This window comes from Excalfactoria chinensis, chromosome 11, assembly GCF_039878825.1.
Source record: "Excalfactoria chinensis isolate bCotChi1 chromosome 11, bCotChi1.hap2, whole genome shotgun sequence".
Lineage (NCBI taxonomy): Eukaryota > Metazoa > Chordata > Aves > Galliformes > Phasianidae > Excalfactoria > Excalfactoria chinensis.
The window spans coordinates 5,650,373-5,722,461 of NC_092835.1; the positions used below are offsets into that span (position 1 = coordinate 5,650,373).

The following is a 72,089-nucleotide window of genomic DNA, read 5'->3' on the forward strand; positions in this document are numbered from 1 at the left end:
TCTTGGTCTCATCTTCGAGCAAGCGTCACAGTCCTGACATGCTTGGACGATATCAGATAACTGTACAGGCAGCCCCCATGCTTTAGCAGCTGCCCACATTATCTTTTGTCCAGCATGCCGTAGCTTCTGATGTAACCATCGGGCAATATTTTCGGATTGTGAATTCCCAATCCATCGAACTCGGGCCAGTGTGTCCGCTTCATCGTTTCCTGGTGACTGCAGGGGTTGATGACCAGAGACATGGTAGACACATACCGTCCTGTGTTTGACTGTATTCCAAATGTCTACCCACATGTCTTTCCCCCAGATCGGTCGGGCGTGGATAGTCCATTCCTGGGTAGCCCACTGCGTAATCCACAGAGTAAGCCCCCGGTACACGGCCCAACTATCCGTACAGATGTTCAGGATGCCATCACCAGGTTCTTTAGTTATAACCATCCACACGGCTCGTAATTCTGCCCATTGGCTGCTCTGACCATCCCCCTCATCAAACCAGATTGTCTCAGTAGAGGGATGGTATGCTATAGCTCGCCACTTGCTCGGGTTGCCTCTGCTGGACCCATCCGTATACCAGGCATCTTCAGGAATAGGATATCTTCCTTCCTGAACAGGGCTCTTCTCTGGTGGAGCGACCATTGGTTCTTTCGGCGTATCACTGTGATATGTCACTGGGCCTAGGATCTTCTGTAATTCCTCCTTGAGTGGAGACGAAGACAGGCTGCTTCTTTGACTTAGATAGGCGACCCATCGTGCTACCGTCTGTGCTTGGGCCACCCCTGTCTTAGGAAGGTGAGTTAGATCTCTTACCCACCCCTGGATCGGTAATGTAGTTTTAACTATAACCTCTGCTGTTTGCGTTATTGGCTCTACCGCTTGTAACGCTGAATAGGCAGCCAATAACTGTTTTTCAATCATGCTGTATCTTTCTTCTGCTCCGTGCCAAACCTGAGACCAGAATCCAATGGGGGTTCGAACAGAACTCTGGCGTTGCCACAGGCCCCAGCCAAAACCATCCTGGGTAACATGAACGTCTAGTTCAGCTGGGAGGGTCGGATCAAATATACCCAATGCCTGGGCTTGTTTAACTGCCAGCTTTGCCTGTTGGAAAGCATCTTGTTCTACCTTCCCCCAGTTCCACGATTGACCCTTCTTGGTAAGCTTATACAATGGCCTCAACAACTGAGCTAAGTGAGGTATAAAGGAGCGCCAATACCCCAATATACCTAAGAACTCTTGTAGCTGTTTCGATGTTGTAGGGACTGGGAACGCTTGGACTTTATCCACTACTGCACTGGGTAGTACTTTGGTTTTTCCGGACCAAATTACTCCCAGGAATTTTACAGATAGCCCCGGACCTTGCACCTTCTGTGGGTTTATAGCCCACCCTCTCTTCTGCAGATAAGCTATCAATAAATCTGCTGCTTGTCTCACCGCCTCTAATGAATCGGATGTTAACAGGAGGTCATCAATATAATGATATAAATTTACATTATGTGGCTTCTGCCACTTAGCCAGATCACGCGCCACCAAATTATGACAAAAAGTAGGTGAATGCACGTACCCTTGCGGCAGAACCTGAAAAGTCCACTGCCTGCCTTCCCATGTGAATGCAAACTGGTCTTGTGATTCTTCACTAATTGGAATACTGAAGAATGCATTCGCTAAGTCTAGGACACAGTGATACGTTTTAATTTCTCTACTTAGTGTGTCCATTAGGGAGGCAATATTGGGTACGGCTGCATGAACGGGCGGCGTGACCTTATTTAATTCCCTGTAATCCACTGTCATCCTCCATGTTCCATCCGATTTTCGCACTGGCCATATTGGGGAGTTGTACGGGCTATGTGCAGGCCTTATAATACCCACTTTTTCTAATTCCTGCACTGTTTTTGTTATTTCATCCTGCCCACCTGGGAGTCTGTACTGTTTTACATTAGTAATCCGACGTGGCTTGGGCAGACAAATAGGCTCATGTTTTGCATGGCCTCTCAATATTGTCTGAATTGCCCGGATACTAATGCATCTCTGCCGCAACCGGAACTCTCCCACTGTTGTGTGGAGAGCCAGACCCCACAAGATATCAATTCCCAATATGTACTCCGGAATTGGAGCAATAGATACCTTGTACTCCCGTGGTGGGAGGCGCCCGACCCCCAATTTTACCCAAGTTTGGGTGACTGGAACGGTCTGTCCCCCAAAGCCTCCAATCATTACTTTGTTCCCTCTGAATTTTGTTGGGTCTCCATATATTATAGATGTTTCCGCCCCAGTATCAACGAGGGCCATAACCTTCTGCACATTCTCTTGGGACCAATATATTGTCAATTCCACATAGGGCCTCCGGTCCCGTCTAGAGGCCCTAGGGTGACTGACGTCCCTCATCACGCCATAAACTGGGCCAGATTCAAGTCTTTTACCTCTGATGCCTCTGGTACTGTGACCCGAGGCACCTGAGGTGGCCTCTTTTTCCTATTTGGCACGACAAAGTCTTCTAGATTCCAAACTGTTGTTGGTCGTCGTTCTATAAGCCTTATCCCCGGTCTTTTGGGGCGGTTTTGAAATTTTTGTTCATCCTTCAGCTGTTTCCACAACTGAAGCAGAACGTGATTGGGCTGCCCATCAATTTTGGCAAATTGAACACCTGCTCGGAGTAGATCATTAAACATTTGTTTTCGGGACACCCTAATGGGTCCCGCCCGAGGGGTTCGTGGAGCCGATCTCCTGGCTCGGGTTATTGGAAAAACTTCAGAATCTTCAATTACTCTAATATTGCGCTTGGTTCTCAGGCGCTCAGTTTCTCCCAGGTCCGCTACCAATTGGGCAGCATGCTGGACTGCTGCCTCTGCGGCCACTAAAGGATTCAATATAGAAACCAATGTTCCATACATATGTGAGGGAGCCTGCTGTAAAATTAGGTCCCTCATTCCTGCGGAAAATTTCACCATGTCCGGACTAACAGATACATCTTCATAGACAGCCTCTCGCATGCCTAGTTCCCGGATATAATTTTGTAGGTCTTCCATAGAAGACCACATTCCTGTATGTATTGGCATATCTGTTTTATTTGACCATACCATACGGCAGGCAGCCATTATCCAATCTACGATTGAATGATTCTCTTCAGGGAACTGGGACCCTGAGTACAATCTCTGCCTCAGGGCAGGATGGACTGTTATTGTTGCTAGTTTAGATACCTCGGAGCCGCTAACTATTACACTTTCTGCTCCCGAGTCCCATAATCGTAGCAGCCAGGCTGGGACACTTTCCCTCGGTCTTTGCCTGAAGCGCTGTACTAGATCCATAAGTTCGGTGGGTGTGTATGGACGTGCTGTTACGTGTAAATAGGAGTCAGCAGGGGTCCATTGATCAGGAGGCACCCCTGCTGGTCGCTCCTGGACTTTTTTTGTTTTTTGAGTTACCATAGGACGGACTTCTAATAAGTCCGTCTTAAGTGGCTCTTCTAGGTCAGATTTAGTGACCTTAGTTTGATCCGATGTTTCAGGATCCCTACTATCATCCATTGTAATATATCTAATTTGGGGGGTGTTTGAAAAAAATGATGAATTTTTCCCCGTTAATAGATTAATTTCGCCCTCCAATTTTTCAATGCGGGCTTTTAATAATTGATTTTCATGTTCAATCTTATTTGATTTAACCTCTGCCTGATTTAAAGCATTCAATAAAGGCCAAGCAGCCATGGATGCAGCCATTTGCCTTTCCTTGGTTGTCAAAATATCTTTTTGCAACCCCTGAAAGTATTCAGTTAGATGGTAAGGGGACATATTGCCCGTTACCCGTAAGGGCCCCCATTGTTCGATAATCGTTGCTAATTGAAAATATGGGGACGCCTCAAACCCTGGTATTTGTCCAGGGAGGATTTTCCCTAAGGGGGTGATCTTCTCCCCCTTGAACCAGTTAAACACATTCCATAGGAAAGACATTTTTTTTTTTTTCCCGATATTTGCAGGCTCCTGCCTGGCTCGCCAAATGTATTGGTTTTAAATGTACAGATGGAAACAAAATGTACAGAAGGTATATAAGTGAATAAGTAAAGGAAAAACTCACCAATGGTGGTGCCTTGACTGAAGCAGCTGAGGCAGTCCTCCCTGGTGAGCGATCTCCAAGAGATACTGCTCCAGTGGGAGTCAGCCCTTAAATGAGGTCTCAGAGGGGATGGAGTCAAGCTCCACCCCTCCCGGGAGCACAGCTACATCACTCTCACCTGTGCTCCCACAGCTGACCCCATACTTGCCTCAGCTGATTAATCAGAGGTTCAGGCTGTGATTACCAATCTCCCATACACCTACAAATAGCACATCAGAAAGATGCTCACTGGGCATCTGCAATGGCAGAAAGGAAGAAAGGCAGCAGCGCCTTAACAGAACAGCCCAGCACAGGGCTTGCCCAGTAAGGAAGGCTGTGTAGGTTAGTAGAGTGCTAGCAGTGCTTAAGGAAGACTATGAAGAAATAATAGAGATGAGTGAAGCTAAAAAAAGGGAGAGAGGGGAAAAAAAAAAAAAAGAAAAATGTATCAAGGACACTTTATCCTAATAGAGACAGTCTAGACAGTCTATTCTAATAGTCCATTTTCTCTAAAGTTATGCATATGCACACATTCGTGGGTGTTTTGCTAATTCAGTATGCTCAGTCTGGGTCCACACAGAGTCAGCTGGGTTAGTGGCCTCACAGGTAAACACAGAGCCTTAAAGTCTTACTGAATATCCAGTTCCCCCAGTGTGAGGCCTCCAGTTGTTTTAACAGTCCTAAATTCCACATGAAAAGATTTAATGTTATAGAACAATAAAGTCAGCCATAATGCTCTGGGTTGTACTGTGCTGAAACATAATAAGATTATAAATTCCATTCATTTACAGAAGTTTTCCAAGAGGATCATTTACTGCAAGTAGGATTATTGTTAGCTAAAAATACTTTGTGCAGGGAACTGATGAATTTATTCCTTTGATTACAGACTTCATTTTCATGAGAAACTAAAAGAAGGTCTAAGGGCAGAGAATCGGAGAAAAGGTGTTTGAGGCTGCCTACCAGACACTTCTGTAGACAATAAAATATTAAATAGCATAAATAAGGCACAATTGTAAAGACAGAGGAGGTACTCTAATTTAAAAGGTTGAGATCTGCTCATGTTCTAAGGTCATAAAATCTGTCTTACAGAAGAGGACTGCAGAATTTCCAACGTAAACATATTTCCCGGTAGGTCTCTTAATATTTTATTCAAGAGAGATTTTTCCAAAGATATTTCAAGTTGGTGACACCAAATGCTGGCTTCTCATGTCACTACGTGCCCTGGTGCTCCACCCAATCCATTCAGCCATTGCTTTGCCTATGCAGTACAATGCCCCTTTACTGACAACCCAAAACATGGCATGCAGCAGCTACCTCTGACTCTAATTCTGTATCTGTATGGCATTTTCTTCAGATTTGGCACAATAATATTTTCCACTGCCTTCAATCCCAACAAATGAAAAAAGTATACTGACTTTCACAAAGAAGCATCACACCTGCTCACGGTATCTGCAGGAATATTCCAATAGGGCCGTTTACTTCAAGGAGAATTACAGTTACCATGAAGACCTTATGCAGGGAGCTGATTTGTTTAATCCTTTCATTACAGCCTTCTTTCACAATGAACAAATACAAAGTGCAGAAAGGCTAGGATACAAAGTTTGAGGTAACACCTACTTGTTGATTTCTGAGTCCCTTCTAAAGGCTTCTGTTGCTTTTTGGGGTAGAGTTGATTGTCAGAGCATTTTTATTTCACCAAAAGCCTGCTTCGCTTTCTGATGTATCTCCTGTACCACAATCCCTCACGTAGGAAAGACTGATTTCAAATCAAACCACAGCATCTGGCTTATTTCAGTGACTTGATAGGAAAGTAAGAGAAGCTCCAACTTACCACCCCACCTCCTGCAGAGTGAACCAGCACAGACATGCCTTCTCTTAGGTTAGCAACTTCAAAGAGCATCATGTAGGCAGTTACAAAGTTCATGGGAAACGCAGCAGCTTCAGAAAAACTCATGTCGTCTGGGATCTTGTAGACAAATTCTGCTGGGGTACAAACAACTTCAGCCCATGCGTTGTAGTTTACAAAAGCCATGATTCTGTCTCCAATCTACAAATAAGGACAAAAAAAACCACCACTGAGGATACGTGTGCAACCAAAACTGAAGGTAGGAACTTCTAAGATCTGCAACTCTCTTGTTCAAGCTGTGGATGACAGACAGTAAAGATAACGGTGGTCCATATTGCTGGCAAAACTGCAGTACAGAACAAGCGCATTTTAATCTCCCAAGCACTTGTCATCACTTTGGCTTTGGGATTTTGTGGGTTAGCAAAATGCCGAGGTGCTGCTGACAGTTCTGAAAGGTTTATATCTCTCTTAGAACAAAAATCCTGAAACAGAACTGTCATTCCAGTTTCCCTGAGATGTCTCCTCTGTTTGAAATTCACATTCAAATTAGCAATGCATCACTGGTAACCATTCTGTGGTTTCCTTTTGCTGTTAGCAAAGTGTATAAAATCTAAAATCTGTTCAGATTAATGAATATGTTCACAGTCATATATCCTTGCAAACAAACATAAATGATTACCAAAAAGAATGCTAAGATGAGAGACCCCTCTTGGTGATTCCCAAGGGATTTCTTAATAATAATAAAGATCATATATTACCATGAGCATTATACAGAACCTGTACATCATGTCAGATTGGACGTCAGCTCCTGAGAACCATCCCCACAACTATAGATCACACCTGTTACATCTGAGCTCAGCATAAATCAGCTTTTGCTTTTGGTGGGAAGAAGAAGAGGCTGTTGCTCTACTACTCCCTAACAACAACAACAAAAAAAAGGCTTTCTTTCAATGTAAAGCATCAAAAATGGACTGTCACTTCATGTCATCACATCACACAATAACGCAATCACAGCTAGTGAAGACTATAAGTAGCCAGCAATATCTCAATTGTAAGACGGCCTGAGCACAATGCAATTTGAACAGGGCTTGAACTGGAGGGGATCTACAAAGGGAAAGGAGGTCAGAAAATATAGGGTGCAATCTCAGCAATTCCTGAAGTCACTACAAACAGAGGTAACAGCATACGTCAACAAGACAACAAGCATCTGGCATCCTCCTATTCAGTGCAAAAATCCCATAAAGAAGCCAACAGAGCATCACTGCATCTTCATCTTGGAGCATTCCACTGGTGATGGGCTCATACCTGTGCACAGCTTTATTTCAAGTTTCAGATTTTCAAGGTTACTTAAAACACCACCACAGCTATGCAGACTATATGTAAAAAGTAACATACCATACATAACGTGTTTAGATTTCAGGAAGCACACCAGGGAACAAACATGTTTTATGGTCAGAACAAAGTAATAATCTTCAGAGACCCAGTATATTCATTCAGGTACAACGTTACTCAAACAAGAACCATATGATGTAGCCTTATATGATGCCTTTTAAAACCAGCAGGAACATTTAAACTAAGAATGCTGATCTAATCAGAAAATTTCCTACTGTCCTTTCATAAAATATTCCTCCATATGGACTACAGCTAACAGAATACTAGTGCTGAGCATTTGAAGCAGAAGAGTTTTTCAAATAGTTAAGTTTCTGTTGAATTACTGTTGATCACAGTAACACTGAAAGATTATTATTATTTATTGCAAGGCAGAGACAAGGCAGGAGGGGGAAAATGGAGAAATGTCCTAGGAGCAGCTTATCATTGACACCCTACTGGAAACTAAATTGGCCATCTGAATTCAACAGAGAAATTCTGAAGCTTTCCTGGAATAGTATTATTACTTTTAAATAAATTTTAGGTAATTGCCTTCTTAAGATACAGTAAAAATTTATAAATGCAATCAAACCTGATGACATGACAGAATCAGCAAAGAGCTGATATCAGATTGACGTGCATTAACTCGGTTGTTTCCTATTCCAGAATCTTTATATCTAATGTAAGTTACAGAGTACAAGATTGGAGGGAATAGACGTGTTCAATATCAGTAATGAAAACAGTAGGTAGAACACAGCGCTGTTTATACACAACACACTGAAGGGTACATAATGCCAACCAGTTCTGATAGCTTTATTACACACATTAGCAATCTGTCATTTATCATTACTCCGTTAGGCAAAACATATTCTGATCACTCAAGAAGTTAAGTCACATACCCAGAATCGGGATCCCATTATTGTCTGCATTGTATGAATGAACACAGCTGTAAGAAATGCTTACCATATATGGGGCCTTGTTAACTCAAGATCAAGAACTGGAACTAGCATCAGCAGCGCATGGGTTTCAAGGAACTAAATTATAATGACAGCAAACATGGCCAAGAAAAGTTAACTCAATTTCTTTCTTAAAGCTCAGCAGTTCCTACAAAACCATCTGAGTAGGCACACAGCACAGGTGACTTTTCAGGAAGGATCTGAAGAAGACTGGAGTGGTGGCTTTAGAAATTAATTGAAGAGGTCATTCCCACGCCTGGGAAGCAGAAAGGAAAAACTGCCCTTTCAGATCTCAACATGGTGATGAAGGCTGCTGGCACTGACAGAATAGAAAGCAAGCAATAACAATCTCAGAGTAAAGGTACTTATTTAGTTTTTCCCTGAAATTAAGGAAAATATTACCTCAAATCCTTTCACGCTATCTCCAATAGCTTCTATGATTCCAGAGCATTCAAAGCCAGGAACAAGAGGCGTCTTGGGGGGGTTGTCAATATTCCCCTGTCGCACCATCAAGTCAATAAAATTCAAACCACTGTAAAACACAGGAAAATAAAAGAAATCAGAACTATGGCCATACATCAAAGGGGAAAATCTTGACTTGAGCGATAACAAAGCTGGAAATCTTCTGGGCAACTTAAAAACCTGGGCTCTACAGCACAGGAGTAACCCAGAGGACATCCCCATCCTTCATGTGTGGAGCAGACTGACTTTACAGCAGTGCTGCACAGACTGTGGGCAGAACATGCACAAGGCAACCACATCCCATCCTTAAGCAGAGCTCTAACGTATACCGACTAGGAGTCATGTGCAGAAACTGACAGGGGTCGTTTCAAATTTGCAAGAGGGAAACTTTATGATTTCCATGAAGGCAGCACTAGTTGGCAAATAAAACCAGTTCTACTTGAGAAACAAACTAACAAAAGAACCCTCAGACACTATAGGTGTTTTGGTCCAAAAGTAACCTGATGGAACTGTCCTAAATGCAGAAGTGACCCCAGGAATTCATCTTGCATTCATCTCAGGCTGGAGTCCAAACTGTGATGAGAACTTGTTCAGTTTCAGATAGGCCACTGTTTTCAGATTTCCTCCTAAACCATTTCTAAACCGTTTTACAATGGTTATTGAGGTCTTTGGAATCCTCAGGGTTGCTGCTCAGGAAGTTTACAGTTCTCCCCTCCAGCCTGAGCTTTGCAAAAAATCTTGAAGCACCTTTGCTCTGCCTTTTGTATGCTTTCCAGTTTTATTTAATAGAATGCAGTTTCCTATAGGTAGACTCCAAAACAAAATGAAACGAACAAGAAAACTAACAAGGGCCCACATTCATCCACTATGTGTACATACCAATTCCTGGAACAAAAGCTGTACATACAGTTCAAACTTCTAACACTTATAGCAACATTCTAACAATAACTCCAGCATTAATCCACCCTTGTAAAACACAGCCCTGTGTTTATTGTTAGCTGGAATTGCTGCATACTAACTCCCCCATGTCTATGAAGCGATGCACAGTGCCAGTCCTACTCATGCATATGATGCCAACAACTGCTCTGATACATAAAATTACTGGTGTGTACAAGTATTTATGAGATGGAGCTTTAGTCAGACACTAATCAAGACACTCACATGCTGAACAGACCCAGCAAACAAAAAGACAGAAGAGACGCACAGCACAACATGAGGACAAGACAGCATTCATGAGATGTAGGTCAATGGGGAGAGAGGGGGAAAAAAAAGGAAAGAAAAATTCCACTGAGCGCAAATATTTGTAATTGATGGACAGCTTAAAAAGCTCCAAAAGTAGAATTAGTGATTATTTTTTGGAAACATGGCTATAACAACCCAGGAGGCAAATTAAAAAACAAAAGCCACAAACACACCGTATGCATATACACAAAGCTCATCATATTACCATATGCATATACACAAAGCTCATCATATTACCATATGGAAGGGTGAGAGTTTGGGTACAATTGGGTTGGAAGCTTTGAAATTACTTTGGAAAGAGCCTTTCCTATCCAGTGGCCAAGGCCAGCCCTGCGTTGCCATTGAGATGTTGATACACGAAACAGAACCTCTGAACAACAAAATGCCTTTGAAGCAGTCAGCATGTGAAAAGAGAAAGAGGACAACAACAAAACAAACACATAAAAAGCCCACAAAAGAACCATAACCAAACCACTAAGCAATCACTTTTAGTCTCCTATGGGCCTACCAGTTTTCATGACCCTATTACTCTCATTTATGCATTTGGTTTCATTCCTCTGCATCCTCTCATATAAACAAGTTGCCATTAGCCAGCTTTGAGCAAGTCTTATCTACAACAAAACTGAAAATATAACTGGGTTGTCTGATAAAACCAGCAAATTATTATTATTGTTAATCATATGGAGAGCCCAAAAATGAATAGCTATCTTAGTAACTATCTCCAGGACATCCGACCTTGTCAAATCCTTCACTGAGATTCACCCGACAGCAGACACAGGAAAAGGGGAATTTGACTTCAAAGAACATCACAAGAAAATGTCAGAGATTCTAGAGAATAAACACCATTCATCTCCTGCATCAGCACAAACCAGCAGAGCTTCTTCTGGTGTGTAACACAAGACAGTTACTGCTAAACTTTCTGTACGTGCATATGCAGAGGGAAAAGAGTAAATTCTAAGTGACCCAGTGAGGAACTGCACATTGCTTCCTGCAATCATGTGCTCTACATCCTAAATGAAAAGCTGTGTGCACGTGGAGATAAGGAAGCACATAAATTACCAGCATGACAGAGGGGCTCTGCAAGGAGCAATGAGCACAACAGCACAGACAGTGGTGTGAGCTACACAAACTGACTTACATGGGCATCTCATCTCCAAAGCCACTGTTTAGCAAAACTGAATTATCTTTGAATCTGACTTTCTAAGTCTGCAATGCTTTGCCTTAATAGCTTTGAGGCTCTTGAATATTTACTTCCGTTATTGAGGTTTAATTTCACTGCATCTTTTAAAAACTATGAGACTCCTGTAGGTGCAACGTTCTACTCTTATCATCTTCTTCCATCACCAGATCAGCACTGGTCATCCTGGTTCTCTTTGCTCTGATCCATACACTACAGGATGCCCAGCACCCCCACTACAAAAGATCAGATCACACTGACCAATGTCAGCACTCTGGTTTGGACAGGAGCTGCTTTTGATCTTCCTTATTTCACTGTAAGATTCCACTGATATTAAACACTGAAGTCACTGAAATACAACAGAGCAGAGAAGAGCACTGAGTTCTACGTTCTTATGTCTCCTTTTACACACAAGCAAGTTAATTGCCTGAAAATCACATGCTTTTCATCCAGAAACAGCCAGAGTACATGAACAAGACTCCTTTTACAAAGGAAATTGATACGCTCTCTCCTACGCTGAGGATTTCTTCTATTTGCTCTCCATTTTTAAGTGCTGCTATCTCAGAATCAGCAGGTCAGAAGGATCACTTCTGCTTCATTCCTCATGACGGCACAAGGAAGAAATAATTATAACAGAGCAAAGAAAAATAGAAGGAGGTAATTGCAGGACATCACTCCCTACTCACACATTTTATCTGAAATGTCCGTCTGGGATTGCTCGAGCCATTTGTCTCATCTATCAAACAACGTACACTAATATTTTGTAGGCTGCGAACGGCAGTAAAAACAAATAGAGCAATTTCGACTGCTCTGCCATTATCAACCCAAAATTATTTCAGGAGATGTGCAGAAGCTGTGACTCAGCTTGGACATCGACGGCTGTTCCATCCATTAGTCACAGAATGAGGCTAACACATGACTCATCACAACCGAGACGTCTTCAATTGGATCACCGATATGCCAGGCCTTCAAAAGGATAAGTCAACATGCTAACAGCAACGTATCCTCCATCGCCTCTATTTATAGTGCCATACTACAAAATACACATACACACATAATTTAACCGCCTTTACTATCTGTATTATTTATCATGCATACACATACTGTCTTAAAAGAATTATTTTCTCCACAAGTTAACCCTACCGTGAAAGTCAACTGCAGATCTGTTTCACTAAGCTTCATTTGGCAACAACCTAAAGGAAGCTCATCTTTAACATGCTCAGCACTGTGTGCATTAACAGGTGGATGCCACATGGGACAAACCCAACAGACCCTTCTGTCACTTGGTCTCCTAGACTAGACCACAAGCCCATCATCACCCTGACCAGCCTCCTGTGTTTACAGTGAAGAAGATTAGCTGATTGATTTTGCCTTGTTTGGAAGCAAACTTTGGTGATCTGAGCACACCTCAGCCCTACAGCCACTAAGAAAACAACAGAACCTGTTCCGCAATGGAATAATAGCCCTGCTTGACAGCAGAACGAACTACCCAAGAGCTAAATGGCCTACCATTACATCTTCTGGCGTGGAACTTGCATTTCTCATCACAGCCAGTAGGAGTCAAAAAATTAAACAACACAGAAGTCAGTTATCTCTCCCTGTTCAGGTCTATGGATCTCACTTCTTGTGGGTGATACTTCAGGATTACTGGGCAGAATTCCTTTGCACAACCCTAACCTGGTGCCAGCACCTCCCAGGCTGCAACATCCCTTAACCCACCGGGGTGCTCCAGATCTAGAGCACATCCACAGGTGCACAACCACAGGGTGCATCACCCACACCAAGCGTGCTGCCCTGTGACACAACTCAGCCTTCTGCTGCGTTCACCTTCTGGAAGCATCATGCCGCCCAACCAAACAGAACAGAGGGCAGCCAACCTGCGCCTTGACTTACACCGACCTGACCTCTTAGATGTCAAGTTGTGCAGAAGGCCCCCACGTTGTCTCCTGCCACTTGAAAAAGAAAACAATCCTATTTTCATAAAAGAACGCGTGCATCGAGAACGAGCTCTCTAGGAAGCACAGTGTGCTCCAGTTGTCCGGGGAAAACAGAAAAGCCGTCTGGGAAAGCTGGCTGCGGGACGCCGGCAGATCGCTAAGCGGGCACCCAGCAGCGGGACCGGCTGACCGAGCATCACAGGGACGGGACGGCGCTGCGCGACACACGCTCACCGACAGCTCTGAGCAAAACAAAACCCTGCACGCGGCCGCACGCGGATTTTCCCCGTATCTCCCTGACGGCACCACGAAAATCGATGATTTCTGTTTCAGCGCCGCTCCCGCACCTCCGCTCGGCTCCCGCCCGGCGCTCCCCCGCTGGATGCCGGGCTCGGGCGGCGGCCCGCGGGAATCCACAAGTGGGGAAGTTCCCCCGCCGGGGACCCGCCGGCCCCACCCGGCACCCAGCCCCGCGCACCCCGCCCCGGCAGAGAGGCGATACTGGACCAGGCTTTCACGCGGATCTTCAGCTCCCCTTCCTGCGGCTCCGGCATGGCTTTCTTGGACACGCGGAGCTTGTTGAGCCCCCCGAAGGCGGACAGCACCACGGCTCTCATCTCCTTGGTGTCCGCCGCCCGCAGGCTGCCTCCCGCGGTGCCCTCGGCGGCCTCCTTGCCGCCTTCCTTCTCGATCATCTGCTCCGTCTCCTCCGCTCGCTGCGCTCCCTCCTTGGCCATGGCGGGGCTGCGGTGCGGCTCCCGCCGGCTGCGGCTGTGCGAGGCGCGGTGCCGCCGTGTGGAATGGCCGCGGGCACGGCGCGGGTCCGCCCGCCGCCGCAATGCACCGACTAGCTGCGCAGCGCCATCCGCCTCCACGCGGCGGGAGCGGACCCCGCGGACGAAGAAGCGGGACGGGACAGAGCGGAGCAGCGGCTCGGCGTCGCACCTGGCGGCAGGGCGGGGCGGGCGCACCCGGAGGCGGCGCAGAGAAGGGGGTTTCTCCTCACGGGCTGGCGGCGGTAGCGGCGACCCCACTTCAGTTGTGCTGTGCCCGAGCGCAGCTCCTCACGGGGTGAGGCCGAAAAGCTCCCCCCAGGACGTGCGTCTCCTCAGAGCTGCGTGCGCGGTACAGAACGGAGACCCAGCTCTGCCTGGCTGTGAACTCGTGCCCAATAAAGCGCTCCCAGGCTCTGTGCCACACGTGTGCGTTGATTTATGGGGAAGCTGCTGGAATCGGCCCTCCTGCCTTCGTGTGTCAGCGCTGCTTTGGCATCTCCCACCTTCCCTCGGCCCATAGGCCTGAGGTCAGCAGGATGGAGCTGGCCTCACTGGGGCTCCTTGGGGATGGACAACTTGATCCCTCCTCACAACGCTCAGGTCTCTAATTGAGGTTCCCAGCACCTGAATTCCAGCCTGTCCCTCCCCTCAGGGATTGTAAATCACTGCTCTCAAATTGCTGATGAGCCAGGCAGGTCAGGTGTTCTTCGCTAATTCCTTGTCCTTAGCAGCTCTTGGGGCCAGCTGAGTGAGTGCTCTCAGCATCCAGGTGGACGGGTGCCTCACAGTTGACACAAGCATTGTAAGCAAGCAACTTGAGTTTGAAGCGGTTGTGATGAATATTTCACAGAATCGTAGAAGCACTTGAGTTGGAAGGGACTTCTGAATGCCATCTGGTCAAGCTCCCCTGCCACAAACAGGGGCACACACAGCTCCATCAGGTGCTCAGAGCCCATCCAGCCTGACCTCAAATGTCTCCAGGGACATCCACCAGCTCCATGGGCAACCTGTGCCAGTGCCTCACCACCCTTATTGTAAAAAACAGCTTCCTCATATCGAGTCTTTATCTTTCCTCTTTTAGTATGAAATCATTTCCCCTTGTCCTGTCTCAGCAGACCCTACTGCAGTCTGTCCCTTTCCTGCTTACAGCACCTTTAGGTACCGAAAGGCTGCTCTCATGTCTCACTGAAGCCTTCTCAAATTCCATGCAGTGTATGCAGAGAACATCCCTAATGCAACTGGGTATGGATGGAGTGCTTCTGCCAGTCCCCTGCATCAATTAATTTCTGTTTGAGAAATGTCAGGGCCCTTCTGACTTGTGATAGGGCTTGTCTCTTTGCATCTCCATCATTGATCAATGTTCCTGATTTTCACAATGCACTTATTGCATCTTGACACAACAAATGTTGTATTTGGGGAATGTGGAAAAACTAAGAAATTCTTTAGTTATAGCTGTAATGAGTAATGGGGCAAAACATTCTCATTCACATTAATCGAGTGCTGTGAGATACAGGAGAAACAGAGTTTTCGTATTTCTTTATACTTAGCATGTAATGCTCTGGGATTTTCTGCCTAGTCTTTAGAAAGTTTGCAGGTATCATATTCTTTAAAGCCTATTTCTGAGAATTTTTCATCAAAGTCTGCTATAAATGAAGCAGTAAACAAATACATCTCAGGAGCAAAGGAGATGGAATGCCAGCCACAGGGGAGCTTCATTACCTTGAGAAGTTTTGATGGAAAGTGAAGTCTGACGCCTTAAATGTCTTTTACATTGTCCTTTTTGGACAAAGATTCAAACTGTTCATTAGCACGATCGAGAATTTTCTCTGTGCCATATGAAAATGATGCCATCCCCTTTGCTCTGAGCAGCTTGTGGAGGCATCTTGCTACTTTAAAGGTCAGGAAGCATTTTTTTCTTCCCTTGCTCCCCTGGTAATGGCATCAATATTCCTCTCCCTGTTTGCTATACGCAGCTAATTTGGTGCTGTAAAAAGGAAACAAGGTTCTATCGCTTTAGATCTGGCTATTTGAATGCATGGCCAGGCAGGCAGCAGTTGAATAAAGAGTAGCGTGTATTTGATTCCTGATGATTCACTCAGCTGGCGTCTTATTACAGTTGTAGCTCAGATGGTGAAGTGCAGTGGGAAAGTAAGATGGGTAGCATGTGTCAGCCAGGTGGCATCCCAAGTGATCCAGGGCTGTGGGACAACTCACTGACATCGCTCCATGGGTGTGAAACATCCCCAAGTGAATTTGGACATCGAAGTGATATTTATTTTGCAGTGGTTTGCCTGCTAGCGTTGTCCCACTATATGCTGATTATTTGGGAGTGTTTTGATTTTTTTGGTCTGTTTTAATGTAAAAGTTGTGCAGTCTTTACGTGTGTTCTAAAATACTGCTTTCTTTACAATCTTCTGCTTAAAAAAATGAAAGTCTGCTTAGTGCAGGGATACAAAACAAATCCTCAGGACTCTCTTCAATTTTCCATCTTATTCAACACCTCCTCCTTACAGCATTGTGCACTGTGAAGCATCCATCTTGCTTGACAGAAGATGCATCTCATGTTCTATGCTTTGAGAGCATGTTCCGATACCTATTTCAGCTGCTGTTATGACCTGTAGTCCACAACATCTGCTATCAATAGGAAAATGGCTTTATTGACTTTTTTTCTCTGTATCCATGCACTGACTGTATTAACAAAGATGTTTGCAAAGGAGCCTCTAAGAATACAGCATGCTAGATTTATTTCTTTGTCTGCTTTTTGCAACCAAGGGAGACCTCTGCTTCCTAATGTTTATTCACATTGAGATAACTATTTTATCTTATATTGGCCAGGGGCTTTTTCTTACTGGTACAGTTATGTATGAATCATAAGGGCAAAAGAAGCAATTCTGTCTGTAGTCACTGAAAAGAACTGTACCTTTTCCTTCAGTAGATAGAAGCAGCTTTAAGCTCCTCAGAGTCATCAGGAATTGCATTTTAAATTAAAAAGGACAAGAAAACAAAATAGTCACAGAGGATCTGGCAAGGCCAAGGTATGCTAATGTGACTTATCTTGTGACCACACTGACTTTCATTTATTCATGATTTTTTCACTTGTCTTGTACAGAAGTTGTGTTCAGATCATTCAGTGATGGATGCAATAGAAATTAAATAAATTGAGCAGTCGTTGGTCATGAAGTTTTAACAAAACCTCATCAGTGACTGGTTTGTGTGTGTGTTTTTTTTTAGATCCATAATATCCATTTGCTGGTGCAGGGAAAAATTACCACTTGGTCTCTTCTGCTGTCTGTGCAACTAGTGAGAGAGGCAAGGTAAATCACCATGAGCAAGGTTAAGCATTATGAGTGCATTGGGACTGTCATTGCCTGGAAGCATCACTCAGAATGTGAGCGGACTGGCTGTCCTGTCCTGACTCCATCATTTCAACTCTGTATGATGTATTTCCCTGTTTATTTACCCCACATGAGTAGTGACCAGTCATGGACATTTACAACTCACATGTAGTACTGTTCGAATCCTCAGTTGCCTTAGATTATTTTTTTTTCAGGATATTACAATGCCATCTGGGAATAGCAGATACATTCAGGACGTTATTCAGACTTTATTCTTTAAGGTAATTCATAGCTAAAAAATCGTTGCAGCTATTAGATCTGCTCTTGAAAGTACTGTGGTCAGTAACTGTCCTCTTACCTCTCTGGGGATGCACACAGTTCATTATGCACTTATTTTGTGTGGCTCCGGGCACTGAGAAAGAATAATCACACTTGGCATTTTGCCTCAGTTTGGTCTCAGTAATTATGGAACCCAAGTAACTTGTTAGAAGCTTGTGAAATAATGTCTCTGAAGCACACAACAGAGCTGAAGTGCACAGAAGGATGAGAATTCAACTGTAGTGAGATTACATTTGAAAAGGATATCCAGCTGTTGTACTGGTTTTAAGGAGGTGATATCCTTGGTTATGGTACAGTGCTATTGTTAGGAGCATCTGTCTGTGATTGTTGTCTTCCAGGCTGATTGCACCTAATAATGCATTGTATTTCTGATTAAAGTTTTCTTCAACAAACTACATCTATCTATTGAATGGTTTTGTGAGCTGTGCTTTTTTACCTCACTAAGTACTTATAATACAGGTGCCTCCTGTGTATGCTGAAAATGAAAGAAAACAAAGTAATCCCCAACAGAATGGAGCTGTTAGGCTTACTAAGCTGAGCAGTTTTGTGTAAGTTACAGTCCAGTGGCACAGGATGTAAGTGCTGCTGCTCTGGAAGCAGTGGTGCTTCTGGCTTGGATTTAGACCTGGAGGCATTCTACTAATTCACAGCACAGTTTTTGCAGTGCTTACAGCACAAAGAACTCTTCACCTCGCAGCCTCGTGATGCAGCTTTCAGTACCACTTCAGCTGTGCCCTCTCTGATGGGCCTTTGAAGAGAGGAACAGGATGCTCTTCAGCACTGTTCTGCTTTCTTTGGAGTGTGTTATCAGGCTATTAATTATCTCTTTCCCTGAGTTCCATAAGCATGTCACTCTTTTCTCTATCAGGTGATACTGGGAGAGAAAAAACAAAACAAAACAAAACCAAAAAACAATACAAAACCTCTAAAAAGCCCTCATCCCCAGCTTGTTAGGAGATTGGTTTGCTTTGAGCACTCTTCATGTTAATGGGACCGTCTGCTACAAAGCACCTGGGTTAGACTCCTCTTGGAACAGGCAATCCCTGCATGAAAGCATGTGAGTTTGCAAGCAGGGTCTCCAACCAGTGCTGGTTTTACCTAGGTTGGAGTTAATTTTCTTTACTGCCGCTGGTGTGGTGCTGTGTTTTGGGTCTGTGGCCAAACAGTGCTGATAAGGTACAGATGTTTTCATTCTAGCTGGGCAGTGTTTGCAGTGTCAAGGCCTTTCTGTTTTACAGGCTGCATGGCCAGAAAGGAGCTGGGTGCTCAAGGAGCTGCCAGGGGCATGGCCAGCACAGCCTGCCCTGACCAAAGGGATGCTATATGGTGTGTGCTGCACAATGAAAGTTTGGGGAAAGAGAGCAGAGGGAAACGTTTGGGGCTATGACTGGCAGCCTGCTTTCCAGGAAAGTGGCTGAACATCTACCTGGGAGGTACTGAATAAATTCCTCCTTTTGCTTTGCTTGCATGCACAGCTTTGCTTCACTTATTGAACCGCCTTTATCTCAACCCACACATTTTCTCAGTTTTGTCCTTCTGTTTTTCTCCCAGTCGCAGTGTGGGGGAGTAAGTGAGCAGCTGTGGGACTTTGCTGCCTGCCAGGGCTAACCCGCAACACAGGCAGAAGGCGGATGCCTGCCTTGTGAGCCAAAGCAGCTTCTTCAACTAACTTTTCAGGAAAACCAATACATCAGAAAGGTGAGAATCAAGTCTGAAAAACTGTAATGCCTTTGCACCTGGGGAAGCGTTGCTTTAGACTGAAGTTAAGCATACTAGTGAAATACCATAGATAAGCTTGTGCTGTCAGTAAGTGCACTGTTGCCAGTGTTTGTATTTCTACTAGAATGTGTGGTCTAGATTTACAATTTATTGCATCTGTAGCGATATTTCATAGTTCAGGAAAACCCCTGAACAACAAGTATTGTAGTCTGAAATGGGGCTGCTTCGCTGCTTCCCACAGAAGAGGGCTGGCTGTGCCATTCTGTTTTCTAGGGGCTTTGAAGGCTTAATTTCCAATGTGCTTTTCTACATCAATCAACTAATGGTTAGACAAAGGTGATCTTCCTGGAGACAGAATTAATGTAAGTCTTACATAGCAAGGTTTCAACTGAGATAAATGATTCCTCACTGCTCCTGTTGTTAAAGGGCAAGGGTATTTTCCCTGTAAACTTTAGCTCATGGCAGGTGGATCGCACAAGTGCAGGCATCTGTCTTACTCTTTTAAAGCAAGAATTCAAAATGCTGTCTACAACTACAGGTAAAAAATAAAAGGAAGGGTTAACATAGAGAGTGAAGTTAGAATGAAGGAGATCTCTCGGGAAGTGAGTGTTTTGTAATATCAAAGAGAAAAGCTCTTCCTTCTTTTGTTGCATAAGAAAAATACACACATTTTTCTGCATCATATTTTAGCTATGAGCTAAGCAGTGTCCTGTCATGGTGGGTGACTAGTCAGCATCCATCTTTAAATGCAGAGATGCTGAGTAGTACCTGGAATCCCAGGTAAAGGTGAAGTAGGTTGGCTTTGCATTAGGGAGAAAGGATCGAGTTACTAAATCAGAACCAAATATCAATGTTCTCTTGGTTAAGCTGCAGCATCAGGCTTACTGCTGCTGAATGTCATCCAAATTCCTCAATGGGGTTGGCACACATAGTCCCAAAAAGACCACAATAGAAGGAATTTTTCTAAGAAGATGCCAAACCTTTCATCACCTTGGAGTTACCCCTTCGCAGGTAGATGGCAGAAGCCCTAAATTACTTCCAAGCTCTTCCAGTTTAGAAACAATAAAGCTGCAGCTATGCTAGTCAAATTAGAAGAGGGACAGGAACCTATACAAAAGTATTAGCTAGGTTCACAAGAGATGAACACTGCTGCAAACAGCACAGTAACTCTTATGGCAATAAATGCGAACAGGATGCTGGGGGCAGGTTGAGCTAGCTCCGCTTTGAGAGTGAAGCACGGATGGGAACACAAGGAGTGAGGAGAGCAGGCTCTGCACCTAAGCAAAAGAATCTGGTACTGCTTTATGGGAAGCGAGTACATCAAAAGAGAAAGCCACGTGAATTTACTCAAAAAAAAAACAAAACAAAACAAAAAAAAAAGTTAGTGAATCACTTCTGAAAACGTAGGCCCTGTACAAATAAAACGTTCCTTTAAGACAGGAAATAAGTTTCAAAATAGCAGGATGAAAATTCAGTGGTCTGGGGTCCTGTAGGCAGGAACAATCAGGGAATAGGTTTCTGCTGGGTACTCATCTTTCTGCTCCTGTTACCTCAGGCAGGAGACAGGTTTCTTTGTCAGCATGGAGAACAGGAGATTCCTTTATTAGGAAAAAAAACCTGAGAGGGTCAGCCCAGCTGACCCTACCCTTAATGTATGTGCTTGCTTCTTGATGGAATTACAGGACATGCTTCACAATCTGCTCTGCTTTGAACAGTGCCATCTAAGAAGGAAGTTCTTCTGCAGGACTTGCAATACATTATCCAGTGTTGACGACCTCAAGATCACCACCTACACATGCTGCTTGTCAGTGACAGAGCTTAGAACAACCTGTAGGTCACACCTTGCAGCTCTCTGCTCATTGATTTATTATGTGATCGATGTCATGGCTTGCTGAGTTACTTCCTATCCTCTGAGCTGCTGTAGCAGATTTTGCACTTCCACAACCCTCCAATTGCAAGCTAAAGCTCTTTTCAATTAGCCTAATACATTTTATCTCACAGCTGGGTAGGAAGAGTACACAGATTAGCCCACAAAGAGTTATGGGAGACGATCTGTCAGGAACTGACAAACTATAAATCAACCTGCAACTCATGGAGACAAAGTCTCCAGTACTTCGGTGTTCCCACTTACCCTTCCTCAGCAGCTCATTCCCAAGAGCTGCCACCTCAGCTGTGTTGGCCCAGCTGCTTACAAGGCCACACTGAAACCCACCAGGGACTCCATGTGGCTTAGAACATGCCAGAGCATCAGGCACATGGAAATATATGTCCATCCAGCAAGAACTTAGAGGAACAGCTTCTATCCATTTTTAGCCAATTATCTCTTTCCCAGACCTATTCATTTACCACAGACCTTACTTCTCTTGACTATCTGTCAGTCTGTGTGCCAAGCTGAGCAAGAGCAAAGGTGTGAGATTCCTGCTCTGAGCTGCTTTCCTCTTTCTGCTTCCAGCTAACAGAGAGGAAGCAGAGGGCTGTGATAGGACACCATTTGGCCAGGGCTGATCCTCCACCAGAAATTCAGGTCTTGACTCAATTTTAAACCATTCTATGTTTTCTTCAGGTTTCAGCATATTTAACCTTGAGCAGTTTGCAATATTATGTACTCAGAGATTCATCTGAGCACCATCGTTCTCTGAAGATTGACTTCTTTTGTAGGTTTTGGACAACTGTGTTGTTTCGTATTTCCTGAGATACAAGATGATGTGGGAACTCTTCTGGATGAGCCAGAAAAATGCTACCAGTGCAAAACTGTGGTGATTTGCTCGTAAAAAGCAAGTCAGATTTTGTTTGTGTGTTCTGAGGGGATCAAAATGACATTCTTTAACTTGTAACCCAGCCAAACAATTTGCTGATTTTGTTGGAAATATAATGGTTTGTTTAGAGTTAACAGGTGCCAGTGACAACCTATACACTGTGGCAGTTAAGATGAAGTGGTTGCCATGACAACTCAATTAACTAAACAAACATATCTGTATGCAGCAGCAGCTCATGTCCTCTGCATCATCTTTACCTCAGTACAGACCATTTTGAGTAGATGTACAAATGAATTCCCCCTCACTCACCCATTCCTTTTCCTCTTCCCCTCCCAGCTGGACAGTGATGAAAACATGGAGCCACATATGCTTATTCCTCCTGAGCATCTCAAATAGAATTGTAGCAGGAGTGCTGCCACTTCTGACAGTGCAGGAACTCAGGCCAAGTCATTGTCACCTTCCTTTTCCTTCTTCTCCACTCTGCACCCAGCAGTTAGGTCACCTTTCCAGAATTGCCTTTTAGTGCCACTGAAATTAAAAGAAACAAAGGTAGTTTGTACATAAATACACACTAAACAACCTGCTTGCCAATAGAACTAGCACAATCAAATATGATTGTCTAAGATTGTCTTTAAATTGCAGCTTTGGGTAATGTGGGTTCTTTTTATAAATACATAGCATAGCAATTTAAGTTAGTTAGATACCTCCATTCACTAAAGAAGCATGAACTCTGGAATAACTGACATATCTAAGGAAAGCTCAGGTCAGAACTAAGCTTTAATTGCCTTCACTACAAAGGAATGTAATGTTGCTTTGTAAAGGAATAGCTGTTCCAATACCTCCCACAAAGCACAGAAGAAAAAAAATGAAGGGTTCCTTATGAGAAAGTTGTTGAGGTTACAACAAGTTGAGGCACTAAATGCAATATAAAGAACAGATTGCATCCATCTACAATCATCTGTCAACAATGGCTTCTTTTAGTGTTAAAGAGCGTCTATTTCCATGGTCCATCTTTTACCTGCTGTGTATTTATAAGTCAGAAAAGGTGTGCCTTAACAACAGGGATAGACAGAACCTGGGTGAATAAGGCATAAAATGGAAGGCAGAAGAGAAATAACACAGCAAAGCACAAAGGTACATGCCATAGTCTTAACAGAGCACCTGACGGACTCTACACCATCACCATTTTTTCTGATTTTGAAACAAGTATCAAATACATGACAAAGACCTCTTTTAACCAGGGAAGTCCTCAGTTAAGCCACACTTGAGCCTTAAAAAAAAAGTCTTAATTGATCCTTAATGCGTGCACACTATTTTGTGCAGAACAGTTTGCACAAATTTCACTGTGATAAATTTTATCCAGCATCAAGTCTGAAGGGATAGTGGAAATTTTAAATAATAGAACAGAGGATCTCACTCAGGAAAGCAATCAAACAACCTACTTTTATCCTTCTTGCCTGCAATGCTTTTTTCCCCATGCCTAAAATTAAACACTTTCTTGCTTTAATAGAGGTTTTTTTCCTGACACAGATCATCATTAGCAATCTAGCTGGTAAAGTTTTTAACAGACTTGCTTTGTAACTTTACTTGGAGTAGCTCTAATTACATTTTTTCCTTACAAAAAAAGAATGTATTCTACTTTTATTGCTTATTACAGGATTAAAAACACATAGCTGGAGAATTAGTGCAAAAATCCTACTATTAACCACCTCAAAGAACCCAAAAGCTTAAATACTGTAGCCTCAGAAGTTAACATTGCCGTGCCATGTTTCTGGGCAGTCTGATTCAAGTAGAGAAAGATGAATGGACTAAGCATTTACATAAGATGCATCCCTCACTTTTCACAGTGAAAGCTCAAAACCTAAGGATTTGGTGTGTTGTTCTAAGACACACATACCTGAAAATCAATAGAAAGTGCCACACTGAAGGAAATCAGGCTCAAGGAAGTTTAATCATATAGATTAGGAGTAAAACACTGACAACTGTTCTGAAGAATTTCAGAAATGTTATGAGAAATTGCAAAAACGATTAGTTGTGCTGCCCAGGAGGGTGTAAGGGAATTCAGTGTTCCTCTGTGAGGTGGCCCAGGAGGCTTAGTGTTGGTGGCTGAAAGGCTGACTTCAGCTCGAGTGTAGAGGGCCTCATTCTGACAGGCACTTGGGAGAGAATTCGGATTCCCAGTTCAGTCTGGTCCTACTTATCTGATCAGTCTCATTGAAAGCAAGCAAAACCTTTTCAAGCTGTTGAACAAAGCACATTTTTGTATTGAATAATGCTACAATTTACCATGCTTACTTTTTTAATGGACAACTTCCCACAGTAGACAATCATCAGCATCTCTCAAACTGCGCTAATTTCCACCAGCTGCAGATCTGACTCACAGCACCTAAATGCGACTGAAACATCCTTAGATCCTGAGCGCCACAAAACAGCTCTGGGAGCCACATAACTGCACCCTATATGAAACTGTGAACCATCTGTCTCTGTCCTGCTTAATTAGCCTTAATGTTTAATAAGTAAATGAAATATTTACAAAATGCAGGCTGCACAGTCGCCAAGCACAAAATAGTCAACAGAACTTACACAGCTGCATTTCTGCCTCTGCAGACATTGCTGAGGAACTCCTCTGACACTAATCATTTTTGGAATGAGCAAGGTTCAAGAGCAAAACTTCTCCTGTGTTTTTGTTCATATCTTAAGCAGGAACTCTGAACACTCACATGGGCCTGAAAGAGATGCAATCAATGAAAATTAAACTTCAGAAACCCAGCTTGTAAATAGGATTTCATTTAGAAGGTTGAAACCACACGAAACAAAAGAGGAGAGAAAACAAGATCGGGAATTAGGTGATTTTTCATCAAGTCACAGGAAAATAAACAAATTTGGTATTTTAATGACAGGATATTCACAGCCTAGAGAGAAGACATCAAATACACAGTTACACATACTTTGTTAAAATGTAATAATACAGATACCTGTGAAGAATCTAACAACCCTATTCAATAAAGGTTTACTCTAGTATTTATTTTGACTGATGGCCCTAATTTCAGTGCAATGTAGTACATAAACTAGTGTGGTAATCAGTTATCTTTTGTCACAGCTAGAGAGAACAGCAGCAAATTTGAATAATTAAAAATCAGTATTACAATTTTAAATAACAGGAATATATATGGAAGAGTTTTCAGACTAAACAGATTCTTTTTTCCTGCTTGATAGAAACATTTTTCTTAGTTGAGTGCACTTTATTGTTCATTACTGGGGCTTAAGAGAATCAATTACCCATTTCCATGGCTTCACTAAACAGCCTTATAATGCAGTAATAAGACATCATGAGCAAGGTAGGCTATGGATATTAGAGATCTGCTATTCAGTCTGGAGGAAAAACACAAATCCAGGCTGACAGCATATCTCCATCTAGCTCAGCTGTTGCTGTACAGTTCATCTGAATGAAGTGGAAGAGTATCATTCTTTCTAGCATGTTAGAACAACACCAGGAGAATTATTTAGCAAATGGGGTTGATGCTGTTCCCAATATCACCATGCAAGCAACACAGAAAGGCAGGTACGTGTGATCAGTTGTGCTGCTTGGGTGATAAATGTACACAGCCTTATTCCAGACAGCTTTAAATCACACTGTTTGGATCATCCCGTACCTGGCTGCCTGCTGACCACAAAAGCCCATCTAAGGCTGTTGTTCCGCCCTCTCCAAAGTGAGGCTTACCTGGCCTTTGCTGAGCCAGGCTTGCTGTGCAGCACCTGGGAGTTTGGCACCCTCTCGTGGCACGCATGCAATGCTGGCTGCTCAACTCTTTTCTCCAGATGCACATTGCTCTCCTGCCTTGGCATCTTACAAATGCTCTTTAAGAAATCTTTTTCCCTCATTGGGAGGAAAATCTAATCATAGTTAGACCAGAGCTTTCCGTTTCCCTTCACCAGGTAGATCCTGTTCCTAAGCCACAGAACTCCTGTGCTCTTACCTCTAAATGATCTTTTTCTCCGTCCTTCTGCAGCCTTCTTCTTTATCCAGGTTAACAGGCTTTCACAAGGGCTGTTACAAGCCCTTAATCAGTAAGATTTGCTACTCTTTAACCATTTTGTACGTGATGATGGTAGAGAATTACTTTAAGGAACAATTTGATACCACGTATTTAACATAATCTCCTTTCTGATAACAGTAGCCTGAATCTTCCAACCACTGGCATAATCTCATTTACATTTGTTATTAATTCATTAATTACCCTATCTCCAATTTATTGATTAGTAGACAAAAGTAAACAAGGAATTCTGTATAGCTTCCATTTTTAGCATGAAAGCTGGCACTGAAATATTGTGCTCCCATTTTATTCAGTTCAACTCCCATAAATATCAGCCAATCAGGGCTGTAGATGATCTAAAAATACCTTGTTATTAGATTTAGAACATCACCCTAATACTTTAAAAACAACTACTTTAATGTTCTAAACAAACAGGATTATTATGCCAATGTTAAGAGAGAAAATAATGAAAGTTACAAGGTAAAGTTAATTGTGATAATATACTTTATCAGTTAAAGTAGATATTGCTGTGCAAACTAAAGTCTCAAGCATGTAATTCAGTACAGCTGTGCTTGAGTCAATGAAATTGTTGTGGTTTATGCCAAATACAGACCAGCTGTAATTAAGTTACTAGAAATTCTTCCATTCGTTTTCTTTAAAACGAAGAATGAAACAAACGGTGTTTAAATGTCTGGCTTGTCAAGTACTATCCTATAGACATTAGGTTCCATTACAAATCCATTTGAATGCAGATTAACATCTCTGTATCCTTAATCCTTCCAGCATATATTGAGCTTTCTGTCCAAGATCATTCATTTTCATTTCAACAAGCTGGTATCAGACTCTTGCAGAGGCTCTGGAAGACCATGATGATATCAGAGGCAAATTTAGCTTTCCTCTGATGAGCAGTTCCCATGTTTGTTGCCATTAGTTTTGATTTTACTATAGCCATAAAGGGGGATGTCAGCTCCTCAAGAAAATAGTTTAAAGCCATTGGGCTAGCTGACAAACACAGTAGCAGCTGTAAGATGAAATACAGAGGTGTATCTTTAATACTGTGGTTTATAATAGACTGGAGATCAAAAAAGATACATGCAACACTTTAATGGGATGATAATAGCAGGGTAACAAAGTCTTTGGCTACAGCAAATGAGAACAAGCCCAAATTTACCAGACACAGAAACGAAGGAAAAGAGCTGCTTACCTTTGGAATGCCTCAGGTAGGCAGGGATCTCCAGCAAGAGATGCCCTCACCTTCACTGCCAGCCCTTAAATGAGGGCTGGGAAGTGGTGGATCCTGGCCCTGCTGGTTCTGGTCACTCAGATATATTGCATGCACCTGAGCTCCCCTGGGTTGGCCTTTCCTTGCTTCAGGCCATGACTTAGCATTTCAACTACAGATGGTCTGTCTGATGGTCACAGCTGGACATTCTCATCCTGACTTCAGTGATCCTTCAGAAGAAGTAAGTGTGTCCAAAGCAATGAGTCTCTTTCTTGCTAGTGAACAACTGTTCCCCGTCAGCAGGTTCTGACAAACAGGATGATTATTCTCCATTAGTGTTTCATTATTACCTAGATATTTTCCTTTCTAGCACACTTCAACAAGCAGTTCCTAGCCTATATCTGAAGTACAAAGGAACAGACAACCGTATGGTATAGGAAATAAAATTACAAACATAAAGCATTTGTTTTACTACTTAGTTGCCAATAAATAAAGAAACCTGACTTGCAACACAGAATCTCACACAGGGAACATTCTGGCTACAGAACTGTAGCTTCTGCTAGAAATGAGAAACAAGTGTGATTCCTTCTTCTGTTTTCCGTATTTCTTAGATTAGATTTTGGAAGTGGTAAGGTTAGAGGGAAGAAGGAATTACCTTCTATTGACCCTTTTTATGATATTTCTTTATTTTTTTTAAACTGGAGATAGTTCAACATGTACTGTTTTGAAAGCTGCATCACTATGGCAACCTACTAAAAAAATCTCGGTAGGTACATCACACACATTGGCACGTAAGCACTCACATGGGCTCGTGCTTGAAAGACAAAACCATCTCCAAATTTTCATTGCGTATATGACTTGGGCTGAATATAAATAATCTCCTTTCTTGGATATTTACGTTCTCATCTAACTGTAAGAGCCTTCACCCTGCATGAACTCCAGCCATGCGACAGTGACAGGCAAATTAAACTGCATCCGCCCATCTTCTTGAAATGTTTTGTTTTTCTGACACAAAACTGCTGTCACCCAGTGTACAGCCCCTTTTAAAGCTATTTTCACTAGATGTTCTTTATTACAATTGTTAAATACTAATTTACACATCCAATACAGATATGTGGTAATTTTTCACATGAAAGCTAAGTATCAGAAGTCTGGTTACTGGAGCACTGAAAAATATAGAGATGTTAAATGCTGAATCACTGCACCTTAGCTACAAGAGTGACTAACAATTCACATTAAACTGTACGCTATGTATTTTTAGTTAGCTTCATATCAGTAATTTTTGTGATGTGATGTAGGGCTTTGCACTCATTTTACTGTCACGTTAGCATTGCTTACCCATAATTAGAGAGTGAACTCTGGAACATATTTTCAATAGCTTTTTTTCAGTTGAGTAAAGACCTCACTGAGTAGAACATGAGAATAAACACAGAGGGTAAATAAATATAAAATGCATTTTCAGATTGGAAGTTATGTTATTAACATACTGTACTTACACGGGACAGATGCATTTGCAATCAATTACTCAAAATAAAGGGGTCCTTTAAATCACTATATTCAAAACAAAATACATGTCTACTTTAATGATTTTCAGCTATGATACAAGAGAGAACAACAGGACACCCAGTTCTTGGTAAGGGCTTTATGACATGACTCTAAAGACAGACATGAACTTAGGCACTGTAACATTCAGTGTTAAACTGCAAAGCATTGCATTTCTGCCTCAAGAACTGTGGCATTTTAATCTGAAGATTGCCCAAAGAAACAATCTCCCATTAGTTTCTGTGAAACTTGCAGAATTGCAGCTGTAGCGCAGGCCATTGTTTCCTTCTATTGTTTTAATGCTCAGACGGGGTGTTTGGGCACTCAGATGGTTGTCTGAAGAACTTTAGTTTCTGTTCCTGCATACACTGAGAGGAACCTCCAAAGGCACAAATATGATTAAGTGCTTAAAAGTTGCACTGTTGTTTATAAATGCTCCAACCATTTCATGGGTGTTTAATAGTGACAAATAAAAACTGTTCTTTTAAAACACAGCTGCTACTTCTCTGGGAGTCTCATCCCTGTTGCTCAAAGATCTGCAATTGATAGACTGCCAACCTGTTTACTCCTCAGCCGCACCTCAAATGCAGCCAAAGAACTAACAATGCCAGCAATGCTGTGACCACTATTAATAAGCTTATAGTTCACTAGCAAGGAGCAAATACTCACAGTTCAAAGGATGCCAGGGCTACTGGTACAGATTCAATCACTGATGAGCACTATAGGACTTCATGAATGCCAAATGCCACTTTTCTCTCCTTAAATGACCGCTGGAGCTGAGAGAATGATGTTAACGATGCTGAGGAGTAAAGTTCAGTACTGTGACACATACACTAAGCTTTCCACAGCCTTGAGAAATTCAGGAGAAATATTAAATAGGGCAAGAGTAATAAGACTCATTAAACTTCCTCCTTCCTTCCCTCCACAACCTGAACCAAAACAAAATAAACTGTGAAAGCACTTGCCACCTCTTATATTTTTATTATGCATTTTTTCAAGCGGTTAAAGATTGCAAACAATAGCGTATGCAATGAAGATATGCAATACGTCATATAGTAAGATGTGGACAGATCCCAGCAAGTTATGTTCTATTTCAAACAGGCAAAAATCAGAAGTTTTATTTCGTTCAATGGAAGAAAAGCACAGAAAGTCAGTCTTCAATCACACAAAACAAAGGCAGAAATTGAACCCCACCTTCTACATCTGTATAAGTGCATAAAAAAACAACTGTGTGCTTTTGATAACTGAAAACCAGATAAAATCCGTGAATGTAGTTAGTGTTTGAAAATTTGGTTTTATTTTAAGAAATTTTCCAATTCAGCAGGAATGCAAATGTGAAATTCAATCAAGTAATGGATACAAAGAACACAGACCCAAACTTTTCCCCTCCTCCAACAGAGACAGTCAGACTGGTTTGCTATAGACTACTCTTTCTTTCATTTATGGATGCATATAAGGTCAAAAAATGATTCTCAGCAGACGTAATTAAGTTGTCAAGATCATAATGAACTTCAAAGGTGGGTTTCATCCTAAAAATTACAATAGCAAGAAATACAGCAAAATGTGCAGTAAGTCCCCATATCTTGAAGGACTTTTTATGTTCATGGTCATCATATGTAAAGCAGTGCATCCAGCTTAAGTAACCAGATGAGTTTTTATATGGCAAGGCCACGTAATTTAAGGGCCTGATAAAGTACTCCAATGGCACAACAAAAACATCGCTCACTTCATCTGGATTAGGAGATGCCTGGAAGGTATCCTCTATGAATCCTACAACTGGTGTTACCAAATGATTCATCTAGAAGAACAACGAGAAGAAAAAAAAAATGACAGAAAACAAACACTAAGCTTGTACCAAGCAAAAGAAATTCCTTTATTTTAAAAACATTTCAAATGTTACAAAAGGAGCGCAGAAAACAAACTCAACTAGAAAATAGATACACTTTTATTGGAACTGGTTGTTTATGATCATCCCTCTTTCAAACGTAGGCACCATCTATTAAAACAGTAGCTTGTATAAACAGGATACCGTAACCCTTTCAGATATATTACTAATTCTATTTATTAGTAGCAGTAAAGCATCCCTGTTCAACAGAAAGCACTGATGGCAAAGCTCAAGATTTGTGCTATTTGATGGAAGTCTGGAGGAACTCCATTTACGTTAAACTGAGTGTACGCATAGAGAAGATGCAGCACAATCTAAGAGCTCAGACTTCTGCAGCCCAAAGCTACATAACCTAAAAACTAAAGGGCTCCTTTTTACATATAGCTTCTTAAATGTGTTGGTTTTGTTATTTATATTAAAAATAAATAAATAAAACATTTTGCAATGCCATTTTAGTATTTTTTTAAATGCTAGGAGCACGCTGTTGGAAGTAAGCAGCTAACAGAAACAGATCACTGGAGAATAGAAACTTCCCTGAAGAACAAAAATCAAGCCTTCTGAATCAATTTCCCTTCTATTGGAAAACTGGTCCCGCATGATACTAAATGTCACCCTTTCAAGCTAAATTAATCCTGCTCTGTGCGTGCTGTTGAATCAGTTAACTTTGAGGTTACATCACATTGCTCAGGGCTGTGCCTGGATAAATTCTGCCTGTCTGCTAAAACAGTCAAGGCAATCTACTCCACTGCTTGGCTAACCACACGGACTGTTTTCTTTGTACCTACTCACCTGTTGCTGCTTGTGTCCATTGCGTTAAGACAAATCTAGACTCACCTTCTCTATAACCACTCAGGAGGTACTTGAAGATGGCAATGAGATCCCCACTAACTCCAAGCTGAGCAAACCTGCTTCTCTCAGCCTCTACTCCTATTTCACATTCTCCAGCCCACTTAGCATCTCCTTGGCTCTGTTAGACTCTCACCAACTTACCAGTGTCTTCCCGATACTCCCTAAATTGACCTCATATGTGATCCCACAAACTCCAAAAAGAGAAAAAAGAATCTCCTCCCCTCACTCTGCTGGCAGCACAGGCTGTACACATTAAGAACCTGTGATTATTTACAGTTACAGGTTTGAAAAGGCCACTATCAAATTAAAAAAGGAAATTACTTGCTTTCTAACGATACGCTGACTGAGTTTATTGCTTACTTTATCAATTCCTGGCACAAGCCTACAGATGACTTCCACTTTCTCCGGCTGCAGTCCCACTTCTTCTTTGGCTTCTCGGAGGGCAGTATCAATTTCATCTTTATCCATTTCTTCCCTTTTACCTCCTGGAAAACACACTTCCCCAGGTGATCTTCTCAGCTGGAATTTAAAGGAGTACTACTGTTAAACATAATGAATTTGTTACACCTTGTGTAGCTCACAGTATAGAACCACCTCAGGCCTGATTTATCTTCCTGTGATAAGAAGTTTATGCAGATGAGAAGAAACAAGCCTTGTAAAGGGCTATGCAGGAAGGTTTTGGTTTTACTCATACTAGGCCTATACACAACTAATCCACAGGCCCTCACTATTAGAAACGCGCATTTACACGCTTGTATAACATCACATAATTCATGCTATGCCTTCTGCTTAAACGCTTCAGAGCTGGAAATCACCTCTCGTTGCCACACCGACTCTCAGGACCCGGACTCGCTCCGGAGAGGCCTCTCGGTGTCCGGCCACACGCACCTGCATGGAGCGCACGGTGAGCAGCAGGCACAGCGCCCCGTCCCGCAGCAGCAGCGGCAGCAGCACCGAGGCCTTGCGCAGAGGCAGGTGGGAGAACTTGTCCCCAACATCGCACTCCCTCAAGCGGAGTTTCGCTTTCCCTTTAATACTCTCTCTAGAAGGAAACGGAACAAGAGCTGCGGCGCCCCGCACCGTACGCGGCCCGAGGGGACGCAGCGGAGCACAGAAGGTGACGGCCGCGGTCCGGCCCCCAACGCTCTGCCCTTGTCCCGCTGCTCCAAGGCCCGAGACGAGCAGGCCCCACCGCGGCCTGTACCCAGTGGAGAACACACGCGGAGCCGCCTTCCCCTGCAGCAGGCCCAGAAAGGCGGCAGCCGGCTCCATTCTTCCTTCCAGCCCACGGCCGCCGTCCTTCGAGCCGTGCTTTACCCGAGCCGGGCGGAGCTCTACCTTTCGCCCCCGGCCTCTGTCTCCGCCGCCGCCATCTTTGTCACCCACAACGCGAGAGCGGCTTTGCCCCTTGCCTCCCTCAGCCCGCCCCTGGTGACTGACAACCGCTTCCTCCAATCAGCACACAGGCTCGACCTTTATCGCTTCCGCCCCAGAGGAGTGCGGCGGTGCTGAGGCGGCCGCTGAGGGGAGGCTTCAGCCGGGAGGGTGGTGCTAGGTGTTTATTCAGCCTATGTAACTACTTACGTATGTTTTCACATGCTTAAAATAGCTTATGTACAATGCACGCGCTGTTCCTCACAGTAAATAAAAGCTCAGACATATTTACACGCACATCCTTTCTGTATCCACGTTGTGCCAGTAGAAGGCAATGCCAAATAGATGAATGTGTTTTACACATACATTCGTTCTTCAGTGGAGTGCTCCAGTGAAACCAGCACATCACCGAATCACTTCATACACACGGGACAGGACAGGGAGCTGTTATTCCAGTAGGCTCATGGTATCAGATCTTGTATTTCTCTTTGGCTTTCTCTTTGAGAATGCAAATGTGCTAAAATAAATAAATAAGAAGTACAACTTCAGTCAAACTTTACCTTCGAAGGTAATATAAAAGACTGTTTTAAGTTCTATTCCTACTTGCATTCTCCTGTTGGAACTGTAACACAATGTTTTGCAAAGTTGAGTTAAACTAGGCTAGCTGTGAAATGTCCTTTACGCTGCTTTGCAATATCTCTCTACATATCTCTTACAGAACTGGGTTGTCATACTGAGGACTTGCCAGTGAGACACTTTTCTGTCTAAACAGATTTATGAAAATGCTTTTGAGAACTGGAGGGGAAAAGAAAATCTCTTAGTCTCAGGGTCTGTCTGCAATGCAGTGCAGTCTTAGGAGGCTATAACAGAACAAAGGAGATGAGGTCCTGGTGGACACGCTCTACAGCATAGGAAACACCTTCATCCATAGGCCAGTCTACTGCCAGTTTTGAACATTTTACTAGAGAAGAACAGGATAGAATTTCACAAAGAAACATGAAATCAAAACGAACTTACACATTAATTTCCTTTTAGATGCAGTGCACAGATTGTCTGCTGCCAACCATCCTGGAGAATTCAGGATACTGAATGGTAAGGCTGAGCTACTACACTTGTGAAGCTGATTCATAGAAAGGAAAGGCATGGACTAGTAGTCCTACATTTAAATTATCATCTGATCATATTAATGCTTTTCCCTTTTCATGGAAGTGTCTAGTCAAATTGGAAGCTTTATTTGTTGTCCAGAAGCACCTACTGTAAGGTAATATTCATTGCTGTTACCACAGGTAACTAACAAGCATGTAACAGTCAAGGTACATTTGTATGTACTTACATTCAGATCTCTGAAGTATTCATTATAGTCAAGGGCATATCCAACCACAAACTTATCTGGAATTTCAAAGCCTATATCTGTAAGACAAACACGCGCCACAAGTCTTTTTATGTAGTAGAAATATCTTTTAGGTACACAGTTTGAAACTTGCATACTAGTTTTCATATGCATGAAATGAAATCCTATTTTGGACAACCAAATGCAGTACTTACAGTCTGGTCTGTAACCGGGACTTCGGTTTGTCATTTTAATGAGCAAGCTGTAATAAAGAGGAAGAAAGGTTAAGACTTTTAAAATATCATAATCCAAGCTCTGTTCTTTGCTTCTGCCACCCTTCCCCAATCATCTTCTATAGTAGTATAGTTAAAATAATTTTACTGTTTTATTTGAACAGTTGTAGAAGTGATTTTCAGCCTTATAATAGAGAGATAATTGAAAGCTTAAATCTAGGGTCATTCAAAAAGTCCAAATGGTATTTACTGCTTTACATTTAATTCTTTTCAATTCTATATGCAAATCCTCCCTCCATATAGCTATGTATCAGCAAAGGTAGCTGGGAAAGGTGTTAGGGAACCTATAGAAAGAGCTGGGTTTTTTTGAACATAAACAAAATCCATCAGTCTTTATAGACTAAGCAAAAAAGGCCATAAAACTTCTTTATTATTTTAACAATGAATGTGTTTGTGCATCTCCTGGTTATTCACAAGTGATTTTCCTATATCTTGTTACCACACATTAATAAATAACCATGTGATTCTACCTTACTACTTTTATCATCTTTGGTTCATAGTCCTTCAGTTTTGAAAGCAGTGCCTTCATTGTTCTACCAGTCTCAATAATATCCTCAAAGAAATAAAAAAAATATATATTATCATTCAAGTCTGAAAGAAAAAAAAAAACATGTTTTCAGTATATTAATGTAAAGCAGAAAACAAACAGCAGCCCTGGTAGTGCATTAAGATGATATGCATGCTTCAGCTAAGGTGTGATTAAGTGTTGCTTTAAATGTAATTAATATTAACCTTGCAAAGTAGGCAGAACAACACCTCCCCCTCCCCCCTAAAAAACCAAATCTTTACTCACCTCTACTACTAACACATTCTGGAAAGAGAATCACATGGGGAAGGAAAGAAAATAAAGTGTTTACATGAAGAGCTTCAGCAAATTAAACAGACAGAGAATGTTTGTATTACAAACTTCACTTACACGTAAGATGTAATCAGATTTCAAAGGAGCTTGTCACTTAGCTACTTGGTATTACTTAAATACTTGGATTTTGTTGCTTTCCTAAGAGTCCTAATGAAATTGTGCACAGAAAGATAAAATATTGAGACATCTATCAGGTCGTGTGCATTGGAAGAACATTCTGAGAACATATTGCATAAATCAGTTTAAGGTGGCTCGTTTCTGTAGGTTGTGGTGGAAAACAAAACAAAACAAAACATAGAACAGGACTTTAAGAAGTATTTCAGTGCTGATCATGTTAAGTTTCCACTGAGATCACTGGGAATTACTCTGTTTAAAAGTGTGAATTGTTATTAATTTAAACAGCCACTTAAAGTTTATTTATATAGTAGAAAAATCTTAAGGGTAGACTTCCTAGAGGATACATAAGAACCGCTCCTTCTTAAAAACCAAAGTTCCTTGTTCATACCTTCCCATTTAATGCGGACAGTTCTTCTCCAACAATGCTGATTTTCTCTGTAGGTGAATCGTTCTAGAAGGAGAAAAGGAGAATTCACACAAAATATGTTCAAAATACTGCATTGCATGTATATAAACATGTGCTGCTTTGGCTGTTTGCCTGTGAAATGGCACTTGCAGCTCTACAAAGCACTTCTTCAGTGAAAGAGCTTTTGAGCTGCTGGGAACAAGGCAAGGATGTGAAATATCAACGCAGGCGTGTTTGCACGGAATGCTTCTGAACAAAAATACATCCACGTTCCTGGAATAGGCACCAAATGGCTTTCAGCTATTTTTGTTACTGCCAATTGGTTTTAGAGTTTTATGAAATATTTATAATATATTGTCAACTCTTGTATTTAGCATGTGATACATTTGTATCAGTGCGCAGGGCTTAAGCCTTCAAAGCAAGAAGGTGAAATAGAGAAAACATTGTAAGTCATTGCTTTCCAGTGGTTGGCTCAGGCCAGCCAGGGTTGGTTCAGCAAGCTTCCCCTTCCCCAGTACATGGATTTCAAAATCAAATCTCCATGGGAATGACAAGCAATGCAACTAGGGAAAGTAAGCAAGTCTCTGATGCTGAGCTCCTGTCCACTCTCCCTCTTAAGAAAGGGTGCCACACGAAAGAGAATAGAATCTATATGGAAACCACAGGCTGGAGAGGAGGACATTAAAGACCTGACCCTGACTTTGTTACATGAAGCATCCATCTGTACATCAATTCCAGTGAACTTACAATATCATTCTGATCATTGGGCAGATCAGTAAATTGATTACTGTTTTCAGTATGTAAACTGCTCTAAACATGATAAATTCAGTTTTCATGGAACTTCCATATAAATATTTAGTGTTCAGAATGGCAACACATGGGGAGAATCAATTTTCCAAGGAAAAGAAACTTACTCACACAGTAGCTTTTTATTCTAACAAAATCCACAGTAATAGGCACTGACTTATCACCATTTTGGTTTAGTGCTTTTATATGATCCAGCAAGTCAGCAAAGAACTTATAGCCTCCTTTAAGGACACAGAGTGCAACAATGTGGTGGCTTCCCATATCTTGCATGATATCTCTAGCCAAACGTTCTGTCCTGGAAGAAAAAACACACCCCAATTTCTTTAGAGTGTTTTGTACATCATATTTGTTTGTTTGTCCGTCAGTGTTTGTTGTGCTGTTGTTTATTTTTAAATAACAAAACTGTGACCGCATTAAGACCCTGGAAATCTAGTTACACATATGCAGTTAAGTTCACCAAATGACAACTACTCTATTTGAAATACTGTTGATTCAAGTTATATCTAAATAACACAGAAACTTAAGAAAGCTTAAAGATATTTGATGTAACAGAAACTTAACTGAGGTTATAGAAGAGTCCTCTCTGTAAAACATTTCTTGTATTAAACTCTAGAGTAGAACTTAGTTTTAGAACCATGGGGTTTCCATACTTCTTGTGGGCTATACAGACAGGATGGAGCAGCAGCCTCTTCATTTGGGGGGTAACTAGTCATTGCCATCAATATCACTGCTGTTTATTATTCTCATACCTATCCAGGATTAGTCCATGAGGAATGAAGACTCTTTCTATATCTTCTTCATAATGCTTAGGAATACAGAACAGGTTTTTGTTATAGCCACTGTCTTCATCTTTTATCTGGAAAAGAAATAACTGAAAGTGAAGATGGAGCCATTCAAAGGGGAGAAAAAGAAAAAAACCTTCCAGTCCAGCACAGAAAGAAAGGAAAGAAAATCACCTTGTCTCTTCCTCTGTACTCTGCACAGTCAAAGCCTGCTTTGGATTTTAAACATACTCAAAGATACAGAGCCATTGCTTAAAAGCAGAAATAGCGAGACAAACACTTGGAGAAGCAATATGAGTAGGCTTAACTTTGAGATAAGTAAGTCAGGAGCAGCATGTTCCCAATGTTATTATATTTAGTAGCAAAGTGGACATCTACTTCAGGAGAGCATAACATTTCAATGTAATGATGGCAGTCTGCCTTCTTGCTGAGGCTGTAAGCCAGACTTTGCATGCACAATGCTCTGCTACCACCTGAGCGTCCTTTCACTTTTGAAAACAAACTTCAGAACCAAACATTTATTGGCTTGGTAATGGACAGCACGGTGCTAGGAATTTGGTAGTGACAGCATAAAGTACTGTGAGGAGAGAAGCAGGGGGAAAAAATGGACTGTAGTGAGCAGAGATAGTTTATGACTTACAAAATCTGTGACAGTTGCAATGAGATAATCAACCACCTTCTGAATTGTCTGTGAATCCACTTATGGATAAAATAAGATGGACAGTTGTTTCAAAAGGCAGGAAGGTCATAATACAAGGTAACGCACGTTGTTCAGCCAGGAAAAGATTCTAAGCATTCTGCAAGTACTCAAAATTAAAAGGCCTTGATGTTTGCAGTTAAACTTACAAGAATATTTTTGCAGTTGATCACAACCTAGTATGTCAGTGCTGCTGTTTAGCCTGTTTTAGTTACTGTTTTCTTCATGTCTAAAGTCAGTGAAATGAAAGCTCAGATGAGGGATTGTTTTGAAATCAAGTTTGTTTATGCCTTATTAATCTTGCAGGAGATACTTGTTACACTTGTATCAGCTGTACAGCATTGCCAGTGGTAATGTAACTGTGGAACAAAACAAATCTTGAAGCATACAGGTGTGCATGTTGACAGTTGCTTACATCTTCTCCAACAGCACAGTTTAATACTTTTTAATTTGGTTAATAAATGTGCTTATTAAGACAGGTTTTTTTTTTTTTTAAGACAATCATTACAGTAATGTTTTGTTTTCTACTATGCCTAAAGAAAGTAAGGTTTACTGAAAGGATCGTGAACAAAACATTAAGGATTGCCTCAGTTTGAGTACCACATTGCCATAGCAACATGCTGCCTATGCCTTACAGGCTCACAAAAGCACTTGTATCATGGCACATGCTAAATAGTACAGCAGTACTATATCTATCTATCTATCTATCTATCTATCTATCTATCTATCTATCTATCTATCTATCTATCTATCTATCCCTCTTATGATAAAGAAGCCTCTGAAGCTGTAACACAAAGTCAATGAATTTTTTTAATCATGAGCTTATACCTCAAGGAATCAGTTGTTTAAGTGGGATTCATTCTCATTTTCTGTTCATTTACTGATGTCGCCAGATTTCTTAGTTACAAAAGGGAAAAAATAAAACCGACGAGCTACAACAGTTAGATGCAGTGGGATTCATTATTATGTGTTGTTTCATCAGCACAGAATGAAAAAACACAAATGTGATTACATTAAGGTTAAATACAGATTGTCACATTGGTAAATTATTGAGTTTAAAACATATCTGCTATAAAAGCTGTTATGAGAGATGAATGTTTTTAGTAAAAGTAGAAAATAATGCTTTAAAGAGTTACGATTAAAGTCAATATGATTAAAGCACATGATTAAAGTCAATATTTCTAAAAGCATACTTTTTTCTTTCCTTGCTGTAATTAACCTTCCCCCCGTTTTCATAGCTCTCTTCAGTTCGATAATACAAATGCGCCGTGTTTTCTTACCTGCAATCCACAAGCCATAATCTCACTTTAAACTGTATTACCAGAGAATGAGACGGTGTTTTTATTGCAGTTTGTCTTGCTTTATTCTCATCCTGCAGTAAGATCGTGACCTGCTGCTTAGCAAGGTCACAACCGCTATCCTTCCTAGAGGAAGCGCTACTTCCTTCTACTGATGTACTGACATCACAATCCCAGGTTTTTACTTAATTAGATTAACCAGAAATAAAATGGGCATTAGTCCTGCTGCAGCCAATCAAGAGTAAATATAATGGAGAATGAGGGAGATGCAAAAGGAAGGCACATGACTCAAATTAGTTAAAATGACTGGGTAGGGTAGCATTTTTTAACTGAAAACACAGGTCTGCTAATTGCTTGTAGCAGGTGGCAGTTCAGTGGTGTATGTGTAGAAGATAGTTCTGTATACCAATTTCTTATACAATATTTTTACTGTCATTTTTTCCCTTTATGAAGTCTACATATTTATTTTTTGCTTGCCATAGAAAATTAATGTTTGGATAAACAAAGCCTGCTTTTTAACAGTGGCTTGAAGCAGAGGTCTGCGTCTGTTGAGACATGGTGAACCCAGGTTGTCACTTTGTGGAAAGAGGTCAATAGTTCCAGCACCGTACTCCATAACATTTAAAATCAAATGGCATTGACATTCACTGTAATCTGATTATTTCAATGTACCAAACCTAGTATTATCTGGGATTAACATGAAAGTCTTAGAGTTTGGAAAATTAATCCTACTAACAAAATGAGCTAAAGGCAGCTTGCACACACTGTGTTACAGAATGTTCTTACCAGATTGAGTACATTTTATTAATTCAGCTGTATGAGTGTTTGCATGGTGGGGGTGGAGAGGAAGGACAGGGTAACAAAAGAAGATTTGTAGAAGCTCTTTAGATCATTGCTGATAACACTTGGGATATTGCAGGAACAGTTTTTGAAGTGAATTAATGGGCATATCCGCAGTTTTCATTGATATCTTGAATAGTAGCGCAACTGAGGAATTATTAATGCCTTGAGACTAGTTGGCCTCTATTTTTATTCAATTAACATTATCTTCCTTCCATGAATTTTGTACCATTTTCTCTACCTGACATAAGTGAACTCTCTATCCTGTGAAAAGACATGCTTTCCTATTTTCTAGTATAAGACACTCTTTTCTAACAGGTAGTAATTTGGCTTCAAAAACCTGGGATGGCAACCTAAGAGATTATTGTTTTGACATTGCTTTATGATGTGGACAGCTGCACAGCTGGAAAGAGATTCCCCTCATTATACTGGGGAAATAGGTCTATTCTGCTTAAATCCCCATAGATGGAAAGTGCCAAATGGGCAACCGTGTGGCCTCCAATATTTTCTGAATGGATTCATAAGAAATAGTCAGGTTGACAGCCTGCGTGGAGAAAGAAAAGATCTTGGAAACTCTTGGAGGCTTGGAATAAATGAGTTTAACATCGGGCAAAATATACACTTTCATTATACTTAAAGCTGATTCAAGAATCCTCTGTTTACTCTGAAATTGGGAAACTACTTCTCATGTCGTCTTTATTTGAGCCCTAACAGTAAATGCATACACTACCACTGGGCAATTACTTGAAATGCCAGAAGATGTGTTAGTGGTTTCAGTTGTTATTAGTCAGAGATTTACATTATGAAAATTAGTGCTACTGTGAATGTTCTAAATTCACAGGTGGAAAGTTCAGCCAGTAGGTGTAGCCTGTACAAAGAGACCAGAGATGAATTATATCAGCACTGATAATTTGGTAAAACAACAACCAGTCAATGCAGAACCATGCTGCTTTTGTCCTTGCATTCATTCCCTGAACTATTGAATCAATAAGTAATTTTAAAGGACGTTATTTTGCTGTTTACATACTTGTAAGTTTGCTAAACAGTTCTACATTGTCTTACAGTTTGAAGGAACTATTAAGTGCTGCAGCTATTTTAAATCTTCTCAAGAAACAGGTACAAGTTAAGTTGAGACCAGCATTTCCATTTAATTACTTTAAATTGGGAAGCAAATTCATGTTGCTGGATGCATTCTACATCTGTTCCGCTATTTCACCAGAACTACAAATAAAACATCAGAGAAAGCGTCCACTAGAGGGAAGCCTCTACCACAACTGACAGTTCTTGCCAAGAGGAAAGAAAAAGTATTTAAATAAAAAACAAAAAACTTTCAAGAATAAGACCATGTTCAAGTAATACATACACAGATCTCTCACTGAAATGCAAATAAAGTCAGGTATGTTAAAACAGGCCTCCTAAATATTTAGAACCGTTTCTGAGTGTGTATAGTGATAGATTATAGGAGAGCTGCTCTCATTGGCACCCCTGATGGCTTGATTCATAAGAGGCTGATAAAGCATTAAATTAATGCTGAGAACTTTCATTTGGTGATCAATGTATTATTAAGCAAACTGATTAGTATGCTATAGAAATATTTCTATTTATTAATTTGGATCCCATCCTAAATCTGTTTTTGTTGGATGCTTTAAGTCATAGATAAGACCAGCTGCTTAACCAGCTTGCTAAAAGGCTGTTTGGAAGAAACACACAACACATCTATGCCAAACAGTGCACATTTACTGTTGGAAATTTAGAAACAATTTCACAATATTCAGTTTTTACTATATTCTTTGTACTCCACTACTATAGATTATGAAGTTCCTTTACATTTAAAAAAAAAAATAATAAAATTGATTGGTAACATTCCTACTTTCCTTGGCTATATTCCTTTTGGCAAACATATGAGGTTATTTATTTTATTAAAGCAGAAAAGTGATCTAGGTCTCGGCCAATATTAAATATCTATAAATATCATGTTTGTAAAGGTTTTCTCATTTTGCAGCTCCTCTAATACTCTAATGTTTAGGAAATGCAGACTGATTGATGGCAGGAGTTGAAGGAAACACCCCAGTAAAAGGTGACACTGATTTAAGTTTGAATGTTTAATGTGAACACCCCAACCTCAATTCTTCATTCCCAGTTCTGAGGACTCAGACATTTTGATTGCTGACATGGAGGAAGCGCACAATATTTCTTGACCAAATCTTTCCAAACATGAAGTAAATTTTGGTATGGCTGTTTGGAGAAAATCTTTAAAGGTATTTTGCCACATTCTTGCACATTTTGTGGATAGAAGTTTTTCAGTCTCCTGGACTGTCTGAATCAGAAAGTCATTTTGAGAGAGAATCAGGTTAGGACAGGGGGAATGGAGCAAGGGGGCAAAGCATCAGGACTTGTGGGTTTTATTCACAGCTCTGACACTCTGTTTATTTGCTGTATGACCCTGGCCAGTTTATTTTCATGACTGCTTCTGTTGCACCTCTGACCTTCTTATGTGCCTGCTACTCCCCTGTTGTCTCCTGTAATGAGCTGACTGTAGTTTTTTGATACTTCTCTTCTGTGTGCAGCAAAGGTCAAAGTTAATTTTGAGAAACTGCCATTTAAAAAACAAAAAACAAAACAAAAACAAAAAAACATTGCTGTCATTAGGTAGAGGTCAAATTAATGATTTAAAAAAGATTGTGTTCTATTTACTTGAACGTTAAAGAATGGCTGTTCTAGTTTAATATGTCATTGAGCAAATATAAGTTGTTCCAGAGCTGCCATAGTGTTCAGTGTGTCTCCCCTGCCAAAAGCTGGTGGAATTGTTTTACCTAGGGAGCAATGGGTGGTCCAGGAAGTGGTCTGCTTGGATCTTGGGGAGTTGGACTCATCTTCACTACAGAGATGTTTAATAGAAATATTTGTTGAACAATGGCTGGGTATGTGATTACAGCTGTTTTCTTTTAAGCAGTGTAACAGCAATAACAATTAAATCCATATTTCTCCTTGGATATTTATTTTCCTGAATTCATTCTTAGTGCAGTGAAAGAATTTGATGTGAATTGCAAGAAGACAGAACTGTACGTAGTTGATTTAGGATTACTTGTCTTACCCTCTTATGATTATGTTATTACTTGAGACCTGAAAAGATACTGCAGAAATATATACCAAAGAGATGGCACAATTAAAAATACCCTAAAATTCTTCCCTTTAATTACATCTAATCATTATTTTTAATTGCTAACAATATTCTATTATATATAATATTCAGATTTTCAGTATTTAAAGACAGAAGAAAAAACTACTCCAGTAAAAAAGTAGAGGTTCAGTATCTGACTGAACTTCAAAGAGATAATCTATGAAGAATACAGCTATGCATTTCCAAACAGCTTGAAGCAAGATTGCTTGTCGAAGGTTTAAGTTGGCAAACAAGGTAGGTTAGGTAGGTTATGACTTTTACACCACTGGCAGGAGATGTGTCTTCCTTGCATGTGGCGTACTTGGAGCTCAGCAGAGGGTAAGCGACAGCTTGGTACTGCTGAACAAACTGAGTTACCAGGATATCTGCTTTGTATCAACATATAATGTATGCTTTGAAACACAAGCAGAACATCTCTGTTCTATTACTTGATAGTAACAACATGACTTAGAATTTTTGCAACAGTTTGTTTCCTACAGCCCGTGAAAATGTGACATTCATTAAATGTTAGGCAAGAACTCAGGATGTTATAGCTGTGAATATTCTTTCTTGCAATAAGACATAAACTAGCAAGCAGTAGAAAAAGGAGCTTTTGAGATAGGAAGTGTTTGTGACCATACTGCTCACTCAGGCTTTTCATTGTTGACAGCATTTAGTCTTAATGAAATCATTTCAGTCCATTAGCTTTGGAAGGGCATTTACTTCTAATCTTCATGGTTATATTCAGAAAAGGGTATGAAAGTCCATCTGAAATGGTATAATAATTTAAACCAATAAAGACTTTCCTAGTAAGAGTCTGTAACACTGAGGTTTCTGTGAGGATAAAATGGTGCATACAGTGAGCCTACCCAGAAAAAACATGGCAATATATTAAAAGAAAAATAAGGTTTGGACAGCTAGGAGATCTAATAGTATTCTTACACAGCTGTGTCAGTAGGCTCAAAGTAAAGGCTTCTGCACTGAATTAAAACACACAGTATATTGTTATGTTTAATCATATTAAAAAAAAAAAAATCATGATATCAAGTTGTATTTTCTATCTAGAAAATGTTGAGAATTAGACTGCCAGGGAGCTGCAAGGGACAGCACCTGCCCAAAGAACAAGAAGCCAAGCACAGTAATAACAAGCAGGTTAAGGACCCCACAAGCTAGGGCTTAATCCTACAGTACCTCAGGTAGGAGGGCAAGGCAGGCCTGTGGATGGCAGTTCAGGTCAACAAAGAGTCCGGATCACAGCTGAGGTTGCAGTCATGAGAGGTCCATACTCAAGTCAAACAATGGAACCACAGGTCAGGTGAAGTGATAGCCAGGCAGTCCTGGGCTTTCTGCAACTCCTTGGGTAGTCTCTACTGATAGCTAAAGAAGAGAAATAAAAGAAAATATTCAATAAATAATTTACGTGACAACCAATTATTCTGTCAGTTCTAAATGTAGCTTGTCACCATGTATGACATGATTTTTTTGTTAGCTTGTTTCTTTTCCCTGGTTTACTTCAGTACTGATTTGAAAGTGATAAAAAGCTTTTCCTTCCTTTTGAAGCACATCTGATTCTCAGGTTTTGTGCATAGATACTAATTCGTGTATTTTATTGAACATCAAGACTTTATTGCAATCCAAAGAGAAGACAACTCAGAGTTACACATTTTTTTCCTCTGACAAGTTCATACTATAACACAGGGATCGACCAAATATGCCTTAGTCATAGCGATAACTTTGGGCCACATTCTAATTCCCTTATTTATTTGACATCACAGATGACTCCAGTATTTTTTAACTTGTATACTCACTGAATATCCCCCTGTAACCATGTATACAAGGACTCTATATCTAGTAGTAGCTTAAAAATTAAGTCTGTGGAACTGCAGCATTAGAAACTGACCAAGTTCTTCTGCTCCAGAAGTTACAGAAAGCAAGTAATTTTTTATTCACATTTAAATGCTTCCTTCTTTCCCTCCCTTTCCCCCCTTGCTTGGAGCATTTAAAGAAGGAGTAAATGAAGCCATACTTTATAGTGCTACAACTGTGAATGCAGTTAATTAGCATGATGAAAAAAACCAAAAACTGATCCTAAAAATAATGTTGGAAATGGAGTGTGCTTGGATAGATAATAATGCTTCTGCTGGCTGTTTGTCAAGCCCCAGTGCAGGATGTCTAGTCTGTAGTTCCCACCACTGAGCAACTTCTTGCCATAACTCATTTAAGAGCATTACAATTTTATCATCTTTCCAGTAAAATTAACTACAAACTGGACTTCTAGTAGAGCATTTATATCCTGGCCTTTATGCCCCAAAAGGGCATTGTATTGTCTGCATAAAATGTCTGAATCATTCTTGAAAGAAAGAGTAATGAGCTAAAATAATCTTCATTGGAATTGTTTGCTTCCCTGGAGTGCAGAAGCTCTCAAGTCCTTAACCATAGTAGTGTACCAGATGGTGAGCATCCAAGCCACAGCAATGGGATGAGAATCTCTAATGTCAGCCTTGGCTTCAACCTTACTTCCATCTGCAATGTAACAATAGATGTTCAGCTTCATTTTAGCTAAATGGCTTTATTTTCTAAAGCAAATAAAATATCTGTGTTAGGACAGTAAGAACTGCCATCACTTCACACATAAAAATCTTGTTCCACTGAAACCAGCAGCAAGTCCACTTGACTTCAGCAGAACTGAGACTTCATAATTCCACTGAAGTGTTACAATGTCAAATCACAGCGGTGGACTTCTGTGCTTCAGCATTTTGGATATTCATAGCATCATTACTGACAGCATCAAAATTAGTTCCCATTGCAAATGACAGTGTGTGAACATTCACTATATGGTTATCCTTGTGTTTAATCATTCACAGTCTAAAATTTGGTCATAGCAATTTCAGGAGACAAACAGTTCTTAAACTGCAATCCCTATAACTAGTGTGGGATTAGAATAATTTTTCCCTTAGATAAAGTATACTAGAGGAGGCAAGCTTGTACTTAGAGAAGAAACAAAACAAAATTCATGCAGAAATATTACAGAAGGAGAGGTAGACTCAATTGCAGGCTGGTCTTGCTTCTTGCCAACCCAAACAGGAAGCTCTATGGTCATCTTGACATGCAATTCACTCTCAGCTTGCTGACTCAGAGAAAAATGCATCCACTGCCCTCTAGCAACATGTACCCTGGTGTCATGGGATCAGGCTGTGAGAACAGTGTCCATTGTATTCACTGAAATGTTTTCAGAACACAAGCTCTGCAGATAACAGAAGTTACCTGCTCTCTAGTTTAGGCAGTGCTCATGGCATGCATAACAATAACATCGCAATGGGAAAACAGCCTGTTGTGGATGACTACTGTTTTCCTCTGTGCCCATCAGTCAGAGGTGCTGTTTTCAGGCCTGGATAAAATGCTTTGCTTCTGTTTTGCAGCAGAAATACATTCCTAAATCCTGGCTCCAAAACACACACAGATATTTAACTACTGCTTCTTCAATTCAAGCCAGAGAATCAAGTGTAGTAGCATCAATATGCTCATAAAACCAAAATGTTATCTGTAGGAAGAAAGGCAGTCTCTGCAAAGTTTATTCTCCCTCCCGCTTCCCCTCCCATATTAACCAGCAAAATCACAGCTTAACTCAATTTCTGAAGCACTGGAAGAACAAATTCTGCTTGCTGTATAAAATCTGAAAGAATTTAACTCTGAGCCATTTGGGAGTCACAGAACTGGAATGACTGGATCAGGAGAGTTGAGACAGTTCTGGTTTGGCATGGATGGAAAGAGAGAGGAAGATAAGGGACATGGAAACCACTGAGATGTCTGAGTAAATAAAAAGGGCCAGACCTCAGTAAATCTGAGAGGATACAGTGAACTCAGTAAAATCTGCTCTGGTTTACACTGGGCCAGACAGTCCGGGATTTGACTGAGCTAAATCATATAGGGATTCTTTTAATGTGTATTCCATCACTAATTAGTTGATGCATTTAAAAGAGTGACTTTCACTTTGTGAGGCTTTTTAAGAAGTGATTTTACCAAGAAACCACAGGATGAAGGTCAGCATTTTTTAGAATGTTTGGTGACTGTGGCATTCTTTGAGGTTTGCTTTGTTCCACAGCTGTAGTTTTATTGGGATAAGTCTTGTTTTTTCCCCCCCTCTTGTCCGTTCCTCATCATGTTTGTAGGAAAACAGCATTTCACCAGCATGTTGCAAGCAAAGTGTGCACTATTGAGAATGCTCCCCAGACATCATTAAAGGACAGGAATGCTACCCAAACCCTACTCAGATCTCTGACTTTATAAACAGTGACCAAATTATATAAGGAAAAAAAACACTAAACAAACCTGAGCATAAGTCTAAAAGCTATAAACTCCAACAACCTATAAATCAAATGATAAGATCCCACAAAATGAAGAACTCATGAATAGCAAGGATGTCAGTTCACTCAGTAGCATGTTGGAAATGTGCCACCACCTGGAACTCATAATCAAATCCACCTGAACTAGTGGGCTTTCTTTTTACTTACATAAAATGTAAGCTAGATTAGAGAAATCAAAAGAAAAGATTCACTACTCAGGAGAATAAAAAGACAAAGTTGTGTTTTTTTCCACAGACATCTCCTATGCATTAAGCCTGTTTGCCTCCTTTTTGTATCCCCTTACCTACAGGAGAAGAGGTTACTTTTCTATTATCAGAGGCAGCAAGACATTTCTGATCTTGGAAGCTCTGCTGTGAGCTAGATGGATCTCAAATGGAGTGTAAATTCTCATTACCCTTTTGACCTTTTAACCTTCACTAATTACAAAGTGAGAAATTTTGAGGTGCAAGTTCAGAAGTGAACTTCATCTTTTCAGTAACTCTTTGTCAGATAAAAACATCGTGCAATCATAATGGAGACTTCCCAAAGTGACAGTGATCCAGTTGATAACTGACATAAGCACAACTAGTTCTCGGCCTCAAAGCTTGTTTTCATGAAGCTTCGTCTTTTACTTTAGTTTCTAAGTGGTTGCTGATAAAAAAAATGCTGTAGAGGAATATATCTTGTGTCTCAACTTTATCATCAAGCAAAACAAGATGAAGTGCTCTTAACATTATGTAGAAGAAATGCTGAGCACAACTCGTTCATAGAAGCTGCACATCTCTAGAAGGCTACCGTGTAGTTTAAATTCATTGCCTCTTCCAAGTTTGTTAATCAGTCCTCTGAAAGAACACAGTTATCAGCTTTAAGCGTTGTTTGCCATATTCGGGCGCAGAATTTAAGCCATACTAAAGTCTCCCATTATGACAGCAAAATGTCTGGAGTTGATGCTGTGAGCTCTAAATTGTGTCGTATTCCAAGAATTAGAAACTTCCAGCAGTTTTCTCCATTAACCATAAGAAAGCTTGTGTTATCATAGATATCCTTGCACAGTAATAATTCTTTCACTTACAAGTGAAAAATCAGCACTTTTAAGTAACTATTATTTAAAAGTTTTATGTAGAGCCTTTAATTAAATTAAGGTCTGAAATAGATTTTATTGACTCAGATTTTCAGGTGTTAGTTTTCCTTGAATAGGCTGGAGGCACAGAGTGAAAGATAGCTCAGCATCTCTGAGAGCAGCGACACTATTACATAGTGGTAGGGGAAAAGACTGTTATTGGTGTTTCAAGAACTGACCCATTTGGGGAGAAATACAGTTCCAGGGAAAATAGGAGAAAAAAAACCTGTTTGCTATCTACTGTCAACAGATCTATCATGCAAACAATTTACACTTCTCAGTCTAAACAAAGACTGCCAGTGTGAATAAGTATTCCTGTTATTAAATGTTTAAGGTTAAAAATGGAAATATGCTTAAGCCACTAAAGTCTTAAAGAAGACAAGGCAAACAGCTGTTAACTACCTACAGTAGCACAATTCAGCTCTGTCTGATTATGTTTCGTGAATAGTTAGAAAGCTCCTTTTTGAGAACATGCACAAAATAATACCAACTCCTTCTGCCAATTTCCTAAATAATAAAGTAGTAACACGTAACAGGCTATTTTTAATACTGTTGGTTGGTGTTTTCTTAGATCTCTTAGGATCTAAGATGGGAGAGACAAAAATAGTTAGTGACTCCAGATCTGAAATAACATATAAATCAAAGATAAGTGACCCATATCCCATTTTAGCATTATGTGGATCCATAGCTGTCAGCTCTCTTGGAAAGACATATATGTAACAATCAGAAAGATCAACACAATGAAAAGGTGATACAAGAGGCACATTGACAGAGGAACTAATACAATAGAAAGGTATTGTAAGGGAAGGAAAAAAGGCTGCTTACCTATCACCAAAGATCTAGATTCACAGAGAGGACGTAGAGTAGACCCTACAAAGAATGAACCTCCAAAAAGAGATCCTCCCTAAGGGGCAGTCAGCCCTTAAATGAGGTCTAGGAATTGCCTTCACCTGTGCTCCCAGGGCTGATCAGGTCCTTTTCCCAGGTGCTCAATCAGTGTTTCAGGCCGTGGCTCTGCAGTTACCAAACATATAGAAGAAAGTAAATTTGAATGAGCTGCTTTCTTGTAAACAAAGAAACAAACCGTACCACCAACAAAAAAACACCTATGTCAAAGCAAACCTCATAGCAATTAAAAGTGACTTGATCTTTGCCCTAGCAAATGCTGAATCTAAACCCAAACAATTGTTTTCACATTTTTCAGTTCTGCAGACATATTTCCTAATCGACATTCATATTATTACGTACTGAATACCATCTAAGAACAGTACCCAACCTTGTGCTATTTTGTTGGAACGTGGTATCACTTTCCCTTGCAATTTTTATTTCAGTTTCATAGCTCTGTTTTCTAGAGCAATGATGCTGAGCTTGATTTGTTCAAGAGTAAATGCTTCAGAGAAACATTTCCTGGGGAATAACTGTTCCTTTATTAAGGGATCAGTTTTGATGTAATGAAGTGAACAGGTTGCAGTAAATCTGAACTCAAATCTCAGGTCTGAATTTTTGTCAAAGGTGATTTTACTTAATTTTTCAGCAGTTCTTCACAAAGAATGATGGATGGTGACAATAAATACCTGTTGCAGTGAGACTGCTGTTATTACTGCAGCCTGGAGCAGTTATATATGTCATCCTCCAGTTCCTTATCTTCAAGGCCTGAGCAAATGGATCGATGTAGTTGCAAACCTTCCTAAGTGTTCCAAGAATCGCTATTCTTAGCTGAAAGTACTTCTGTAATGCTTTCTGGAGCACAACTGTCTGGCTGTCAGGGGAAATGATGTCCCTCTGCACAATCTTATTTCCCTGGTGACTGGAACATGCTTTTGTATGTACGTCTTTGTATACTGGTAGGAACATATTTTATCTCACCATAGGGAAACACAGACCTACATCTGCAGGACAGTAGTCAGTCTCTGAAAGCAGGATTGAGCCTTTGGGGAAGCAACAGAGGAAGGGCAAAAATCAAGACTGTCCTATGTTCCTTTATTTCCAAGGATCAGAAAAGACAGAGAAAGGGGGTGGGGGAGAAAGAAAGAAAAGAAAGAAAATCTTCCAATCTGTGTAGTCGTGCAACAGGCTCAGATGAGGTCAGACCAAAAGCCTGCTTGGTTTCGTTTTCTCTTATCCTCAATAGGACTACATTTCTTTCAACAAACCTGTTAACTTTAGTTTCTAAACAGTTATACTGGGAAAGGGTGACACTTACAGCCACCTCTTTCCATACCTGCACACCTACACATATTTCAGGTGAACTTAAAATGATGTCAGCATCATTAGAAGAGAAGACACAGAAATATATGAGTAAAACTAGAGTCTGCAGACCTGTCTGCTCTCCTCTGGGCTAGTCTATATATGACTTTTAACCTCCTTAGACTACCAATGAACTTTTTAACTGTGTGATTCTGATAGTGAAGGCAGTACTTCTGGGCAGACTGTGCCTTGTCTGTGGTTTAATCTATTCTGCCTCATTTCACAATGTTTTCAAATGACAAATATAAAGAAACTCAGGTGAATTTCTTAAAAAGACCTGAGATTATTTCTACACAAAGTTTGCATTCTGGCTGGGAACATTTAGGATGTAATTTTTTGTGTAGAGATCATAAAGCCTTGAGAAGATGCTTTGTTAGAGCAAATTCTTTGTGATGTATCTGAAGAACTCTTCTTAAAGACCTTACTCCTACCTTGCTTCCTCCCTGTTTTAATGGCTTCTAATCATGAATATCAAATCATCTTTTCCCCTTATTTTCTCAGCAGAAGGTTACTCATGGAAAGAAAGTGCTCCTGACATCTGGCTGTTAGGTGGATCCGATTCCAAATAAAAAGAGTGACCTAGTTTTGGTATGTGATGTGGCAATTTTCCTCAACTTTGGCAGTGTTTCAGCAGCACTTAGCACCCTCACCTAACTGCTGCCCACAAGCTGTTTCCCACCACGGGAATGCTCATTTTTAGTACAAAAATATTCCTAACAAAATGACAGATTACCCACATTACCACTTTTTAATGAAGGAGACTCTCTAATGTAAAATAATCAGTGTGGTTTCAGGTTTGGCTCAGAGGTAGCTTAAAATAAAATACTGAGTAGTAAAATGGTAGGCCAGAGATGCCAAAGTAATACCAAAGTGTGTGTGTGCTTATCACATTTTATTCTTGTAATTGAAGAGTTGCTCTGTTTTTTCTTATTGTGGGAGCTGTTTACCCCATTGGCAAATGTCCATTCTGGGTTCCATCTGTGCTGATTTTCAGAGAGACTCATCATAGTTCTCATTTATGATCATAAGTTTGTGCAGCTTGTATATTCAGCTCCAGACACCTTTGGTAATGCTTTCCATGGCAGACAGGGTGTGGACTGGGACATTGACACTGCTTTGGATGTCCTCACTAAATAACAATATGCTTACTCTTGCATATGAATGTCAGACACAGGAATTTCAAGGAGCTTATATATCTCTTGAATAGACAATAGAAGCATGGAAACACTGAGGTAGGAGATGCAGCTTTCTTGTGAAAGCTATTTTTGAAGAGTAAAGTCAGTTCAACATCATTTGTTGGGAAACGCTAGGGTTGCTGGGTTTTTTGCTTCTACTGCAGTCACGCATGCATTATTAAGTGACAGAAGGACAAAAATAGGTTAAATTACTGTCCACTTGATGACTAATGTTATATACATTGATGAATGACATAAATGTAAGAAAAATATTAGGATTTTGTTTATTTATTGGGAAGAAAGCAAAACAGTCAGAGAAAAGTATTTGCACAGTAACAAAATGAGGAAAAATATGGGTACTTGGTGATGTGTAGGACATTTCTCACGTTGTCAAAAGACATGGGTCATGGCCTCAAACATTAGAATCATTAGTACAAACATTAGAACATTAGTAAACATTCTGTGTCCTTGCTCCATACCAGCTGGCACGCAAACTATTCTGTTACTTCTTTCTTTAATGTTCAGTAAGATAATATCACAATAAAATATAAGAGTTCTGTGAATTCAGGTGAATAGAATACTGACTGTATTCTGAACTCAGTTCTTGGAGAGATGATCAGTGTCAAAGGGGCAGAAAAGAATTGGGTTGGGGAAGATATCTTGGGAATTAGGATAATAAAATGTCACCAGCTGCAGATAATGGAAGTGGAAGAAGGGAAGATGAATGTGGACTATATAGACCATTTAGTTAAAGTGGGAAAGGACTTCATACATAGGTGCAGTTATAAGTTATGCAGATTTACCACGGCAGCATTTCTGAAACTTCTCCAGATCATCACAAAAATATAGTACAGGTGAAACCCATTCTATTATAACTTTTTCTCACTAGTGTGAATGTTAAATTAGTGTGGAACTTAACAACAATAGAATTAGTTTGGTTGAAAGCAAATGTTAAATCAGACTAGTGGTAGAACAGTGCATTCTATGTCTTATATATTTTCTGTTGAAGATGGTAAGAAAAGTCATCATGAATAATACACAATTTTGTTCCAGTTTACACTGAAAAAATGCTCTGCCCATTATCCTGCTTCACATTATATGCAAATGTAAGTTGAAAGAAATGGGGGCATTTCCAAACTTGCTCAAAACATGATCTGGAATCTTGAGACCAGATTTATCCTCCACTTGAATTACATCAGAATAAATTTGGCTCTCAATTTGTTCTTGGTTTTGAACTTGAGACTGGAAATATTGAACTGCTGGAAATGTTTTCAAGTCTGAGACACAGTAATCACTTCACTAACAACTAACATAGTTGTAAGAGTTGTCTGTGAAGACAGTTAAAAGACTTACATAGATTTAAGTTATATAGAATAATTCCCAACCAAACAAAGCTTTTAATTTACCACTTAAGGATGGTAATGTCAATTCCTATGCATGGGCAATGTTGTTGCCAATATCTGCTCTGATGATAGAACTCAGAATTTCATTAAACAAAGATTGGAAAATCAGTGCACATAAAGGCATTTTCTTCCACAACATGATCTTCATTTACGAAGTTCAAGAGCAATTGAAGAAAACAAGTCTTTGATATTTTCTCCTCCACAACCTACAGAAAGTATTGGATTGCTGTAGAAGTGAAAGATCGTACCAACAGACAATATCACACAGCCAAACTGTTCATTATTTATCTGTGGCCCAACATCTAACATTTGATGAATGAATTTACAGCAAAATAAGGTTACTGGAAGTTGTTCAATTGTTTCATGTGGTTAGGACAGCTGTAGGCAATATGTATAGGCTCTTCTGCTATTAGAAACCTATACATGTTTAGACAGTATATATTTCATTTATGATCTGCCAAAAAATATATTAAAACTAAAGATCACTATATGAATGTTCCTCTATGAACTGTTTACAGCATAAGAGGAATTTCCCAAGACTAAAAGTAACCACAGTCATCTCATCTGAACTTTCATGAAAATTAAGTCTGTCTGTTTTGAATGCGTCTTCTGCATTCAAAAAACAGTCACTTGTTACAGATTGTCACTTGATTTGACCTGCTGTTAAACTAAAAAATAATTGTACAGTCTTTAATGTTTTGTGTCCACGAGTAAAATCTCTAGTTTTCTTAAAGCACTGATTCCAGGCTTTGAATTTTAGCCTTTTAACCAACAAAGATCATTCAGCCAGAACCAATTATCATGGTTCCAGCACTCCATATGGTGTTAAATGGAAATAAAAGTAGTCTGAGGTTGACTCTCAACAATCAGATACATATGAAACTCAGTCCCAGATCAGACTATTTTGCCCATCTTCCTCCAACTCCCCATGCAAAGTCTTCCAGGCTTATGGTGATACTTTCAGTTGTCACTTTCTAGCTTTGCATCTGTTGTCAATTATTTTGTCTTTGTCAGCTGTTCAAGCAAAATCTAAAAATACATTAACATATCCACTTGCAAACCTTTCTGCACAGAAAGAGACAGAATGTTTTTGACAATAGTAGGCTCATCATTTATTCCAAACCCAGGAATGAATCTCTATCTTTCATTCTGTCCTGGAGTCCTTACAAGTGACAAGTCACATTACATGATGTGACAGATGTGACAGGAGAGTACAGAGGGCCTGTGACTCGCATGGATATAAACAGGTCAAACCGAACTAGCTTGGAATTTTAAGGATTTGAAATTACAGAGAAAAGTTATTTTTTCCCATTTCTGGTGCACTTCTAATCGAAGCAAAACATCCTACACCTCTGTTGTAAAAACATACAAACGAATTCCCATCTCCTATCTTGCCAGAAACTATTTTGACATTCAGAGAGTTCAAGATACCAAAAGCAATTCATTCACCTGTGGTGTCTTGAGGAGTGCTGGTGCAGTTTTAATTACTGTCCACAAGATGGTACAAAAGAAAAGCTACAGTCATTGTGCCCCATTGCTTGCCTGGGGCTTTGAACACCTATTGCATTTCCACATCTATGTATGTTCTGTACTAATAGTTAAAAAAAATGTATTCTGTTTGCTTACATTTAGCTTTTAGAGGTATATAGGCTGTTTGTTTCTGCAAAGACAGTTAGAAAATCAAACTGCTACTGTTGCGTACTTTCGTATTTTGTGATAATTATTTTCCAGAGCGCACATGAAAATCAAGCAAGTAATTTTGTTCTTATCATATCTTAGTATACTGAATGGGTTCCCATGCCAAGAGTATGCTAGTTCTATTCTGTATGCAGGCGGTCATCATTATTACAAATTCATTTTATTCAAAGGAAGTCCACATAGCTATACAGAGTGCTAGCGCATCACTTGTTGTAATTATTGCCTTTCCAGTTATGCATGTGTGAAATGTTCCTACAGTTCACTTCCAGAATTTCTTGTTCTGCAAGTTCACACAAAGCACCAGAAATGTCTCCCTTATAATGTACATCAAAAGGGAAATGGTGATAACAGATAAATGCTTTTACAAACCACGCTGGGGACAGATTCAGCTAATGGCAGCTTGGAACTGAGCAAATGCAGCTCAGGTGGGATTCTCCAGGCAAAGTTCAAAGATGTTATCTGTGGGTGGATAAGTTATTGACAGAGCTTGGTACTGCAGAGAGCATGTGCTTACTGCTGGAGCTGCACATGCTAAAATCTCATGCCTATGGTACTTGCCCATTCATACTTTCACTAATGAAAATGCTATGGAGTGGCTAGCAAGTAGCTGCTCCTTCATAACAAGATAGGGTGCCTCCACGTGAGGCATTCAGTCTCCTCCTTACTTGTCATTCTGTTTATTCTGTAAGATTTCAGAGGGTAGAATGAATTATAGCATGTAATATCATTCCAATCATAGAGGAGAACATCAGTTAAATGTTTTAATAGCCCAATTTTAAAGTTCCAGCTTTGAAAGGCATATAAAATTGCTATTACAGATTTAATAGAATTTTCAAACCAGCCATGGAATCTAATACAAAGAAATTTAGGAACTTAGGATCTTTAAGAATTGTACCACCTATCTAATTGCAGTTTCAGGTGCTTGTGTTCCTTTAACATCTGACCTTAAGTGAACAGGGAACCAAGGTGATACTGGTTTTCACAAGAGCTTGCACTCCAAGATCACTGAGATGATGCCAAATGACCATAAAAAGGATAACAAGCAAAGAACACTGTTTGCCATATTCTTAGCAGAATACATTAAGAACTCTAAAAAGTCTGTCGCTGCATTTATGCTGAGTTACTATTTGGGTAGGCATCATGGGGAAGAAAAAAGTTTGATCTGTCTTTTCTGTCTTTTGTTTTTCTGACTTTCCACTTTACTTTGACCACATGCACTCTTTCAATGTTTTGAGTACAATTCATTTTGAAGTAGAAATTTAGTTGTCATGCACAAGTTGCTGAGAACACACGTTTCAAGACGGGGTTTGAAGAGTCAAATACCTGTTAGATCACAGTAATGATCTTCTCTAAACCTGAGTCTAATGGAACTCAAACAGAAAGCTGCATGAAGCTTGGCTCCTTATTGGTACCAGCTCTCAGAAATGACTTAAATCTTGCTGCATGTCAAAAACTAGTTCGGTTTGTACAAGAGTTCAAACCAAATACAAACTGCTATCATTTTCAGTCATCTGGAAAGGAAAATGCTCTTAATACAGACCTGGTAAAGGATATTCCCCTGAGTTTTCTTGATCTGAGCTACTGCAGGCAGTTTACATTTCCAAAAGAAGCTGTGTGAAATGTTTCACACACAACATCTAACCTACAGAGCAGTTTAAGGTAGGACTTATGTTAGATTATTTTTATGTATTTTGCTAAAACTTAACACTTTAACAGTAGGAACTCCTGGTTCCCGCTTCTCTTTCTCCTCCAAGCACTAGTTACTGTGAGAAGCATAATGCTTCTGAGGCATTTACACTATGAAAATCAAAAGAAAACTATCCAGCAGGTCAAGGCATGGAAAACAGTAACAGAACACCTGCTGCTGCTCCATAGGGAGAGATGTTTCACTGAAGTAGAAATCACTTAGCTGAAAATCAAAGCACTGGTGGAAAGTGCGTCAAAGCAGTTAAAACCAGAAAGGCTCATAGAAATGTTTTATGAGAAAGCTGTAGCCTACAGTGTTGAACTCTCACAGATAAATGTGCGGAATTAGTTAGCCATTTTGTCTCTTTCATTTGCTAATCAATTTTCCCCTCTACCAGCCTATGACAACTAGTAGGCCTGCACATTTGTTTCATATGGTCGAAGAATGTTTAACCCCCTACTGACCCCCTTGTGTTTGCTCTCCTTCCCTCAAGGCATGGAAGACTTTAAAGTAGAAAACTGATGAATGAAAAGAATTAATCTCTTGGGGGCTTTTGTCATGAAAGCTTGAAAGGGGATCAGAACAATCTGACATGTTGACAGCTGAAGTCAAGAGGGAAATTATGATATAGTACAGCAAGTCAAAAATGTTATGTGCCATTTTATCCAAAAGACAAACAAAGTACACATATTACCTTCTTTTTTTTTTCTTCTGATTGCTCTTGCTACTGGTAGTAAATGCTGTGCTGGATCCAGCAGTCTTGACTCACAGCAACAATCCCTTGAAAAAGATGAAGAATATTTATGGCTACTTTTAAAGAACAAGCTTTTGAGCTGCTCAAGGATGTGTGCAATATGCCAATGAGCTTCTTCTGACTATTTTCTTATCCCTTTTGCTGTCTGTGATGAAACCTTAGTTGCTGTTACTACTCTGGACAATTCTGTTCACATTTTGTTCTCTCCTAATTAATTTATATTGTTTGGAAGTTGTAAGGCTTCAGCTTGATAGATTTCAAGTTTCTTCCCTGACTACAGAGTTTACCAGCTTGCTCCATTGGCAGTATATACTTGGTTTTTACAGATATACTAGTTCAAATGATTTTTAGGTACTTCTAGTATTATTTTGAAGTAGTGATTTGGCAGCAATTCCGTAAGCGATGGAGACCTGAACGGATTTACATTACTGCAAGCTGTTACTGGCCTTCTAAAAATGAAAGATTTTCAGCAATAGGCAGTAATTGCAAGGTACATCTTTTAAACCTAATGGAAAATAAGTAGGGCACAGGGATGCTTGCCATGATGCTCCTGCTTTCAGAAGTGCTCACAGCCCCGAGCTGCAGGAAGCGTTTGGACAGCTTCCTCACACAGGAAGCCAGGAGTTGGACTGGGTGCTCTCTGTGGGTCCCTTCTGTGTTTATTCTGTGATTCTCTGAGTTCCTATGAAAGCTGCGGGGATGTGGGGCCGTTTGTCCCACTGACCAGCAGATGTCCCCATTGTCCCAAACAAATGCAGCTGTCTGAGTATTGAACTTTACCTAATTAAGCTAAAAAGCAACGCAGTAGGTACTAAACAACTCACTGTGAAAGAAGAGCGTTCAAAGCGTTCACATTTCTGCTCAGTTGTGCATATAACTGACACTGGTTGTCTTACAAAGCTAAGCAATGATACAAACAGCTGACAAAGGAAAGTACCTTGGAAACGAGAGCAATGGACAGTGAACAATAAGCCTCCCAGTCTAATATTAAGCTGAATGTGAAGACTAAAACATCCTTGACTATATGTGCACAGATATATATTGAAGGGATAATGAATCTTGAATAAGCTTTATCATTTTCATTCAGTAATGAAAAGAGTCCAGAGTTTATCAGCTGACATCTGATATGTGACTTTGGAGATCTAGAACGCTTGCCTTCTAAAAACTACTAAAGAGGTGATATCTATTTACTTTTGAAGTAGAGTTTAAAATCAGTTTTTATAATTTAACCTTTTTGTGAAGCAAAACACATAGGCCTAGATTATAACCCTGCAATTAAGCAAATACTTCTACTTATAAGACCAGTTCATACTCTGCCTGCACTGTTTAGTGCCTAAACAACTTCCCTAATCACAGGGTGCTGTGGTGTGAGTAGCACATATCACTGTGATTAAGATTGCTGCATAGCCTTAATCTTCTCCTTGTGTAGAGAACAATTTCAGTTGAGCTGTTAAATGTTTATTGATAAGATCAACCACATTTTTTCTGAGTTGCTAAAATGAAACAGGCCCAGTTTCTTCCTCAGTCCAACTGAAACACCTCCAGAAATGAAGCAGGTGATATTAGAAAAGTGTAGTTTGGTAAAATTGAGTCCCAAAACCTGCAGGACTTACACGATTTTCAACATTTTGAAACTACTGACAAATGTAACATTCACGTGTTTGAGAATCGTAGCAAGTAAATATGAATACCGAGCTGCAAAGGAAACAGAATTAAAACCTTCCATTGTGTGGAAAACTCAGAAAGCAATATCAACATGGAAGCCTTTTTCATTGAGGACTGCAGAATACGCAACAAGAAAGCCTCTTATGTTTAAGAAGCGTACTAAAAGTGCAGTTGCAATATGACCTATAAAGTCCAACCACATAAAACATTATTTTTTTTTTTAATCCAGTTAAAAAAAAATCAGCAAATTAAAACCAAAATGAACAATAACTGAAACTTAGCCCATCCCATGAAGGTTGGCTGCTTGAAAGCAATTCTCTATCCATTAGAAAGTGATTAATCAGTCATATCAGTTGTGCTTGACCCAAATACACGATTCTAAGGCCTTCTCAAAACCTCGCAACTGTCTTTTAACTGAGAACAGGCCATCCTTAGCAAGATAACTTTGTGCTTCCTTTTGCCATTTCCTTAGAATATGACTGGGTGCTCATTTGGGTCCTACCCCATTGGTGGAAATCCTACTGCACTTAGTAGAAATAGATGTCAAGGAGGGTTTGCAAGAAAATAGAGGCCTAAAGCTGAATTGTGCTACATGTACTCTGTTGGAAACTTACTTATTCTGAGTACATAAATTTCATTCATATTCCATCTTTCAGATAGATCTTTACAATGAGAAATCCTGAAAGCGTGGAAATAAGGCATCAAAGCACCAGATTATGTTCTACAGTTACTTTTAGTTATTATTACCTTTTGTAATCATCCCAGTTTTTATCTGGGTTATTTTAAAATTATTTTAGACAACAATGTAAGTATTTTACAGAGAAAAGCAACTACACCACGAAAAAAAGTAGATAAACAGACACAATCCTGAGGTTAAAATTAATCCTTCGGACATACCCAACTCCTATTTAAATTGATATCAATCGTTCACTAAGTGTAATGAGAGCTGGATAGAGCCTGGAATGCTAGATTCTCAAGTAGCAGCAATATGAAAAATACCAACTTGAGGTTTTCAAAAACACAATTTAAAATTCATTTTAAGATTAATATTAAATATATTGACTTCAAAATTAAATACAAATGTCTTGAATATCTTCCACTCAGCTTCAGATAGTACTGATGTACACATTCATAGTCTTTTCATTGAATTGATTTTAGTGAAATAGATTCCCATAAATTGGTTTGATATCCATGATGGGCATCAGAACCTTGCCAGCGATTCAGGTTATAAGTTTCCAGAAAATGAAAAACTATACTCAAAGTCAGTAGTGTGGTTAAGATGGTTGTTAAAGACCCAGAATTTCTTAAGGCTCAGTGGAGAATAATTAGCTGAGGGCAGACTACACATAAAGATGAAGAACATAGGAATATGCATATAATACCCACATTTTTCTGTGCAAAATTCTTACATTTGCAACTTGTTCAGTACCTTTACATTTGCCCCAGTTTTAGATAAGTCTGCTGTGATCAGGCTATTGGTAAATAATGTCTTCAGTGTTTGTTTTGTTTTTGACTAGATTAAAGTGATAGATGTATTTGTATTAGCTTCAGCTAAACCAGACAGCTATATATGAATCAAGTTGACATTTACAGATATTTTACAATGGCTGAAGTATAATTTAATAATACCAAATGCTAAAAATACCTATCAGTTTATAGTAATATTGCTGGAAAAGAAGTACATATAACTACCTGGAAGGTATATCACACAAATTGTCTCATATGTTTTAAGTAGAACTATTGATTTCTTGTATGAGCACTAAAATGATACTGACAAGTGCTGCTTTCCTTCCAGAACTACTTAATATATCTCTTCTTAACTAGCTGCACTATGTATGAATCACATACTTTTGTCCTTGGCTTCTGGAGCTCAGACCATCATCTGTTATATTATCCTTCCTGTTTGAGCTTATTTGGCAAAGAAAATAAGCAAGTAAGAAAACGATCCGTTTTCTTTTCCACTACTCTAGCCTCTACTTCAGTTGTACCATTCTCATTCTGTCAGGTGAGATCATTATTACATGTCTTATCCTGGACAGTTTTTCTCATTTGGGGTGTGTAGGTTTTGAAGCAATCAGTCAGAGGTCAAGTTTGGCCAAGGTGGGACTTTTTCCAAATGACTCCCGGAAAAGGTGAGACCAGTTCCTGAAGCAACATGCTGTGACTGGAAAAAATTATTTGATGAAAAGCTGTAACATTTCACTGATCTTCTATAAGGCAGTGCTATGTAGAAAGACCTGAGAATAGGCAGACTAAGAAGTAAAAATTGAACATACGTCATAAGGAGAATCCATCAAAGTTAGCTCTTTATTTGGAATATTAGGCTGAAGTAAGTCCAGTTCACTCCTTAATAAACACGACTTTCTGATCATACAACTGGAGTTATTGTTGCATTATGGAGTCTGTTTAGAATTATTTTTCACCAAACAGGCCTGAATCAATGTCCTCAGTCTGTTACTGAGGAAGCTTGACATCAAAACAAGCACTGGATTTTTCTTTTCCTCCTGTAAATCCATCTTGGTCAATAGCTCAATCTTTAGTTAAAGTAAACTTAACTAGTATCCAAATTAAAGTGGTTAATCTTGGCTTATCTTTATTACTTGCAGGACATACCATGCTGTATTTAAGCAGCAAGCACCAGCACAGATCATAAATAGAAGGTTTTTCTGAAACAGAATTACTGAAATAACAACCTAAGTCAGAGAACTTTTGTTACAGAGTTGTAACCGTGTTACCGTGTTGCATATATACTTTAGACATTGACCTCATGTCTCAGACATTCAGCATACCAGAAGCTTGGTTGCTTAGCAGTGAATGCTAAGTGACATATTAAGTTCAACCAAATGTCAGTCATAGCGATGATGTCATGTTGTCCAAAACCCATTAATTACATTGAAAATTCCCACAGTAACCGAAAATCTCAGATTATCTGCCTGATTTAATGGCAGCCCTGTAATTGAATAATGGATCTCATGCTGTTGTTTTGTACCCTATGTACTTTACATACACATTTTGATAGGGAAACATAGGTGGCAAATACTGGTTTTGATGAATTGCTACTCATTTTAGAATTACAGCTAATTTTAATATAATTAAGAACAATCCAACTAATCTTAAATGTGAAAGGTCATATTCCCCACAGCACACCTTAGAAACTAATATCCTATACAAGTAATAGACAAAAGTTTTGATGGAATTACGTGACCCTGAGTTGGAGATTCTGAGCCAAACACTCATTCCTATTTTGCAAGATTTGGGATTCTATGGCAGAGGAAAGAAAGTTAAGCTTACTATTTTAATGTCTCCTACTGATTCAAATAGTCTCTTAAACTGAGAACGTAGAAAGAAAGTTGAAAGATCTTAAGTATCCGTGAACTGAGTTCAGGGCATAGTTAAATTCTGAAATATTGCTTGTGCTTCATGCCTTTGTAAACCAAGTCAGGGAGGTGAGGTCTTCCATAACGACAAGCAACTACATGATACAGGTCTGTTTTCAGGTAATTTCTGCTTGCTCTAAACCCTTTTTATGGCCTTCTAGGAGAGATGGCACAGATCCCTTATTTGGTGGTTTCAACTGCCAGTCTCCTCTACTACATTCTCTCATAAGTCATCAGCACTTTGTGTAATTTACATGATCCTCAGTGCCATTGAATTTCATTGGATTACACCTAAGTACAAGAAGAGAAATCCAAATTCATATTGAAACCTGAAAAAATAATTCCTAGTAAAAAAATATTTCACAAAAAGCCTGTTGCATGGCTGATAGATGCTTCACAGTCTCCTTGATATTTCTGAAATGAGAGATTGATCCTTCATTTCAGTGGATTAATTTTCATCAATTTTCTACTGTGAACCAACGTTAAATATTCAGACTGTGTTATTTATTTCCCTGCTGCTGTCCTGGCATATGTAATGGGTATAAGAAAGGTAAGAAATAAAGAAGGAGAGTAAGAAAGTAAAAGAGAAAGAGAGAGGGAAAGAGATGGAGAGAAAGATTAAGTTTGTTCAGGCTTTTTATAATTAAGTATTGGTCCAAATTTTGTTAGCAAGAAAATATACGAAATTGTTTGGACTATCTATCAAGCTGCAATAAAGAAAGATGTCTGAAGCTGCTAGAAAAGCAGTATGATTCATGGGGCTTTGAAATTAAACATATCTGCACATTTTTTTCAATAAAGAGCTGTGTACTTGCAAAGAATTCTCATTTGCTTTGCAGCTACACATGCTGACAGCTATAGATGACCTGTTGCATCTTCAGTTATGTTTCTAATTTGTCATCATTTTAGACTGTTATTCTTCACATGTGTATAGGACATATTCAAACAGAAGTTTCAAACTGGCTAATTTGCAGTGCAGCCAACAGGCTTTGGAAGCCAGTTTCTAGAAACTTTATTTTTTGGGATACCCATCAACAGAACAGTAGGGCCAGATGGAGAAATGCTATAAGAAATACTTATTTATTCAGCCAACTCGTATCTCTCACAAAATAACAAACTCAATGTGTGCCAAGTACATATTGAGGGGAGCATTAGATTCTATACAATTAAAAATAAACAACTGTTTCTTAATCTTAAGAAAAAGCACAAACCTCTGGAACAAAGGAGTATGTTAATTAGAGTGGGCCAGCCTTGCATAGCTTCTATTATGCTTAAGCAAAAATCACATGTCAGAACTAAAATACATCCTAGGGTCAGTATTAAAATAAAAGCAAACCCAAACCCAGAAATGCACACAAGTAAAAACTTGATCACAAGCAGCGGTTGGCTATTTACAAAGCAGGAGCACTGAACATTCTGTGAAGATTCTGAAGCACAATAAACCCATTTTAAAATTCCTCTTATCATAGTTCAGTTTAGTCTTTTGGAATGAGTTGAGTGATTTTGGCTTTGTTATAGCCATGAACTGGTCAGTGGGATCCAATTAGGGCACGAGGAATGCCCCAGAGTGCTGAATATAGAATTTAAGGCCACTAGGGCATATCGTTATCCATTTTACACTATGGAATGGGATATGTAAATCACCTTCCTAGGCTGAAGAGCTGAAAGGCCTGCAGAACCCAGGCAGTTCAAGCCATCTTCTGTATTTAATCAAGTTCATTTATTTACAGCATTTCGTTTTGCTAACATCTCCATTTAAACTTAGTAAGGGCCAAAACCATCATGACTTGCCCCTCCCCAGAGGGATATCACCTATCCTGGGGTGCTGACTCTAGAAATATGGTAAAAGAATGCAATATCCCTGAAATTGCAGTTCTGCCAAGAAAATCAGATTTCACTCCCAAATCTAAAAGTATTTCTTATTAATAACAATCATGTACATACCATCGTGTGTTCACATTGCACTTTACAAAATGGATTGAGACAATCTCCTTGTCCTGATTAATTTGCAGACTAAATAAACCAAACAAGGAATATTATGTGTATCTATTTTAAGAGGGAACTATAACACAGGAACCTGTCTGTTTAGCTGGAGTTCACACAACAGTAGATATGGCAGATGAGGGGACCTAAACTGAGATGTTCTGGCCAATGGAGAAGTATACCACTTGAAATCAGGCCAAGGAAGACAAAAGGGAAATAAATGACTTTTACTTTCAATAATCAGTTATTTGTTCTGTTGGAAACCCTGCATGCAAGTCTCATATATTCTATGCTCATACTCAGAACTTAAGGAAACACCTGCCTTCAAAGAAAGTCCTGTAAACCATTACTCTTTGGAGTATATCTGACTGTCAGACTTCTCAGACACAAAGTAGGTAGGAAAATGTAAAGGGATATGTAGAAAGATTGCGTTATCACTTATCACAAAGGTTAAAGGAAACACTGCTTGAGGCATGTTTTAGAATATTTTAGATGCTTGTTAGTGTTCATTATAAGCTCAGCAAATTTTTCCTTCATATCTTGGAAAATGTATTTCAGAATTAATTTTCTTGAATACTGGCATGTTCTACACATTCACAGGATTCCAAGTTGTGGAACTTGCTACTTAGTAAAATAGTTGCTGATGAGAGCAGAAAAAATGTAAAGTAAAATCTTTAATTATTAAGCATACATTCATTTGCCTAAACCTCTCATATACTGATGTCAGCAACACAGTGGAAGTACTGCAACATCATCAGCAACTGGGTACACCAAGGCATGATTTCTGAAGTCTAGTTCTGCAAAGCTGCAAAAAAGAACACATGTAACATTCCCAACTAATTAATCAAGTAATGTAGTTAACATTGAGTTGTTTTCCTCTTGATGTAGATATCTTAAAGTCAAGATACCCCACTCCCCCCCCCCCCCCCCCCCTTTTTTTTTTTTCTCCCTTTTCTGTGTACTGTTCTCAATCCTGAAGTCATAAATCATTTTGTTTGGCTTCCAATCATGCAGGTCTGTCACTTCACTTATTGCCATGGGACACTTACAGCGTTTTTGTTTCCATACACTACTGTTTTGGTTGTGTGTTAGTTTAAAATTGCTTTCAAATGTGCATCACAAACATACGTTACTTTTAAAAGCTATTTTTCAAGAGGCTAAATTAATTTTAAAGAAAGTTTCAATCTCCAAAGTGAATGCATTTTTTGGATGGCTCATTGTCACACAAAGGAGAATAATGTAATACCAGATTGCTGCATTAAATTAAAATCAAATTCAGTGAAATTTCCTAACCTAATAAATTCCAGATACATTAGGTTTCTTGAGTCAGAATACTTGCAAAAAATCCTAACTTGTGACTGATTAGAAGAAAATGTTGACAAATTGCAAAGAATGGAGACAACAAAAAACAGACAGATTTGAAAGATAAATGCTACTGATTGAGCCTGAAAAGGTAGAATGTATTCTCGGTGAATTTCTCACATGTGTCTTACATTACCCCCTGTAATTTTAAAAGTGATCAAATATTTGTGTCAAAATAAAAAGAGCCAAGGGACTGTTGGTTAAAGGAAAAAATGGCAGGAATATCAATTGTTTCATGCTAACAGTCTTGTCGCTGAATGAGAAGCATTCCATTCTATATTTAACAAATGCCTTGCTTATGGCTTAATCCATTTTCTTAATAGACTGTCCATACTCAAGTTCCTAGTCACTGTCAGACATTGAGCTTTGTGCAATTACAGCTAGATATAGGAAGAAAAGCAGAGAGAACCTTTATACATGCTTTGTGTGACTGGTACACACCAGGTATAAGAAAAAATACTGATGTCAAATGTTTAAGATCAGCCCGTATTAAACATAAGAAAAATAAACCCAGAACATCAACCTTGAGGTAAAAATTCAATGGAATCTAAAGACATCCAAGACTTCATTAGTTCAACTGCTTAGCAAATTATTTTGTTTAGATCTACTTTGGTTACAAAAACCAGACATTAGCCATTAAATGTAGGAAAGTAGTAAGTAAAGAAACAGGCTTCCATACCCCACATATAAAATTACACTAGAAGTGTTGCATATTTTAGTCCACAAACAATAACAGATATTTTGTCCTGACTTCCATATCATAAATGAGATGAACGTGGAAATAACTGAATATGTAGCTTATTAAATTTAGTAGTATCTGAAATAGCCTGCATAAACAGGAAATAACTGTAAAATTCCTTTTTCTTAATCAAGAATTTTTATATTTATATTATATTGAAAACTATTTCAAGTGAATGAAAAATATCAGAATCAGCAATAATTAAAATTAATTTTTTTATTTTTTTTTCCTGTGAAAAACCTTATCATTTGTTAGTTTTGCCTAGTTTCAATGTAAAGCTCTGAACTGGCTCACATTTTGAGTCAGTGGTAGAGGCCTACCCCGTGTCTGTAGCCCATAACTAACATGGTTATTAGGACTATTTGATGTGGTTGGAAGACCACTGAGAACACTGTGTGCAGCAGAAATGATCCCACAGCAGTGCAAACACTCATAAATGGCATTCTGGCATGACAAGATTATCAGGTATGCTGTGGCACAGTTGAGAGCCCGCAGAGCTGCTTAAATTCCTCTGAGTGATGAGTGTCTTGATCACTGCACCAAGAAATGCTGACCTCCCACTGACTTCACTGGAAGTGGCAGGAGCTCAGTGTATTTAACTATCATGTTCTTGCTTATTGAGCATTTTTTGTACAAAACAATCAACATCTCCATCCAGAACGGGAATATATTCCCTTTCCCCTAGAATAAATACCACCTCAGAGATTACCGTTCGCATATCAACTCCTAAAGTGATTTGTACCAAACAATATATGGTTTTCAAGTGTATGGAAAACACACATTTCTTCCAACTATTCTACATAACATACAACTGAAGAAATTGGACAGAACAACACAATGAAAAAGGCATTATAACAAAAGTATGATGATGGAAGGATGTACACCATAGAAAGGTGCTGTAAAGAAAGGGAAGATCACTCACCTGTATCAGAAGAGTCAAGGTTCACAGGGGAAAGCTTCACCAAGGAGAAATCTCCATAAAGACATCCATCTCCAGTGGCAGTCAGGCCTTAAATGGGGTCTAAGAGATGTGCAGCCAGGCTGCAGCCCTTCTATTCCTCACATGGCTGAATTGCCTTCACCTGTGCTCCTGGTGCTGACTGGGTCCTTTCCCCAGGTGCTCAATTCAGGTCATGACTCAACATTTCCCATGCAACAACAAAACAGGATAACGTTTTTCTTCAACTTAGTGGAAGGATTTTTCTTTTTCATTAGCAAGATCTGAGCTAAGATATTTTAGAGGGTACAGCACATTAATTTAAACCAGGCTTAACCAGAACAGCTAAATTTTAAGTATATCCTGATGAACTGTACACTGTGGTGTATGTAGTATTATAGTGAAAGTTTAAGGAGAGTCACTAATCTTTGCTTTTATCAAGGGATTTTTCTTTGCAAGAATTTGATTTCAAATAGATTTTTCAGCATACCTTCATTTCCACATTTTAAAAAGGCATGTTCTATATCTTTCATTTTCTTTCTTTATTTAGAGCCCAAATTTATGAGCATCAGGTCCAGTTAAGCAAAAAGAACAGAGGCAAGAATGGACTTTACCCAATATTGTTTATACATTCAGCAGTTTCAACATATTCTGTATTTGCTTTCACTAGTCACAGATTATTTCTAGACATTACACTGTACTAACTTAAGTGTACAGGCACTTTTCACTTAGAGCGTAGATAAGCTTTTAGTTAACTTTGTGCTATTTCAATTTTGGATTATATGCTCTAATGTATATTTTATCATAGGATTGAGCAAGGGCCAATTTCATCTTGGCATCTACTGGAAAGCAGTGTTTTTTTAAAAGAGGTTTCCTGAAATGTGGTTTATTTTGCAAATTTAAAAAGTGTAGAAAGCCACATTTTTGATCTTCTTTGTAAGGATCAGATTCTATCACAATTATGTTTTTCTGTTGTAAATTCCCACATGTATTGAAAAAAATGCCTTGTTGATTTCATTAAAATGTTTCTACTAAGCATATTTTAAATATTTTTAGTATGGACATTTACATTCAGGAACATTCATTTTGTATTTCTAATAGATCTTGTCAGCCAGAAGAAATCTATAAATATCATGTATTGTACAAGCTGTATTTGGCTTCTGAATAGTTCTGACTCAGCACAGATTTCATAAAGCCAACGGCTGTTGAAAATGCTCTGTTTTGTTGAATGTGATGGCAGAACGTGCCAAAAGAAGCATAAATTTTACTGGAATGATGAAATAGTTTCCTGTTTGTATTTATCACAAAAGTTACTAAACACAATTCATTTCTCTATTAAGATTTAGGCTGACCTGGTTCTGCAAGTAGGAAAACTTCTGTGTTCATGGATTGACATACAGTTTTTTTTCTTGTTATGTCTTTTTAACACAAATTTGTCATGTTTGTAATTGTATTTATATAATAGGGGGAAAAAAAAAGGAAGTTTCTCTGCACTTATTTAAATTGAGAAGGCTAAAACCTGTGTGAATTCAGGAAAAAATGTGTTTGTGTTCTTAGATGGTGACTTATGTGCTCAACATCTCTTACTGCCAGAGCGGTTTTGTTTAGTTCCACAAAGGTAGGCCACCTTGCCTTGTTTGGGGTTTGTTCCTTACTGTTACTGGATATTAGGTACTTACATAGAAGTAAACATTGTTACATAAAGTGTCAGTCAGTGGTTTCATCTTAACAGGACCAATCTGCCTATATACATGTAAGCATTATACCTGCAGCAAGCCTTTAAGCCTACTAAAGCTACAAACATCTGTCAGAAAGTAATTTGTGTATCACAGGAGACCCCACATACTCAAGAATGCAAAGCAAGGTAGCTGTTTGAAGGAGCCTGTGCACACTTTGAAGCAAGTCTGCAAGGCAGCCAGAATGAAAGTTGTGGAAGATGCTGTTTTGTTTAAGGGTAGAATAGAGACTGTTCTTTCAAAAAATGACTTGCATACCTGTGTGGAAATAGAACAGATGACCTCTCTTTAATCAGGCTATTTCCACATTTGTAAGATGCTAACAAAGAATGACTGATGGTCGTTTCTTGGTCTGTGGCCACTGGGGAAAGTTATGGTGAAATTACAACATCTGATTGGCCCATATTTGTTTGGGTTGACTGCCCAGAGAAGAATGCTTATCAGAAATGTATCTGATGTTTTATGGGGTATGGTACTGTCAGAATGGATAGATTTTTTGCTCAAATCAATGAGGAATCAGTAAATTTCTGGATTTACTTGTACATATTTAGTCAAGGCAGTTCACTAGGTTGAGGTCCTAATGTCATAAAAGTCTAATTATCAGAATAAGAGTTAGAAGCTCAAGCAAAACCTTTTGTGGAAAGCTGAAGGGAATGGCTAGACGAAAGAAAATCAATGACAGTCCTCTGGGATGTTTCAGCACAGCATCTGGATTCATGTGATCAGCAGTCAGAAAAAAAGGAGAGTGTTAGTAAATCCAAATACTGCAGCTGCATCTAAAGGATTAAATTGTAGTGTTTCATTCTTGAGAAGAAAAGTATAGACTGGGAAATTTATGGAAAAAGCTGTTCTTGCTTTTCTGAAGGCTGAGAGCTAAACAGTGAATGCTGAAATAAATGATAGCAGAGCTTGCTGAAGAACTGATATCTCAAGATGCAGTGCAGAAAAACTGATGACTTTTCTGATTCACACTACTCCTATAAAGAGAAGCATTGCTACAGCCACCATCAAAACACTCTAACATCATTGGGACACAACTCTGGTGGAAACAAAGCAAAAATGACTAGAAAACAGTAATTTCTCATCAGAAATAAACATATAATTAAATGTTCCATTAAAGCACGAGACAACAAATGTGTCATATTCAGTAGGGAATGAGGGGGAAATGTTATATTTGAATCCGAATTTTGCATATGCTATGTACATGATGTGTCAGAAGGTATTTATCCAATTGTTCATAGAGGTAGCAGATAGATTGCTAAGGATACAATCTGTGACAATAAATATACTGTTCCTCACAGAAGTTCCCATTTGTTATTTTCCATTATTTGATTCATACATTCCTCTAAACTTGTAAGACAATAAAAGCATTCCAGCTGAATCAGATGGAAAAGTCAGATTCCTGTATATGGTCTTCACAGGACAAATAATGAAACATCATCACATAACACACTTTTGTATCTGGGACTGTAGCGTCTTCTAGGGTGGCATATCTAAATTTATGCCCATTAAAAAAAAAAAAAAAAAGTTATTTTTAAGTTGTTATACAAGTTATAGTCAGGTAACATATTAGTAGGGTTCAACTGCTGCATATTGTAGTGACTGAAGCAAATGCAATCTTAAATTTGCAGTGTAAAATTTCAACATGTGGAAATACTGCAGAGTCTTGGCATCAGTAGTCCTTGTTCAGTGTTCTTTGTTCATTCTGTTTTTCCTGTTTGTTCACAAATTGCAGGGACCAAATTGTGAAGAACTCTGTTTACCAATAGACCCAAAGTACCAATAGACCCAAATTCCTGTGAGACGCAGGAACGATTATGGATAATTCCACTTGAAATCATTTGACAAATGAGTCTTTGTGAACAGTTAATAGTTCACATTGCTTTAGTTTGGCACATACCACAGATAGTATGTTTCTGTTTCCTGGTAAGCCTGACTCTTTGAAACAAGACCAGAATGAATGCTCCATTATTGCTAACTCAAAATGCATTAAATACAAATCTCTCTGCAATATTAACTCAGAATCCAGTCTTCATTCAAATATGACTTCTTGAAGATTTAATTTAAGTGGTGGCAAACTTCTGACAATTGTAGTCAAACTGTACACCTTTCAGAACTGCAGATCCTTTCTTTGCTGTATGCCCCTAAATCAGAGTTCATACAAAAATATAATGAAGTAGGTGCTGCTTATCTCAGCACATTTTTGCATCATAATGTACATATTGTAAATACAAACCCTAAAGATTTCCCACTTTAAATAGTGTACTGCCATGCAGCCTAAGTGGTTTTTATCCCTTAGAAACCATTTCCTTTAGCTTTAAGTCATGGGAATTTGTCTTTTCTCACTTGCCAAAGCCAACGTACAGAACAGC

At 39.6% G+C, this 72,089-nt stretch overlaps 3 protein-coding genes and 1 long non-coding RNA gene across 8 annotated transcripts in view; all 4 read right to left on the bottom strand.

Moving 5' to 3' along the window:
• VAT1L (vesicle amine transport 1 like) overlaps positions 1–14,076 on the bottom strand; it is a 47,108-nt gene extending 33,032 nt beyond the window's left edge. The window contains exons 1-3 of the mRNA XM_072346345.1: positions 13,579–14,076; positions 8,656–8,785; positions 5,915–6,130 (exon numbers count right to left, since the gene is read on the bottom strand). Of these exons, the coding sequence (XP_072202446.1) occupies positions 5,915–6,130; positions 8,656–8,785; positions 13,579–13,808 (576 nt within the window). The 5' untranslated portion in view covers positions 13,809–14,076. The remainder of the gene's footprint in view (positions 1–5,914; positions 6,131–8,655; positions 8,786–13,578) is intronic.
• A 7,972-nt stretch (positions 14,077–22,048) lies between these two features.
• Positions 22,049–27,389, bottom strand: LOC140257524 (uncharacterized). Its single transcript, XR_011905042.1, has 3 exons — positions 27,235–27,389; positions 24,580–24,722; positions 22,049–22,524 (listed from the first exon to the last, which is right to left on the bottom strand). It is a non-coding gene; the product is annotated as an uncharacterized lncRNA (long non-coding RNA).
• Positions 27,390–29,741: 2,352 nt separating this feature from the next.
• NUDT7 (nudix hydrolase 7) lies at positions 29,742–33,055 on the bottom strand. Of its 3 annotated transcripts, none has more exons than XM_072346618.1 (4): positions 32,733–32,962; positions 32,417–32,570; positions 31,889–32,047; positions 29,742–30,592 (listed from the first exon to the last, which is right to left on the bottom strand). In XM_072346618.1, the coding sequence occupies exons 1-4, from the start codon at positions 32,798–32,800 to the stop codon at positions 30,212–30,214; spliced, it is 762 nt and encodes a 253-aa protein (XP_072202719.1). In that variant the 5' UTR covers positions 32,801–32,962; the 3' UTR covers positions 29,742–30,211. The 3 variants fall into 3 exon arrangements, with proteins under 3 accessions (XP_072202719.1, XP_072202718.1, XP_072202720.1); XM_072346619.1 differs by having other exon boundaries at positions 29,743–30,592; positions 32,867–33,055; XM_072346617.1 differs by having other exon boundaries at positions 32,417–32,939.
• A 181-nt stretch (positions 33,056–33,236) lies between these two features.
• On the bottom strand, positions 33,237–39,750 carry LOC140257357 (hypoxanthine-guanine phosphoribosyltransferase-like). 3 transcript variants are annotated; one of them, XM_072346621.1, is made up of 10 exons: positions 39,474–39,650; positions 37,464–37,570; positions 36,826–37,009; positions 35,890–35,952; positions 35,319–35,336; positions 34,996–35,078; positions 34,448–34,494; positions 34,236–34,312; positions 33,920–33,970; positions 33,237–33,419 (listed from the first exon to the last, which is right to left on the bottom strand). In XM_072346621.1, the coding sequence occupies exons 1-9, from the start codon at positions 39,489–39,491 to the stop codon at positions 33,923–33,925; spliced, it is 645 nt and encodes a 214-aa protein (XP_072202722.1). In that variant the 5' UTR covers positions 39,492–39,650; the 3' UTR covers positions 33,237–33,419; positions 33,920–33,922. The 3 variants fall into 3 exon arrangements, with proteins under 3 accessions (XP_072202722.1, XP_072202721.1, XP_072202723.1); XM_072346620.1 differs by lacking the exon at positions 33,920–33,970 and having other exon boundaries at positions 39,474–39,750; XM_072346622.1 differs by lacking the exons at positions 33,920–33,970; positions 35,319–35,336.
• Between the last annotated feature and the right edge of the window lie 32,339 nt (positions 39,751–72,089).

Coding starts and splice junctions, on each gene's coding strand:
- NUDT7 (XM_072346617.1), bottom strand. CDS start 32,800: ATGGAGCCGGCTGCCGCCTTTCTGGGCCTGCTGCAGGGGAAGGCGGCT. Junction 32,048..32,416: donor TCACCGTGCGCTCCATGCAG/GTGCGTGTGGCC, acceptor TTTAAATTCCAG/CTGAGAAGATCACCTGGGGA. Junction 30,593..31,888: donor TTGTGCCAGGAATTGATAAA/GTAAGCAATAAA, acceptor TTGTTCTTCTAG/ATGAATCATTTGGTAACACC.
- LOC140257357 (XM_072346620.1), bottom strand. Junction 37,010..37,463: donor CATGGACTAATCCTGGATAG/GTATGAGAATAA, acceptor TTTTTCTTCCAG/GACAGAACGTTTGGCTAGAG. Junction 34,495..34,995: donor AAGATGATAAAAGTAGTAAG/GTAGAATCACAT, acceptor TCTTTATTACAG/CTTGCTCATTAAAATGACAA.